Below are 72,089 nucleotides of genomic sequence, written 5' to 3'. Positions count from 1 at the left end.
ACACACATACATATGTATATGCAATTAGCGCCACCTATATCAATTTATACGACATGCACGTGACCTTCTAATACCCCAATCAGATTCCAGTAAATTTAAAAATGAGGCGCTAAGTTTGAAAAATGAAGCGCCAAGTTCAAATTTAGATGCGCACGCAAAATGCGACGCCATGACACCAATGCTTTTTTTATTTAAGGATTCACCAAAATACAAGTGACGTGAGTAAGAATAAACATTGAATTTTAACTTATATTAAAGTTGTCTTGATAAAAAAATATTAATAGTTATTTTTTTTTTAGAACATGATGTTAATTAGACTTCATGTGAATCACTAAAGCAGTTGTCAACAACAACCTTAGGTGAATCTTTTTCCAGACCATTGCTTGATGTAATCATAGATAAATATACCACTGACAACAAAAAGAGTTTATTCAAGTTACTAAAGTCTAATAATACCAAATGTTTACCAAGTGATGAGCAGCAGATTGAATTGCCATTAGTAAACTTGGATAAGGATCATTTAGTATCAATTCTTGCTGATGAATTACAAGCAGAAATAATAAAAAAATATAATGAAGGAGTTATTAAATTTGATTTCATGCTTCAAAATCAACATTGTCTTTATCACCACGAAATTTCGAGTTTAAACTAGGAAGTAGAAAGCTTAAAAAAAATAAATATTAGTTTAGACTGCAAATTACGAGTTGAATAAGAAAAAAGGATACTGTCAGAAAGACAACGAGAAAAAATTAAAAACAAGTTTAACAAGCTTCTTAATGTATTCGGAAAATTGTCCATTCTTTAAAAACCTTTTAATTGAGTTATTTTATTCACTTATTTATAGTATGCGACAGGCAAAAGCCTACTAAAGCCAGAAAAATATATTTTGTTGTCAGATAAAAAATTGTATTCGATTATTTTATTTTTATATTGAAAAAGAAAAAATTATATTATTCGAGTAACTTTTGTTTCACTTTTTTACAACTATTTATATTAAACTGTCTGATAACTTTGTCAATTTTTCAGAATATTTAATTAATTATTAATTGAAAAAATTAAGTGTTAACTTCTTGTTGTATACTGTTTCTGTAATAGACCAGATGTAGGTAAGCTATAAAGATGGTTTAAATAATGCGCGCCTAAAAGTCGGCCATGTTTGATGCTCGTGCGACGACCTTATCCCAGCCGTCTATTAAGGAATATCCAGCACAAATCAAAAATACGGATAGAGCCTTGGAATTTTTTAAGTAGCTTAATGAAATAGTAATACACACGCTCAAATTTTATGATAATTTTCTTGTAGCTAATTACTTAGTAATTAATTAATAAAGTAGGCTACTTTTTTGGAGGTTATACATAGGTTCTTATGGAGAGTCCGGTTGAGTTTTTAGAAACCTGGTTAGCCATTTCATGAAAAATACGGCTAGCTTTATCAAAAACTAAGTATAGATAGAAGAAACAATAAGGAAACTTTTGATATAAAAATTAATAGGGCTTTGAGACCTTTTTATTTTACAACAAATAAAAATAAATTTTTGTCTTCGTTTAAATACTTAAGTGGAAGTGAGAAACGAGATTTTCTCCTTTTTTTTTATCTCGTTCGCACTCATAGAAATATTATGTTTCTAAATGCCATCCGCAAGAGGTCTCTAGATATGCGCGGGTAACACCTTAATCTACAGACCACTACAGACCTTGGTGCAGGGCATATTTTATACAATTTAGGGCTTTTTTTTGCCACTGATGGCGCTTATAAATTTTTTTTTCTATAGATTTTACATATAAAAGCTCCACAAGCGCCACCGGTGGATGAAAAAGCCCTAAATTGTAATGCCTTGTGAATACGGGTGCTGTCCACTGAAATATAATAAAACTGGAAGGTGAACTCCTATGCGTAGCCAATGTACGGAGTGTCGCTAGAGATAGCAATATATTGGTTGGCATTCCCTCTCACTCACGCATGCGCACATTAAATCTTGTACAGTCAACGTCAAAACAAACTAGTACTACACAGTATAAAAGTTAAGGCATGTGGCCACTAGCATAGTTTTTCGACCAAGTTCTATGCCATAGCACTTGTGTCACTATATTTAACTAGAAATTTACTAGAAAATGGCCGCCGAGGACTATGTTGAAAAAATGCTGCATGCAGCATTTTCAGCATAGAACCGCTAACTTCACACTAGTTTTTTTTGATACAGCCAACATTAAAAAAATACAACAACAATGGTTAGCGTTATTAATAAATTTGTTTGTTTATATTTACACATGTATAGTACATATATATAATGATTGACTGTCAAAATATCAAATTGTCAACAAATAAAAAAGGTTATATTTTTATTTATCTTTTATGTGTTTGTAAGCAAGTTGGTACAGCTGAAACAATTTCAAGAAACGATTAAAACGCCGCCCTATAGCCGTCATATGTGAACTTTTCCTTCCATAGCGCTATGGCATAGAACTTGGTCGAAAAACTATGCTAGTGGCCACAAGCCTTTACATTATATTTCAGTAGTCTCAATCAATTATAGTTGACGTGACTGCCCGGGAAAAAATAAGGTAGATCTAAATAGATGTGTTGCCGTAGATCTGCTGATTGAGCGCATCTATGTAGATCTACTCAACCGACTACACTATAGTAAAATATGTTTGGACGATGTAGATCAACGCAGATCTACATGTACCGACAAGGACAACAGGCCAACCATTGAGTTTCTCTCTCGGCGACACGAAGTTCGGCTTCCAGTTTTATTATATTTCAGTGTTGAGGCCACGGGAGCCAACTTGAAACTATCTGTAGTGTAGAATTCGAAGAAATAGAAAGTCCCTAGCGTTGTTTCCATATGAACACTATATATATAGTAATTCAATATTACCTGTTTGAATTATTCATAGAATTATATAGATTACACTATAATTTTTTTGTAAAAAAGCTTAATTTCTGTAGTATGAATTATTGAAAGCATATCCCTGGTAGAAACAATCTCTCCGGATTATCTCCGGATTTCTCCAGATTGTCTACTAACTTTCTCCGGATTTCTCCGGATTTTCTACGCAATTGAGACTTCCGGAGATATTATTCCGGAGTTTTTTCGGGTTTTCTCCGGATTTTCTCCGGATTTTTTCAGAAAAAATTTCTTTTTTATTTTTCGTATGTAAACTCTTATTTCTACTTTTTCTTATTAATTTTTCCATTTTTTTGTGTTTGTTTTTTTAAGTCAAAATTCCGGTAAATATCCGGAGATATTATAGAAATAGTCTGGAGATTACTCCGTACATATCTCCGGAAGTCTCAATTACGTAGAAAATCCGGAGAAATCCGGAGTAAGTCCGGAGAAAATCCGGAGAAATCCAGAGAAATCCGGAGAAAATCCGGAGAGATTATTTCTACCAGGGATATATTTCAAAAAAACACATTTCACACATTTTTATATTTGATAATGTCACTCACTAAAAAAAGTAAAATATTCGAAATTATAAAATGCTAATACTAAACTCACACACGTGAAAATTACTTTGAAAACTATAAATAATCGAAAAAAAGTTAGCTATCCAATAAAATGAACAAAAATATTCTTACTCAACGTGGTTTTCTTTCATAGTTAAAATCGAATTTATGTGCCATTTGATGAGAATTGTAAATAGAAAAATATAATGATATTTACGATTAACATATTTTGCTACAAATATAATTACACATTTTCAATTCACGTATCAATTGAAATTTTAAATTATAATTTTTATAAAAATATATATTCCTTATAATGATAAATAAAATAAAGCTCTTAACATTTGAAAACCAACTTATGACTCTAACGTTTTTATAAGACGATTTGTATGAGTACATTTATTAGTTTCAAACTCAAATTGCATCCAGTTAATACAATAATAATTATTTATTTTTTAATTAATGACACATGTATAAAAAATTTGATGTCCTTTTGAGCAGTAAAATTTTATAATTATATTGCAAGAATTCTACTAATTAAGGACTCGCAAATTACAAACTGTTATGTTATCAATAAATTAATTATCTGTATGTGATCATATAGGCGATTAGAAAATCATTTAATTATTAATGGAAACTAATTTGTTTTTTCACGCAATATTGTAATATACTCAATCGAAATTACACGAAATACTGATTCATCCGAATTTATAAGACAGTCAGTATTGCAGGAAATATGAATGTTTTTGAGAATCGATTAATATTGCAGAAATCTTTTTTATCACAAATTTAAAATTTAAAAATAATTAAAAATATTTTATTATAGAAATATTTCATATATTTATCACATGAATTAATTTAATATTTAAACATCGAAAAAATTCTACAAAATTAAATGGATCAATAAGTTATATAAAAATATAAATGTTTGAAATTTATGATGTATGTGTTTAATGTGTATAAAATTTCTAGCTAAAAAAAATCATGATTTTATATCCTTTTTTTTTTTGCTGAAAAAAAAGTAGAAAAAAATTTCAATATTTAATTAAATGAAATAAAAATTGTTCGATTATTTTGAAATTATAATTTTTCGCGATATAAAATTAATAAGCAACAAAAAAAAAAAAAAGAGAAATTAGATTAATCACGAGGTAATGAGAGTAGTGTAAAATTAATCTGGGCTTTGTTACAAATTTAAGAATAAAATTTTTAGGTACGTAAAAATTAATATTTAACATTTAAAATTTAATATTAACTTAAAAACAAAGAAAGGTTGAATATAAATAGAATATATAAAAGAAAAAGTAGTAAAAACAAAATGAAATAAATAAATGGGTCAAGCTCAAAATTTTATTTGAATACATTTAATATTATATACATTGTTTATATATAAAAACATACATGATTACTTTCGAAATATATAATCACATATTTATATATATATATATAGAAATATATTTTTTTATCCAATTTCAATAAAAATAATAAAAATGATAGTAATTAAAATTTAAAATTATAATTTCTTTTTTTTTTCTTTTGATATTTTTAAAATCTTTCATCAGTAATGACATTTATGTTGTTCAATATCTTGAACTAATCATGTTCAGAATCATGATAGTATTAATTTTTTTTCCACACCACGTTTAAAACCACATAGTGGACGTTGTTTTAATTTCATTACCATTTTCATTTGTTAAATCTTTTTTATCATTTTCTTTTGCTTGTTTTTCTTTTTTTCTACGTCTTCTTTCAATACGTTAAAAATAATTATCATTTTCTTTTCGCCATTTTTGTTGTTTTGATATTTCAATTTGTTTTGTACATTTTGGATTGCACGAAATTAAACTATCAAATTCAGCTAGATAACCATGAAGTCCACATTTCACATGTACAAAAAGTATCAGGTACATTTTTATCATCATCCGATGAATATGGTTGTAAGGGTTTTTTTTTATTTGATTTAACATCTTTATTATTATCCTTGGCTTGATTATCACAGTATTAACACCCCGGGAAAAACGGTTTGTATACAACCATATACAACCATATACAACTATACACAATCATATACAACTATATTGTATACAACAACAACAACTAATTGTATACAACTATATACAATCATATACAACTATATACAATCATATACAACCATACAACTTGGTAGCTTAGTTTACTAATCTTGTATACAATCATATATAGTTATATACAAACATATATGGACATATACAATTGTATATATATTTATATATGTTTATATATGAATTTATAAAATCATATACAACTATACAACTTGGTACTTGGTAGCTTACTTTATTTATCTTGTATACAATTATATATGGTTATATACAAACATATATGGACATTTATAAAATTTTATACAATTTTACAACTCAGTAGCATATTGAAGACTGACCAACCTATGACTTGCCATCCATCGATTTTTATTCGGGTCACTAAGACTGATTGTTTTTCATTCTTACCATGTATACATATAAAAATATATTAAGGGATTACCTCGGCCAAATTTTGGGGTATAGGAGATAGGGGATAAAGCCTATGTTTAATACATTGGTCCGAGAGCCATTGCCAACCTCAAAAAGATGAAGTTTCCATTTTTTTTTTTTGATAAAACAATAATTTTTTGAAATAATTATTGTATCATAACCTAATATTATTAATCCCTGAAATATATTTTATCAACTTTTTATTTTTTTAAACATTTATTTAATAGTTAAAAAAAATGTGTAAATCGTGAAACACCGCAAAAAAAGAAAACAGTTGGTTGTACTGAGAGTGCGGTTGTGTTAGTGTATGATATAGCTGCTGTGGCAGTATGTGTGTATCAATGTGGGATTTATTACTGGCGGTTTTAAACCTACGCGCCACAACATGGCGGATCACAATTCGGTGTTGCCATGGTAGAAATACTACAGGTATGGCAGTGCGCAGCCTGGTTTGGCCGCTGTGAATCGACCAATCAAAAGGTCGCCTTCTTGCCACAAAAATGGAAGACTTTATGCGCGCGCGATACAAATTTGTTAAGAAAATTTTCAAGTTTTTTTTAAATTTTTCAAAAGTTATCATATTTATTCAACTAGATTTGGTATATTTTATAATGATTCACATACATCAAAAATAAAAACTAATTAATTATATTAAATAAATAAATCCAAGTATAATAAATACAACACAACCTCTATTGTTTGTGGCATAAAAAAAACAACAATAATGAAAATATTATAATTTATTTGTTAAACTGTCTTGGTTTTTTTATTTTTTTGATTTTTTATAAACATGCTCCACATATACATTTATTTGTGTACATAGTATGTGTACATAGTATTTATTAGTATTTACAACAATATAAAAAATAGTTGTCAAAACAGTATGTTAGAGAGAGAGGCTCTTATAATAGAGATTGCGTGTTAGAAAGAAAAGCAAAACAGCTCGATGGCGCGTTGTTGATTGGTTGAAAAAATAAGGCTGCGCAGAACGCGACGAAAAAAGCATGAACTACTGCCATACCTGTAGTACTTCTACCATGGGTGTTGCCAAGCCTACATTAGAATATAGTAGACGTCATATATACTGCTCGATTAGATGAATTTTTTCATACTTTAGCTATTAATTATAAAAAACTAAGCTCCAAACCTCTTTAATTTTTTTTTATACGTTTTGTTTTGTCTCATTTTATAACCCAATAGCTTTTTTTTCACGGTGTAACATTGTCGAATAAAGATATCGGTATTTTAATGGACTTTTTTTTGACAAAAATCATATTCTCCATAAGAGCCCATGTTAAAAGTTGTCAACTTTGAAAATTAATAAAAAAATAACGAGCTCACAAACAATTACCAAAAAATTACATAAAATGTATCAGTATTTCAAGAATCTACTGTAAAAATTTCAAAGCATTCTAATATTTAGTGACTGGCCGAGGTAATCCCTTAAGAATTCTTAAAATAAATTTAAATATTATTGGGAAATGTGTAAGAATATGATGATACTTAATAAATTTTATTTCAATCTTTATTAACTACTAAGCCATTTGCCACAATAACTTTTATCGATCCTATATAAAAAAAAGCATTGGTGTCATGGCGGCGCTTGATGAATTTCAAACTTGCCGCCTGAAATTTGAATTTGATTGGCTCTCATTTGAAATTTGATTGCTGCAATAATTTGTGCTCATTTTGATTGGGGTTTAGATTGATCACGTGCATGTCGTAAAAATTGATATAGGTGGCGCTCATTGCATATACATATATGCATGTGTGTGTTGACATATGTGATTATAACAACATTTTATCTGTCGAAAAATATTAACGCCCATAACCTTCAAATGATTCACTATAATTTAATTGGATTGTTATAAATAAAAGAGTTGTTAATGTGTTATAAATAAAAAATAACGAACAATTAAAAAAAAAAATTTAATCACAAAGAAAAAAAAATGGACAGATTTATTTTTAAGGGCACGTGAACCTGTAATAATAAAATCAAGATTTGCGTACATAAATAACAATAAAAGAGTATTGTTAATTAAAATTTTAGAGTAAACAATTTTTATTTTAACCATTCTTGGAGTAGAAATCCTGCATTCATTGGTTTAAATAAACTCACGACTTTCTCTTTGAGAATAAAAAAGAAAATTGTTCAACAATATTTACGAATAATATTAAAAATTGTTCGAGGTGGCATGGAATCATTAATAAGCAATTTTTTATATTTTTTTCCACTAAAATACGGATTCTGCTATCATCAGCCCACGTTTTCTTCTTCAAAGATGAGAAAAGAATTATTTAAAAGGATTATTTTTTGGAATTGTTCATAAACAATTGCAAGACACCTCGAAAAATAAATATTATTGAATGACTTTCTTTTTATTTTTAAAAGAAAAGTAATGGGTTAATTTGTATTGATAATAACAGAATTTGTCTTTCAATGGAAAAAAAAAAAAAAAATTGTTCACTTCTAATTAGCCTGGGGTTGATGGAATCAGAATAAACTATTATATGGATTCTTTTGGAGTTTTTTTTGGAGAATATTGGAGTAAAGTTAATTTTCTTTGGATGTTAATAGTTTAATTAATATTAATTAATTAAGATTTAGGAGGGCAGGCAGCCTGAATTTTTTGAATTTTCAACTTTTTTTTGTTTTTACCTGGTAGATATTTCTTTGGAGAATAATAATATACAAAAAAATCCTATTGGAAGTTCTTCAATTTATTATTCAAAAATATTATAACTTTTCAATTGTTGATATGCGCTGATTAATCATTTCGGTCTATTGCGCATCCCTACTCTTCAATCCCAAGATAAATGTGTGGTGTAGTGCACATTGGTCATTGATAAAGTGACAGCATTATTTTTATAATTACTCCAAAATGTTTATTCAAAATAAAAAAAGTTCTTGAACATAAATTTATTATTTTATAATTTAATCTTTAAAAACTAGGAATATGATAGAGAAAAAAAATTCAGGCTGCCTGAGCCTCTAAATCTTAGTTAATTAATATTAATTAGATACTGTTAATTTCTAAAGAAAATTAACTTCGCTCCAATATTCTCCAAATAAACTCCAAAATAATCCATATAATAGTTTATTCTGATTCCGTCAACCCCAGGCTAATTAGAACAAAAAAATTGTTTGATCACGAAAATTGTTCATTAACAATTGAATGGCACCTCAGATAATAAATAAAGATGGATATTTTTTTTTTTGTTCTTGAAAAGAATTGAGCTTATTTGAATCAATGAAAGCAATAGATTCGTACTTTAAGAATATTCAATAAAAAAATAGTTGACTCCAGAATTTAAATTTACAGTACTTTGTCATTGTTATTTAGGTACAAATTCTGATTTTAATAATACAAATTCCGATTTAAGTGGTACAAATTAGCCCTTGCCCTTTTTTCAAATAAATAGGAAAACAATCAAAAATATTTTCATTATCAAAGGCACCATGCATCTGTATATAATCATTTTGGAGTAAATTTTTTTATTATGCTCAAGTTACATAGTCTAATACTGGTAATACAAATTGTTTTGAATCCTTTTTTTTTTTTTTTTGTACAAAAAATTTCATTAATTTTTTTTTGATAAACGGAAGCGGCCGCTTGCGGCCGCCCACAACTCTAGTAACAATAAAATTCTTATACGTAAGCTCTTAGCATAGAGTCAATTCCAATAGTATAAAAATCTGTCGTGTGTCAACTTGCGTTCGTGGTCAAGTCGGTTAAAGCACGGTTTTAGTATTACGTAGAATTAGGTAGCGTTCAGGGCAGAGGGGTTCGATACCAGGCAGTGCCATAATTGCGAAAAAAAAAAAAAAACAACTAAATATCCTGTTGTATTAACAATTTTATTTTGAATTTTTAACATCGAAAATTGGTAAGTTTTACCTACTAAGAGAGTAACACAAACTTTACTAATTAAAAATGTAAAAACCACTTTAACGCCTTAAAAGGTAAATTTTACCTTTTTTCGGAGTAATGGAAGCGATAACAAAAATTAAGGTTGTATGTAAATCGCATGATCGGGCGACTTTTTGGGTTTACAAGGGTGCTTATAAACTCATATTAAAAAAAAAAAATTATAGCGCCCTCTCATGCCTAAGGCCTTTCACTTTACTGATGCGTCATAAGTAGTGTGAGTGTTGCCGGCTTATATTTACAGACACTAATACTACTCCAGCAATAAACATGCAGGGGGAAGTTCCAAAACCGTAGATTTCTTCTAAGAGAAGGATAGAAGAAGAGATGGAAGATTGAGCCAGAAGAGATAGAGAGAAGGATAGAGCTAGAAGAATTAAACCGAACGGTGGTATTGGAACGTACCCCAAATTTTCAATGTAATTCAGCCGGCTGAAACCCGTAAATTTCAAAAGTAATTAGCCAATATCTTTGAAACGGTGTTGAGGAAATGAATAATTTTTTTTTCATAACTTTTGGAATTCTACAAAGTACAAATCTGTAGAAAAAAATCAAAATTTAAATTAAGAGTTTTAAAAATACAAGCGCAAACGTACCTATACTCCCTATGCTTGCGTGTTAAAGTTGCCAACTTTGACACTAATTATCTGGATTTTCGCGAAGAGGAAAATTACGAAAAAATTCCACCAAATAGATAATTATTTCATTTAAACATTAAAAAAAAAAAAATCGAAAATTAAATTCAGGGAAATCCATTTACATACAACCTTAAATGTAAATTTAACACTGTCCATAGGTAAACTACAGCTTCAATCTTATAACATTTTTTTTTGGTAAATTTTACCTTTTGTCTCTTGGCGTCCCTCGTTTCATCTCAAAAAAGGTAAATTTTACTTTTTTTTTTTGTAAATTTTACCTTTTATTTTTCTCCATGAACCGCTATTATGTATTTAATATTGACAGAGTGTTTGTTTAATAATATATAACAGCTACTTATTTTTTTTTACGAAACGAAAATTTCAGGGATAAAAACTTTTTTTTCATAAATTATGACAATACATTCCGGGGTATACGAAACAAATGAAATTCATATATCGGTCGAGTGTTAGTTGATCCTTGGATTGCTATGATTATAATGAATATTTAAGTAGAACAAATTTGCCTAATTTTCAATTGTAGCTGCCGTGGTTAAGTAAGTAAGGCTCTGGAGTTTCAACTAGAAGATGTTCAAGTCCTGGTAATATCAAGTATTTATGGTGTAATTTTTCCGGTCAAATAAATCATCAAATGTGTAAAGAAAAAGATTGAATTGTTTAAATAATTATCAATTTTGTTTTTTTATAATATTAATAAATTTTTGAAAGTTACGGCATATAAACTTGTATACAATTATCTATGTTTGTATACAACCATTCTTGAATTTGATCTATAAATTCCATATATGGTTGTATACAACTGTATACAACTTTATAAATTTGTATACAGAAAATGGCGATATACAACTGTATGAGTTTGTATGCAATCACATCAAATACAGATCAAAATTTTGACCACTTGTTGTTGATGAATTCTGCAATAAAAATACATTTATTTTTGATCAATCATTTTACACAATTCATTATGAAAAAATTGACAAAAAAAAGCTTTTAATTGTTACCCTGATTGAAGTGTACCAATACCATCTTTCCAATTATTTTTGGTGAATCAAAATTTGATTCAGCTGACTGATTTCCATTCGTGATATTATCATGAATTTTATTACTAATTTTTCCATTTATATTTGTTTCAATTACTTTTGTAATTTTATCATTATTATGACTTGTTGATGTTTCAATTGGTTCTATTCCTACATCATCAAATTTGTTTGAAATTTGAATAATTTCATAGTCCTTTTGTATAACTTATATCAATGTTATCATCGTTATTTTTAATTATGTCTTTGTTATTTTTGTCATTATTATCTGAATTATTAATTGTACAATTATTTATATTGGATGTATGTATTGATTTTGATTTTTCAATTTATTTTTTTTTTTTCATCTGGTAAAATATTTCACTTTTTAATTTTTTTTCTAATATAAACACTTATTTATTCTCTTTATCGTCATGCATCGTATTAAAGACGAAGATAATTTTAATACGTAATAATTGTATATCACGTAAAAATTACCAACAACAATATTAATTATGTTTAAATATTTTTATCAATGCAGTCTATGTAACTGAGGGTGCACTCTACTGGTATATTTCCACACTCACAGACCCATAGATGATACACGACCAACCGATTATTTTTTTTTTTTTTCGGATGAATCCGCTTTTTATGTAAATTTTAATATCAGTTATATATATTAGTGTATTTTTTGAGTTCAATTGAACATCTTAGCTATAATTTATTTCTTGTTTACAATAATTTACGCACTGTCAATACATGCAAACCTTTTTTTTGTAAAAAAAAGTCATTCATCAAATACAATTAAATGTTTTTCATTTTTCAATCGTAAAAATACAGTTTTGCATAGACACTTAAAACATATAATTATTCATAGCACCTCATAAGACATTCATATAATATGAGATGAAGATTACATGTATCTATTAATAGAACTGCTAACATACATACAAGCTAATGTTTCGAAAACTATTTCCTGTGACTCCCAGTTGCTTTAAAATCATTACAGATAAAATACACGATACAAAAATATCTTCTATTATTTATTAAAGAAAAGTTCCTTTGAAATTATTTTAAAACATTTTTTCAGATCAATTAAAAAAAATTGCATACCAGAATTAGATTAATAATAGTAGTTTTTTTGTATGACAAAAAATGTTGTATATTACGGTGATATAAATAACAGTTTTATTGAAACGGTTAAATATATTGATAAACAAAATAAATAATTTAAAGTAATCAGATAACGAAATCAGAACTAACGGTTAGTTGACGGTTGATAAACTTTGTTCAAACCTCTGAAATATAATAAAAGTAGAAGCCGAACTTCAAACCTTATACTAACCTGCAGTCCAATTCACAGGGCATTACAATTTAGGGCTTTTTTCCTCCACTAGCAGCGCTTGTGGAGCTTTTGTATGTGAAATCTATATAAAAAAAAATTTACAAGCGCCATCAGTGGCAAAAAAAAGCCCTAAATTGTAACAAATTTGCCCCGTGAATTGGACTGCACACACACTTTCTCACACACACACGCGCGCGTCCATCGATAAAGCTATAAAAAAAATTTATGTTTTTTTTTTCAATTATTGGTATTGATGATTGCACACAAACTCTATTTTTTTTCTGTTTTGGTTTTGAACTACTGCAACAACCAAAATAATATAAAAAAAAAAAAGTTATTAATATAAAAAATATTAATTATTTTTGTAAAATTTAAAGGGTGTCCATTTTACCCCCATGTCCCCTAATTCTTTAAAATTTATCACTGATAATTTTTATTTTTTAGAAAAATGTTTAAAAAAATATTAATAACAATAAAAATTAAAGTTGTTATGATGGGGTGCATTCCTTTAATAAAAATTTTTTTTTCGCTCTGCAATTTCGTCCTGTAATACCGACCAAAATTTTATAGGAAAAAGCTGTTTCTTGTAGTGGCAGTACTAGCACATGACATTTTTTTTTTTGGCTTTCAATTATTGGAGAAATTACCTAAGTGACTGTTCAATATTTATGTCAAACTGAAACAAAAAGAGAATTTACTTGTTGTAATTGCTTGCTATTGTCACATAGGTCGTACTAGACATTAGTAAAGTCTAGGATATTGCATGGAGAGTTTTATCATTTTTGTCGTTGTTTCTGTTTCTAGCTACTTGTCGGTAATACAGGGCAAAATTGCAGAGCGAAAAAAAATTTTTTATTAAAGAAATGCACCCATGGTTACCTTTTTTACTGTCTTTTTTTATTCATAAATTTTTCAGTTGACACTACGATTGAATTTTTATTAACATAATCGAACTATTTATACTTTTTTGACATTGAATAAATAATATTTGATGTTAATATTGTTAATAATAAATTAATACTTTTATTGTTGAAAATAAATAAATAATATTTTCAGCCTTGAACACACATACGCAGTATGAAGTACGCGCAGCTTTTCGTGCGCAGACTCCTCCCTTTTTCGGTTTAAAACCGAAAAATTTTTAACCGCCTGCCATTAACCGGTTAATAACCGACTCACACGGCTCTACCACGAAGTAACCTTATAAAAACTTAACCCTAAAATAATCTGATTCCAACCCACGAAACGGGTTGGGTCGTACCGTTAGAGTGGCCACGAGCATAGTTTTTCAACCAAGTTCTATGCCATAGCACTATGGAAGAAAAAGTTCACGTATAACGGCTATAGGGCGGCGTTTTAATCGTTTTTTGAAATTGTTTTAGCTGTACCAACTTGCTTACAAACACATAAAAAATAAATAAAAATATACCCTCTCTTATTTGTTGACAATTTGATATTTTGACAGTCAATCATTATATATATGTACTATACATGTGTAAATATAAACAAACAAAGTTATTAAAAACGATAACCATTGTTGTTGTATTTTTTTAATGTTGGCTGTATCAAAAAAACTAGTGCGAAGTTTGCGGTTCTATGCTGAAAATGCTGCCTGCAGTATTTTTTAAGCGGTGTCTTCACTGTTCCATGTTCCATTTTTTCGTGCGAGATCTTGCTGCAAGAACTTGCATGAGATTTTAATAGCATGGAGACACCGCTTTACATAGTCCTCGGTGGCCATTTTCTAGTAAATTTCTCGTGAGATATAGTGACACAGGTGCTATGGCATAGAACTTGGTCGAAAAACTATGCTAGTGGCCACATGCCTTATATAGATTTCACATACAGAAGCTTCACAAACGCTGCCAGTGGAGAAAAAAAGCCCTAAATTGTAATGCCCTGTGAATACGGGTGCTGGCCGAGGCCAAAAATGTGGCCAATTTTTTATCATGGGTTATTTCATATGTTCGTAGTTAGTGGTCTTCGATTCTTAAAGAAAATATCGGAATCGGAGTATCGATCTTTTTTTTTTCAAGAATCGGAAATTTGATGCGTCGGCCAAATTTATTTTTATACTCAAGTATCGAGTACTTTTTTTTTTAGGGAATTTTAATTTCCCATTGTTTTCGCTTTTCTTTTGGCCCCCCCCCCCCCCCAACCATGGTAGATACCCCCCCTAAAAAATTTTCTAAGTCCTTTAATCTCAACCATGGTAGACACCCCCTTAAAAAATTTTCTAAGTCCCTTAATCTTAACCAATACGATATATATGGAAAATATAAAGAAAAATATCCCAGGTAGGAAGTGACGACGGGCACAAGCCTGGGACAAGCCTGATGACCCGGCTCTCGGGCCTGTGTCGGGCTTGAGAGACAAGCCTGTGTCAAGTCTGGAATGTTCACGATGTATTTGCTGGTGTCGGACTAGTGTATCGGGCTTGACACATGCTTGTGTTCCCAGGCTCGACACAGTCTTGTGTTCCCAGGCTTGACACCGGCTTGCAAAAAAAATTATAAAAAAATATAAATAAACAATTATTATTAATTTATTTATTTGACATTATTATTTTTTGCGCGATACAATTTGAATTAACGATGATTATATGAACGAAAATAAACGGCGTAACGGGGGATCGATCCTAGGTCTCTCACGTGTAGGGATGTGAAAAAATTTTGTGACCGTCACATGACCGTTTTGTGACGCCGTCTGTGACCGTCTGTGGCGCGGGCAAAAATCGTGACCATTTTCATGACCCAACTTTTGTGACCAAATTTATGACGACTTATCGGCTGACCGTCAGTTTTACATCTAGTATGCCATCTATTGAATTTTTTCGTATTTTTTTTTTTTATCAAAAAAAGAGACAGACGCACACACACAGACAGAGTTGAAAATCTTATAAATTATTGATAAACAATTATCTGTAATTGATAATTATCAATAAAAATTTATAAATATTTAATATTATTACCTAAATATCTAATTATTTATCACACACAGCAGTCTAACCAATAATCACCATATTGGTAACAAATATTTTTTGTTCAATTGAATAAATTTATATTTAATATAAAAAAAAAAAAAAACAATAATAAATGCTCAACATTTAACATAAAATATTAAATTTAACCATTTAATAATTGAATAGCATTCAACAATTAAATATCAATTTAATAAATTTGCAATTAATATAGAAAAATAAAAACAATATTAAATTTTGGACATTTTTATCTAGCTTTTTTAAATAACAAATTTTGTGACAAAATATTTTGTGACGGTCTTTTTTACAACTATTTTGAAGATTTAAAAAAAATACCAATTGTGACGGAGAAAATGTGACGAAAAAAAAATGACGGTCACAGACGGTCACAAACGGTATTTTTTTTTGTGCCGTGACACAAAAAAAAAAATGACCGTCATTTACATCACTACTCACGTGGAACTCCAATGCTCTATCAAGTCGACCACAGGGGATTCATGAAAGAGTCAGTCAAAATTTTTTATATGAATGAATTTATTCGAGAGTCAATACACAGTTCTTGTAAAAGCCTGGCACGATAGTCAAAACCTAATAATTTTTATTTAAAATGTCTATTTACAATTTATAGATCTAATGAATTAATTTTTTTTTTTTAATTGAATATATGCACAAGTCAAGTCCCGTGTGAGGCTTGGTAAAACGGGCTTGACACAAGGCTCGTGTGAGGCGGGGAAAACAAAAAAAAAAGGCTTGACACCGGCTTGGACGGTAGATAGAAGGAACAAGCAAAATGAATGAAAATTTAATAAATTCTAGCTGTAACAATAATCATTGTAACAATAGAGAATGAAATAAATTTGTAGTCACGAATTTTAATATTATATATAAATATATATTAAAGAAGAAATTAAAATTCCCCCCGCAGGGAAGGCACAGTTGCTTCAGCAACTGTATGATCATTTTTTATTTCTGAATAGATTATTATTCGATAATAATATTTTTCTTTTTTTTCAACTATTTATTTATTGGAAAATTAGGATTATTTGAAAAAATAAAAGAATTTTATTTATTTATATAATTTTTTATCGATTTATCCCATGGTTCACAATCAATGGTGGAAACACTATAATAGAACCATGGTTTGCAAATAAATAAAAATAGAAGAAGAAATTTAAAATAAAAAAAATTAACCAATTGGTTCCATATTTTTTTTTGGCTTGGTACACCCGATTTTTTTTCCGCACCCGTATTCACGGGGCAAAATTGTTCTCATTAGGGCTTTTTTTTCCGCTGATGGCGCTTGACAAAATTTTTTTTATATAGATTTCATATAGAAAGGCTTCACAAACGCCGCCATCGGAAAAAAAACGCCCTAATGAGAACATCCTCTGAATACGGGTGCAGATTCTTGAAAACAAGTATCGAGTATCGATACATCGGCCCAAAAAAAGTATCGAGTGGAAGTTCTCGAAAGGTTCCAATTCAAAATCGGCGATACATCAGCAAATATTAGTATTTCTAGTCTTCTTGTATTAAAGGCTCTCGATGGGACCGCGGTGACCACGCAGAAGCGCAGAAGTCAAAAAATCTAGGGTCTTTCATTTTTTCGGATCTTTAGGAGGGCGGACATCAGTGCATATCTAAATTGCTGGGCTGAATCGCTGCCATTCTGAAGATCCGAAAAAATGAGGATTTCTGAACGGATCCCTGACACATCATGATCAACTCCAATTACACCAGCACCACCATCATCTGTTTCCATAATTAATATTGTATCCCTGGTGCAAATGATTTCTCCGCAGTTTTGTAGACCAAATACCTCAGGTATATCAACTTTTTTGAAGAAAAATGTCTTCGAATTTTTATTTTTTTCAAAAAAAATAAACATCATTATGCTTTGCGTTATGTAACAATCAATAATTAGTCATTTTTTTTTGGAAAATTGAAAATTGACAAAGTTCGAAAAAAATTAAATAATTAGTGGAGAAAGAGTGGAGATATTTGTGCGCGATTTCTCCAACCATGTGAAAAAAAAATTTTACTGCTAAGAAATTTTTTCTCAAATCAACAACGAGGAGAAATTTTTGGGTCATATCGTTGCGGCAACCTCCAAGTAACCGAAATCCAACCGAAGTTATTGAACGGTTAAATAACGGTTACAGCAAACTGGCATTCGGTTCATATAACCTTAGAATAACCATTAGACCGTTTCAAAAAAAAAAAAATTCTTTTTTTTTCTCTCCCACCCCCTAAAATCTTAGTATTTAACAAGACAAACCATCTACTATTTCCAATTTTTTTTTTTTTTTTTTTTCCAATGTCGCTCATCGACTTTAAATATTTTCCATTTAAAATACATGTAAGCAGAATGTTCATTTTATACTTTTGTTTATAACTTTATCAATTTTTTAGCTAGAGACTTGGTAATACGACCATTCGAAGGCTCAAAAAAAAAGCTTTAAAATACATATTGAAAAAAAAATTTTGATCAACTGTTTCGTGGCTACAGAACTTTATAAACGTTTATTTCTAAACAAACGATAATTTATTCATTCGAAGACCTCTAGGCATTCATATAAAATAAAAAATTCGGCATATAAAATATAGTGTCTAAAGCTTTTTAAATAATCATCTTGAATTGAAATATATTGATTATTATAAAAGTTATAATTTTTTGAAACACTGAAAAAAAAAACAATGTTATTTGTGCAATTTTTTTATAAACGGATGAATGCTGTTTTCGGTTAGGTGTTTCAAAAAATCATAACTTTCGAAATAATCAGTATATATTTCAATTCAAGATGATTATTTAAAAAGCCTAATTAAAAAGCTTTAGACACAATATCTTAAATGCCGAATTTTTAATTTTATATGAATGCCCAGAGGTCTTCGAGTAAATAAATTATCGTTTGTTTAGAAATAAACGTTTACGTAGTTTTCTAGCCGCGAAACAGTTGATTAAAAATGTCCAAGAAAAAGCAGTAGCTAAGGAAAAGATGTAGCTAAGGAATTGAGGTTGCCGAAAAATTATGTTTCAAGGAAATAATTCCTTAGTCACATTAATTTTTTAGCTACATCTTTTCCTTAGCTACTGCTTTTCCTTGGACATTTTTTATTTATTTTATAAATAATATACATGTAAATTCATTTTTTAAAAATACAAATGTCCAAAAAAAAGCAGCAGCTAAGGAAAAGATGTAGCTAAGGAATTGAGGTTGCCAAAGAATTATGTTTTAAGGAAATAATTCCTTAGTCACATTAATTCCTTAGCTACATCTTTTCCTTAGCAATGTCGCTCATCGACTTTGAATATTTTCCATTTAAAATACATGTAAGCAGAATGTTCATTTTATACTTTTGTTTATAACTTTATCAATTTTTGAGCTAGAGACTTGGTAGTACGACCATTCGAAAGCTCAAAAAAAAGCTTTAAAATACATATTGAAAAAAAAATTTTGATCAACTGTTTCGTGGCTAGAGAACTTTATAAACGTTTATTTCTAAACAAACGATAATTTATTTATTCGAAGACCTCTAGGCATTCATATAAAATAAAAAATTCGGCATATAAAATTTAGTGTCTAAAGCTTTTTGATTAAGCTTTTTAAAAAATCATCTTGAATTGAAATATATTGATTATTATAAAAGTTATGATTTTTTGAAACACTGAAAAAAAAACAATGTTATTTGTGCAATTTTTTTATAAACGAATGAATGCTGTTTTCGGTTAGGTGTTTCAAAAAATACAATTATCCCTGACAGGTATTTTAAATGTTTGAGTATTTTAAAAGTCTTTGAAAATTCTTCTGATACTCCAGTTTTTGGACTTTAAAAAATTTCAATATCATAGCACCGTATTATATAATAGACTCCAATTATTTTTAGAGTTAAATAATTTATTTATGAATCAATTAATAATAATTTAATAATTTTTTCTATCCTTATAGTAACATTTCCAATTTATTCTAGTAATCATGCTGGGGACACCACATCTTTTCCTTACATACATTTGCCAATAGCTATTTAACTATAATTAATTATGGCAAATGTTGATTAGGAAAGGATGTATAGTCAAATAAATCGAGTCGTAATCTAAAATAACGATAGCGAATCTCTTTTTTAATTATTTAAATAAATTATATTTGTATAGACCTCGTAGCTTATGTGAACAAAATTTCAAATTTTATTAACTTGTAAAAATGGTCTCACGGTAGAGTGTAGATTTAGTAATTAGGAAAACGTAGGATCAAACCCGGCTAGAAACGAATTTATGTAAAAAAATATATATGTAAAACGCACTCTTGTTGGAATTATTTTTTTCAAATAATCAGCAGGTATTTTAACCGGATGCAATTGTATTTTTGAGTATCCCGAACCAGGTAGACAACTTCCGTCAGCCCGACTGTCGGCCGACTGAGTGTCCCGACTTATTAAGTCGGAGAAAAGTCGGGATTTTAGTCGGGCCGACGTCAGATATTCTGTTAAATTCCCTTAAAGTAAAAAATTTAGAATATCGATTGCATTTTCCCAAAGAAACTAAATTGTTTCATTCAAACATATAATAATTTTTATTGTTTTCACTAAACATGTATGTTCTTTATTTAATTAACTCATAACTCATAATCTAAGAGATTAATCAAAAAAAGTAATTCTTCATAAATTGTTTAGAATTGAATTTTCAATAATAAACTTCACTCAACCCCATGTCTATCTGCAATGGATAACGATGTATAGAGGCTTGAAGTAACCTAGCAATTTTTTGACATTTTACACATTTTACACAAGAAGACTAGAAATACAGGAGGACTTACCTATCTCGCTCAGTAAAATCAACCGTTATAGAAAGTCGCCGTATTGAGGGAAAAGTAGAGACATAACGTGCGACTTATCGTTTTATTAATGCGCACAATACAAACATACTCTAACAAACATCATGTGTATAATGCTCTATTAGTGTTTGTCAGAGTATGTTTGTATTGTGCGCATTGTAAAAAAAAAGCGATACAAGTCGCGCACGTTACCGTGGTACTACTAGCGCCCCTCAATTATGCGGCGACCGTATAGCGATACGGTTTTTTGAGGCAAGTTCGTCCTCCTGTATTTCTAGTCTTCTTGGTTTTGAAAAAAAAACCAAAAAATGATAATTTTCTAATAAAATAATTTAAAAAAAATCTAATATGCCTATAATTATTAAAAGATTATAATTTTATTAACAAACAAAAATTTTTGCAAATCGCAAATTCTCACAGACGATTTCAATTATTTTTTTTATCAAAATTTATTCAGAAAAAAAAAATCTAATACTTATGCCTAAAATTATTAAAATATTATAACTTTAATATTGAACAAAAATTTTTATTAATAAAATGCTCTTTTTTTATATTAAATACAAAATAAAAATATACTGTCGTACGTCTGTCGGATTTGTGTCGGAATTGTGTCGGATTTACAATTCTCACAGTCGTGTGTCGGAATTGTGTCGGAATTGTGTGAGAATTGTAAAATCTCACAGTCGTGTACAGATGATTCTGACAGCTAACCTCACTTTTAATACATAAACAGAATTGAGTTTTTTCAATAAAAAAATTATTTAAAAAAAATTCTAATGTGTCTTAAATTATAAAAATATTATTTAGAAATTTTTAGACATAATATTTTATTTTTTAAATGCTTCTTACTATTTATTTTTGTGACTTAGAAATTCTTATAGTCGTGTGTCGGTTTTGTGTCGTTTTTGTATGAGATCAGTGCAAAATCCGACTATCGGCTTTTTCGCTAGGGTGATAGATAGACTATTTATGTTTGTAATTTGTTTCTAATCATTCTAATCATGAATATTTTTCAATAGATTAAGCATAATTTTTTGTTTTACTCGAATTAACATTAAAATGACAGCTTGAGGTTATAGTCGATATTTTAGACGACATTTATGAGAAAACGGTTCTCATCCAATTACTGTATATCGAAAATACTAAGCCTGCTGTTTTACCGGCAGGCTAGCGACGAGTAATTTTAAATATGCAACTTTAACAATCATGTTCATGTTTGGATCGGTTTGGATTAAAAACAACAAGTTTAATAAATAAAAAAATCGTCTTGAATATTGTATTAGAATATAATTACCGATTGTTTTAACATCTGTATATTGTATTGTTGACTCAGGTATATTACTATTATGATTATTATCATTATCATGTAGGGAATAAGGTAGCTAACCATACTGCTTTTCCTTGAACATTTTTATTTATTTAATAAATAAAGTACATGTAAATTTATTTAACAAAAATAAAAATGTCCAAGGAAAAGCAGTAGCTAAGAAAAAGATGTAGCTAAAAAATTACAGTTGCCAAGACAATTATATTTTAAGCAACAGTATTTCCTTGAAACATAATTCTTTGGCAACCTTAATTTCTTAGCTACATCTTTTCCTTAGCTACTTCTTTTCCTTGGACATTTTTCATTTATTTTATAAATGAAATACATGTAAATTTGTTTTTTAAAAATACTTATGTCCAAGGAAAAGCAGTAGCTAAGGAATTAATCTGGCTAAGGAATTGAGGTTGCCAAAAAATTATGTTTCAAGGAAATAATTCTTTAGTCACATTAATTCCTTAGCTACATCTTTTCCTTAGCTACTGTTTTTCCTTGGACATTTTTTATTCATTTTATAAATAAAATACATGTAAATTGATTTTTTAAAAATACAAATGTCCAAGAAAAAGCAGTAGCTAAGGAATTAATGTGACTAAGGAATTATTTCTTTGAAACATAATTTTTTGGCAACCTCAATTAACATAAGGAATTATTATTTACATAAGGAATTAAGGTTGCTAAAAAATTATATTTTAAGCAACATTATTTCCATGAAACATAATTCTTCGGCAACCTTAATTTCTTAGCTACATCTTTTCCTTAGCTACTGCTTTTCCTTGGACATTTTTATTTATTTCAGAAATAAAATACATGTCAATTTAATTTTTAAGAATACTAATGTCTAACAAAAAACAGCAGCTAAGAAAAGAATGTAGCTAAGGAAATGAGGTTGCCAAAAAATTATATTTTAAGCAACATTATTTCCTTAAAAAACAATTTTTTGGCAACCTCAATTCCTTAGCTACATCTTTTCCTTAGCTACTGCTTTTCCTTGGACATTTTTATTTTTGTTAAATAAATTTACATGTACTTTATTTATTAAATGAATAAAAATGTTCAAGGAAAAGCAGTATGGTTAGCTACCTTATTTCCTACATGATAATGATAATAATCATAATAGTAATATACCTGAGTCAACAATACAATATATAGATGTTAAAACAATAGGTAATTATATTCTAATACAATATTCAAGACGATTTTTTTATTTATTAAACTTATTGTTTTTAATCCAAACCGATCCAAACATGAACATGATTGTTAAAGTTGCATATTTAAAATTACTCGACGCTAGCCTGCCGGTAAAATAGCAGGCTTAGTATTTTCGATATACAGTAATTGGATGAGAACCGTTTTCTCATGAATGTCGTCTAAAATCTCGACTATAACCTCAAGCTGTCATTTTAATGTTAATTCGAGTAAAACAAAAAATTATGCTTAATCTATTGAAAAATATTTATGATTAGAATGATTAGAAACAAATTACAAACGTAAATAGTCTATCTATCAACAATTTAGTTTCTTTTAGAAAATGCAATCGATATTCTAAATTTTTTACTTTAAGGAGGTTATGCACAAATTACTCTTTTTTTAAAAAATATAATGAGAATGTTCTGAAATTTTGTACACAAGTAGATCTTTTCATTCTGAATACAACGGTATAATTATTTTCTTATGTTGATCGGTTAAATTTTTTGTAATTAATTATTGAAAATAATATTTAACATTGGCTCTTATGGAGATTTCAACCATTTTTTTCGGATAGAAAAAATGATGAAAAAGTCTTGAAAAAAATCACACATATACTAGAAACCGAGTTTTATTAATTGCGCGAAAAATTTTCATATGTTGATCGGTCAATTAATGAGTAATTAATTATAAACTTTACAAAAATTAGATGTGGCAACGTATGGCATATTCAAACACACACACATATATGTGTGTATACCCGCAATCCCATATATTGTATATGGGGCGCAGGCGCTTTTCGCTTTATTTTTTTACAGTGTAGTCGGATTTCAGTTTTGTCTGTGACGTCAGAAGCGCCCCGCAACACCCGCAATGAATTTGTGCATAACCTCCTTAAGGGAATTTAACAAAATATCCGACGTCGGCCCGACTGAAATCCCGACTTTCCTCCGAGTTTATTAAGTCGGGCGCGACACATACTTTTCTACCTGGGGAGTAAGTATTTTAACCAGATACAATTGTATTTCAAATATTCGTCAAACATAATTATCCTGCTAAAAATACTTTTCAATCGGTATTCGAAAACTACTTTTAATGGCGCTTAGAAACACAATATCAAACACAATTGTGTTTCGTCAAAATACCTCAATTTTTTCATCTCGGGTAGCTACTGCTTCTCCTTGGTATTTTTTATTCATTCAATAAATGAAATACATATAACTTACTTTTTAAAAAGAAAAAGGTCCAAAGAAAAGCAGTAGCTAAGGAATAAATGTTGCTTAAACCATAATTTTCCTGGCCACTTTAATTTCTTACACGTATAGCAAAAAGTTTTATAAACATTTCTATAAAACGTTTTTATACAAATTCTTATATAGATTTGGCGCTTTTTTTATAGAATAAATTCTATAAAATTTGTGGTTGATTTTTATAGAATGAATTTATTAATTTTTTATAGGATTTGGTTTATAGGATTATTTTTATAAAAACAATGATTTGTATATATCATAATTATAATAATACTCTGTTCTATAAAAATATTCTTCTATAGAATTTTGAATGATTTTTATAAAATATCCGAAACGGGTCTTGGATACCGTTTAGATATAGTACCTGAAGGTAAAGTTGATATTCAGTTGATAGAATCGGGATATGTCTAGGACATATCCGGACTATGTCCAGTAGATATATAACGGATAAGATCTGGATATCCTGGATATTCAGCATATTCAGACATTCAGTACATTAGTGGACTTTGATTTTTGCCGATGTATCGACAAGCCGATTTTAAATCGTAAAGTATCGAGTATTTTGCCGATGTATCGATACTCGATACTTTTTTCCAGCATCGAAGACCACTACAGTACATGGAATCTGGATACCCAGTGGATACATCTTGGATATATCTATTGGATGTCAGCGAGATATCTAGGGAGATCTTTTGGATATCTTTAAGATAGAACCTGGATATATCCTGGATGAGAAAAAATTTATTCGTTTGAATCCGGATATCCAGTAGATACCCAGACTTATCCAAATATGACACAACTGGACATCCCGTGGATATCCAGAATTTATCCACGCGTATCCAGAAGGTCCATCAAGGATCAGGTTAAATTATATATGTATAATGTATAATCTATAAGACCTAATTAAAATAAAAAAAAACATTAAAACATAAATTTACAGTATATTATTAAAATCTAATGTAAAAAGAAAATTGTAATTTTATAAATCAAATTATAATTGATGAAAATTTTGCGACAAAATTATTCGTATGATACAATAAAGTCAGCCTTAGTGTAATTGAACGAGGAAATATTTGAAGCGTAATTTAAAAAAACAAAACACAGAAAAAATCTTCATCTTGCTTGAATGATTCCCAACAGCGGTATAAGAATCCAATAACTCCCTCCAATAAATTGAAGAGCTGATATCAATTTTATGCAGTAGGACGGATCTGAATAAAATAAAAAGATTAATTATAACAAACAAATAAAATATATAAAAAATATATTATACTTTATTATTATATAAATAGTACCAGGAATAAACAAAAAAGTTAACATGCAGAGCCCAACTATAGTTGAAATAATGTTTCTTGCAGTATTCGTATGTTGACAACCGAGTGCATCGAACAATGTAGATTCTAAATAAACTGAAGTTCCCGCAATGCTTATTCCTCCCGCGAAAGCTAAAAAAATGAATACATAAATCGATTGAGCAGCTGTCAGACTCAGAAGAACAAAACTTCCTAGCCAAGATGACCCTCCAAACAAAAAGCTACGCCATCTTGCAGTTTTTGGTTTCCAATAAGAAGTTGTATTTGGTATGAGTGTCCCAAAACCAGTAGCCATGACTAAAGCTACTCCCTCGGTGATACTTGCTGATGGAAGCTGAATGATGGCCAGCGATGGTAAAAGTATCCATATAAACAAAGCTGCTAGTCGACTTCCCAACCAAGAAATTGTAATCATCCAAAATTTGTTTGATCTAGTAACTACCAAATTCTCATTCCATTTATACAGCAAATTTCCACTGTTGAATGACGAAATACTAAAATGCTCTTCGATGTCATCAAAATCCTGATAACTATAAGTGTCAGATCCTTCTCTAAATAAATCACTATAATTTTGAGAATTTGAATTTTCATTTGTTACTGCCGATGCTTTAAAATTGTTTTCGCGCGCTTTGGCAACATTAGTTATATCTGGGTTAGCTCGACTGTGAAAGACTTTTTCCTCCTCACTAATCAACAAAGTGTACAGACTTGTACTCGATTTTATTGTTGGATATCGCAATACAAGTGTCCCCAGTGCAGTTGGAATAAAAATACAACTCATCAAAAGTAGTCCAATTTGTAGATCAAATCGAGACAACAGAGCAAATATAAATCCTGGAGCAAATATAAAACCTTGAAAATAAATAATTATATATAAATATAAGTATAAGAATTATGATATTTCTAGAATTGTTTTTTAAATATGAAACCTAGAGATGTTGATACTTCTTTAAATGTTAGGGCAAGTGGTAAGTGATTTCTAAAATTTTTTTGTAAGACACTATCAGTTTGGACGAGAAGAAAACTCCCACCTATGCCCATTATTGCACCAGCACTGACACTTGCTAAGTAGACTGCCTGGCCACCTGTCGTCAAATACCCAGATGCCAAAACACCAATTGTTAAAAGAAATACTCCGATAAGGCCAACTAAACTCGGAATCGTTGCAAGGTTCACGATTAACCTTGTCCAAAGATCTAAAAAAAAAAAACCATTACTTGAATATTTTCAAAGCATAATGAAGCTACATTTTATAATATTTTAAATATCTTTTTACGGTAAATTGTAGGATAAATAATTATTATAAATAAGTATTATTGATCCATTAGTCCTATACGGCAAAACCGTACCGTTCATCGGGTGTCTCCGAGGATCATTGCAAAATTATATTTGTGTTTTTTTTTTCAAAAAAATAAGATAAGTCATATTCTGTGGCGGGACAACCACTGCATGTAAATACATGTTTTTTTAATTTTATAAATTTTTTTGGAAAAATTTACGAAATCTCGGACCATTATGAGAGCACCGTCTTTTTTTTGCACTATATACACACAATGTTAAATTGTCCTTTTCATATATTTTTAACATTGAAATTATTAATATTTCTATACAACTTTTATAACAACAATTGCAAGTTATCATTTATTTTATTTGATAAAAATTGCTTTGGACCCGGGAAAAAAAAAGTGATCTTCGAAGATCTTCAAAGATCTTCTATGGAAGATCGTTGAAGATGTCGCTTTTGTCCGCATCAGTGGCTATCACTGACGATCTCCAACGATGTCTGTCTATCGCCAACGATCTATATGAGAATTATGATGTTGAACGATCTAATTAGATATAATTAGATCCGAAAGTAGCAAGATCTACTTATATTGGGAAACGCACAATTCACCACGACGTCTGGTGGTAAATTTCTGGAAACTACCTCTTCCAGTCATTCGTATGTGGTATACACAGTATATATGCTAAATTTTTAAACAAATAATATTTTTACAAATAGTTTGAAATGTCTGGTACAAAATTTTCACCAAAACTGATTAAAAAAAAAAAAAAACAAGACTTTACGTTTCTGGGTGCAACAGTTATTCCAGGAGAAATAGAGATCTGAGTTTCTATGCATTTTCGAGGTTAGACAAACACAGACAAACAACAACCTGTCAAAGTAAAGTCACATATTGATAATATATCAAGTGGCAAACACATGATACTCATCACTTGAATCAATTTTTACACCAATACTCGTAATATGTTCCGCATATACAATACGATTTTCTTCAAGGAAATTTCGTGAGGAATTCGTTTTTCGTGCCCATGAAAGTATATGCTCAATAGTTAATAACATTTTTTTAATAAACAATAAAATTCTATGCTAATGGGATATACTTGACTGGAAGTCATTAGTTTCTTTTTTTGCCAACTGCTTACAGCGATTGGCCACGCCCACAGTGCGTTTCCCAATATGCTTATATATAATTAGATCTCAATAGATCTATTGAGATCTAATTATATCTAACTAGATCTCATTAGATCTAAGTAGATATAATCAGATCTAATCATATCGAAAATGCTGCGGGATCGAATTATATATAAACATATATAATTAGATCTAAATAGATCTAAGTAGATATAATCAGATCTAAGTAGATATAATCAGATCTAATCGTATCGAAAATGCAGCAAGATCTAATTATATCTCGATATATATATACTTATATATGTCGGAGTTTCATAGGAAGCTGCTGTTATTCTTTTGCAATTTTTTCATGTAACGAAAAATTCAAGAAAAAAAAAATTTTTTTTTTAATCATAAAAATACATTCCGGGATCTGTAAAACTGATACTGGGCGAACTGGCAAGAGTTTATGATGGGGAAGCTACCCCTTCCACATTTCTTTTCATAAGAGCCCACCAGAGCGAGTGAGTGAGAGCTATGTTTCTCCATCATAAACTCTTGCCAGTTGGCCTGTACATATAATTTGCCGATCATCAGCCGAGTCGGTTGATTCTCGAATCGTCATGATAAATATTCAAGTGAAACAAATTTTCGTTATTTTTAATTATTGCTGCTATGGTTGAGTAGGTAAGGCTCTGGACTTTCATCAAGAAGATACCGTGTTCAAGTCCAGGTGATGGTAAAAAGTTGTGGTCAAAATCTTTCGGTCCAATAGATCATTATTTATATATATAAAAAAATAAAATTGTATAAACAACTTGAAATTTTTTTTTTTTTTAAATCAATAAATTTTTGGAATCTCAGTAGATCTACTTAGATCTCAGTATATCTAATTAGATCTAAGTATATCTAATTAGATCTAAGTAAATCTAATTTGATCTAAGTATATCTAAGTATATCTGATTAGATCTAATAAGATCTAGTTATATACGAGTAGATCGCGCCACTTTGCGGATCTAATTATATCTAAAGCAGTTAGATCTAATTTGATATACGTAGATCTACGCGATTTTTTCCTGGGTTTCCAGATCGTTCGACATCATAATTCTCATAGAGATCGTTGGCGATAGACAGACATCGTTGGAGATCGTCAGTGATAGTCACTGATGTAGAGTGGGTATAAGCAGAGTGAAGCCATAGATGATTTTTATCTCGGAAGTGACGGAACCCTCTTATACCCACTCCATACGGTGAGCTCGGAAGTGACGAAAACCTCTTATACTCGCTCCATACGGCGAGCACAAAATGTCGGACTAATGGGACCTCGGTGGCTTCACTCTGCTTATACCCACTCTACACTGATGCGGACAAAAGCGACATCTTCAACGATCTTCCATAGACGATCTTTGAAGATCTTCAAAGATCACTTTTTTTTCCCCGGGGAGGTTATTGTTGAGTTGATATAATACCGCGGTACTATACGAGGGTTTAAGACATGTCTTAAATCTTAATACAGATCACTAGCCCGTGGTTTTATACTTACAAACCGTTATTAGTAAAATCCAAAATTATATCCTTTAATTTTTATATAATCTTATAATTAACAAATCTTAATAAATAAAATAAATATATTTTGGAAGCTTGTTGATATTATATGAATTATCAAATTGAAATAGCTTTCCATAAAGAATAGATGACGAATTGACTACATTTAACATCGTCTCTCATAGATTTGCATGTGAGTTGAGTAGAACAATTTCACAATATACTGTTCAAAATTCTGGGTGGCTATAGTAATTTTAAATAGTATTAGAAATTAAATGATTCATACCAGCTAAGTTCAAAAACGCAGTAAATAAAATTGGCGTTCTCATGATATCTTCTTTCCACAAGTCCAATGGTGTTGGCGAATCAATAGATAAGAATCCAAGAATAACACCGTACATCGCACACAAACATGGCACTGTCATCTATATAATGATTAGAATTATTAATATTTTTATTATCATTATTTAATTAATTTATTGAACTGCTAAATCAAGAAATAATTAAAATTTTTACTTCTATTGCGATTGTTCCAACCAGGACAATCCATGAGTATGCATTCCCATCAGGTAAGGTTGGTCCTAATTCTGGAACAGAACTGATAACATTATCGAGATACAGACGACCATCATGTGACATTTTGAAAAAAAAAAATCAGTAAGTAATTTGAATAATATTCTTATTATCGCTGTAACTCATTTTTTTGTTAATGTAAATCAAACAAAATGTCATTGTAGACTGGAGTTAATACACGTATAACCAAAATATACCTCTCTTGCCAGATATACATAGATATATAAATCTTATCAACTGTCGAGTGCTCTGATAAAAAACCAGATAAGAAATAAGACTTATTTTTTACTTTTATATATTTCTTGAAATATTTATCTTGTTACGATTTTTTTATCTTTTTCGAACAAAAAATATTTTTTCTCGTACCTACACTGAGAAAAAAAACTTTTAAAATACAGAACTTTCGTTCTTGCAAAAAAAGTTCTTGGATTATGGAAAAATTTTCTTATATTAAATAAAAAACTTCTTAATTCGAGAACGAAAAATTTCTTGAATTATGAAAACATTGTCTGGAGTTATAACAAATACGTCTTGAATTAAAAAAAAAATTCTTAAATATAATAACAAAAAAGATCTGGTAACGTTTGTTGGGGCATGTGGCCCGCGTTACCCGTTGAAAATTAAAAACTTTCAATACTCCGGCTAGGGCCATGGGTGTCTTAATTCCTCAGATATAATGAAATTATGGTTTTTTACAAAATTTTACGGTTTATTAATAATAACATTATTCAAAAGAAAATTTTCATGTTTATTTTTTTTTTTTCTCAAAAAATATTGGAGATAGCAAAAAAAAAACCGATTATGCGGGCGATAGAGTTTTTTGCGACGCAAAATAAGATCCCGTTACGAATTCTTGGTTACATGTCAAAAAAAATTTTCCAAAAAAAACAAAAAAAACCACGACAAGAAAAATCATGACAGAAAAAATTTTTAAAAAAAATTACGTCATAATAAATTTTTTTTTTTTTAAATAATAAATTTAATATTTCATATAAATTATTTTTCTGGTATGTGTAGCCGTTAGATTTTTTACTCAGCTAGTAGATTTTTACTTAACCTTAATAATAGCCAAGCAATCAATATCTACAACATTTTACTTAGCTAGATTTTGCACTTAGCTATATTTTTATAAAGCTAGATTTTCAACTTAGCTGTGATTGTAGCCAAACAATCAATATCTCCATTATTTTTCTTAGCTAGATTTTTTACTCAGCTGTAATTGTAGTCAAACAATTACTATCAATTTTATTCAACCATTCAAATCTTTGACTCAGTCACTAGATATTTTTTGTGTAAATTTTTTTTTTTTTACTTTTTGTTGTGATTTTTTTTATCGTGATTTTTTTTGTCGAAATTTGTTTTGTCGTGATTTTTTCTGCACGGAGAAAAATTTTCAGCAAATTTTGCTATGGCGCCATATCATTGAGGGTCTATCTTTTGACTATTAAAATATTTACTATCATGTTAACAAAAAAAAACAATTTTTGCTTTGAAAAATTAAAATGTACCATAGCAATTTATATAATGTTTTTTTTTTTGCTATGTTCAGATAAAAAATTACAACGCATTAAGAAATTTTTACCGAGGCCAAATTTATAAGTTAAAATAATCTAGCCTAAAAATTACATTGCACCATAGCAAAATATATTTATTTTTTTTTTTGCTTTGTTATTCATAAAATTTTACGTTGTTGCTGTGGACAAAATTAAAATGATCCTCTGAAAATTTACAATGTGCCATAGTAAAAATTTAATTCTCTTAGAAATCCTATAGGTGTCACTAATAAATACAAAGCAACATGGTTAAAATTACAATGGGCCATAGCAAAAGCAATGTCAACCACCCTCACTTTTTAGCCGACTGCGCAGGCGTGTCTTTGCTTATGTTTCAGTTGTTAATAAAAAACAAACAAATGTTAGCTTTTGTAAATGTTGTTGTGGCGCAGCGGATAACGCGTAGAATTCTGTTCGGAAGGTTTGGGGTTCAAACCCTGGTTTAGGTTAATAAATGAAATAAAATAAAATAAAATAAAATGAAATAAAAAAAAAACAAATAAATAAATTATAGATATTGACAATAAAAAAAAAAATTTTTATAATATTTTCAATAAATGGAATAAATTTTGCGTTTGACCATAACAAAAATTACTATGGTACACAAAAAAAAAATTAGCCACGCCCACACGATATTTTGCTATGACCCATATGAAAATATCATGAAACCGATAGATGGCGCAGCTCAGCTATGGGCCATTGTAAAATTTGCTATGTTTTTTTCGTAAAAAAAAATAAAAAATTCTCTCCGTGTGTCAATTTTTTTTTTTTAAATTTTTTTTGTCGGGAAATCTAATTCTCTATTTCAATTTTACGTTGAGTTATTCATTGCCTAATTTTTCTGAATTGTTGAAAAATTGATTAAAAATAATATAACTCTCAGGATACTGAAGATAGAAACATTGTATTAGGCTCAATTGAAAGTTCTTAAAAAGCTCTGTTGTAGGAAATGTGGGTTATTTTTTGGCCTGAAATGGTTTTTGAGAAAAGAAATCAAATATTTGATTTTTTTCATTTATTTTAAAGTTTTTTTTTTTTTCTTCAAAAACTATTGGAGATGTAAGGAAAAACCCACAATACAGGCGATAGAGTTTTTTGAGACGAAAATATGAGCCTAATATGAAGTCTTTACTCTAATTTTAGGTCAAGTTATTTAATATCTAATTTTTTTTAATTTGTTGAAATCCGTTATAACTTTCGGGATAATGAAGATGGATACATTATACTAGGCTTAAATGAAAGGCCTCACGAAGCTTCATTATGGGATAGTTGGCTTTTTTTTCGGCCTTGAATAGTTTCTGAGAAAAAAAATTAAATACGTGATTATTTTTTTTTTTTCTTTCATAGTTTTTTTTTTTTTGTTCAAAAACTATCGAAGATAGAGGAAAAAACCGACAATGCGGGCGATAGAGTTTTTTGAGACGCAAAAAATAAGCCTAATACGAAGTCTTTATTTTCTTTTTTGGTCAAGTTATTCGATTTCTAATTTTTTTAAATTTGTTTAAAACCGTTATAACTTTCGGGATAATGAAGATAGAGACATCAAACTAGGCTTAAATGAAAGGCCTCATAAAGCTCCATTATGAGATATTTGGTTTTTTTTTCGGCCTTGAATAGTTTCTGAGAAAAAAAATTAAATATGTGATTATTTTTTTTTTTATTTCATAGTTTTTTTTTTTTCTTTCAAAAACTATTGAAGATAGAGGAAAAAACCGATAATGCGGGCGATAGAGTTTTTGAGACGCAAAAAATAAGCCTAATACGAAGTTTTTATTTTTATTTTTGGTTAAGTTATTCGATTTCTAATTTTTTCAAATTTGTTTAAAACCGTTATAACTTTCAGGATAATGAAGATAGAGACATCAAACTAGGCTTAAATGAAAGGCCTCATAAAACTCTGAATCTGCTTTTTCGTTACCTGTAATACCTCTATGTGCTGGTACCCAGTATAAATTGACTATTTTGCCTACATTTTCTAACTGATAGAGTTTATTTTTTAGATACCACACTATGTATTTTGTTGAGTTAGTTTTTAATTTACTGGAAACGGCTAATAAAACACTAAGAGAGTCGGAAAAGATACTGAAATTACCTGGATCTTTTCTCTCGATTAAATTGAGACATTCCTCTATTGCCAAGGCTTCAGCTGTAAAAATACAAGCTATATCGGATGATCTAAATTTATAGAGTGTATCATTGTTACCCATTGCTATCGAAAAGCCTACAAAATTCGCGCCTTCTGTTTTCGATCCGTCTGTAAATTAAAAGGTTTTTGAATCAGTCAGGGTATTTTCAAATATTCGAGTAAATTCTGCATTCGGACAAGGCGACTTATCAATTGTTTTGCCTTGATCTGTAAAGACTCGGGCTTTGTGAAATAATCCGTAAAAATCTAAATCAAAGCACAAAGGCACTTCTGTCGCGTGTATTAGATGACCATATCTACCATGGTCTTTGAAACATTGGTAAATTACTGGCATACCGATTTGGTTAATATGTTTTGGGTTTCTGAGAGGGTTTTCAATGTTTTCTGAAAGTTCTGTGAGTAATGGAATAAGTTTGTGTAATCATTGAAAAAACCCAGAAACTTAGAAAAAATAACGAAGTTCGCCCGCCGGGAATCGAACCCGGGTTTTTTGCTTTCCGGGCAAACGCCTTGACCACTAGACCACAGGGCTTCTTATTTTTTCTAAGTTTCATCAAGTTAACTCCGACGTCCTTCTATGCGTCAATTCATTTTTTATACTAATGTATACGATAGGGTTCTAGAGATGTAGCTTCTTCCCAAAAATCGGAATCTTAAACTTAAAGGTGGTTCTTTAGCTTCAGCTAGAATGATATTGGTGGGAGTACTCCTTCTGTATCCTAATGCTATTCTTAGGGCTTTGAATTGAATTCTATCTAGCCTGATTGCCAGTGCCGTAACAAGGAATTTTTGCGCCCTGGGCAAAATTATATTTTGCGCCCTATTTTAATCGATATAATATATGAAAAAGGAATCATTTGTTAGGTGTATTTAACAATAATATATATAACAAGCAAAACCGCCAGAATATACTGAAATTATTTTATTTTTTAAATATAAATTGTTGTGGATATTAATATAGAAGACAAAATATTTTAAAAGTGATACCTATAGATGAAGAATAGATCATTAGAAAATCAAAACAGTTTTTGTCTTCTGGCGTTGTCGCTGGAAAATTCATCTATGATGTCATCGAAGTCTATTGAAGATACAATCAATTTGGCACAATGATTCTATTGTATTATAGAAACCATTGCAGAGAAATTGATCTAGATAATGAAATAATTTATTTGGTTACATCCAATCTTTAGCAACAGTCACCAATAGCTTTTTGATTAATTAATTATGGCAAATGTATCTAGGGAAAGAATGTAACCAAATATATTAATTCCTAGTCTAAATTAATTCCTTAGCAATATCTCCTATCATAAATTGAAATTATTGTCTAAAATAGCTAAAGAATTCATTTAGACTAGGAAATAATATATTTGGTGATACATTCTTTCCTCAGCAATATTTGGCAATAGCTTTTTCATTAATTAATTATGGAAAATGTTGCTAAGAAAAGGATGTGACCAAAATATCTGAATGATCATAAATGAGAGTAGTCAATTTCTTTCCTGAAAATATAATTTTTTTTTTAATTGTTTAAAAAAGAATATTTTTTTTCTTGTGACGCGCTTCTAAGTGCGCCCCCCTTTACACTGCGCCCTGGGCAGTTGCCCCTCTTGCCCACCCCTTGTTACGGCACTGCTGATTGCTTGTTGTTTAGTGAGTTTATGGAATAAAAAACCACAATACTCGATTCTAGATCTAATTAAGGCTTTATATAGTCTGATCAAAACTATAGGGTCTGCCCCTTGCCAAGTGCTACGAATACAACTTAATATTTTTAAAGGGGTCTGGCATTTTGCTTCAATACTAGATATTTGTTTTTCCCACTCAAAGTTGGAAGATAACCATCGACCAAAAAGTTTTACTATTCTAGAAGAAGTTATTACATTACTGTCAAGATTAATGTCCCACAGACCTCCTTGACCACTACATTTATTAAATACCATGAAGATGCACTTGTTTGCAGCTAAGCTTAGTCCCTTCATTTCCAAATAGCTATTTACGTTATTTGTATCTCTTTCTAAATTATTTATCCCGATTTGTGTGTTCTCATTCGAAGTATAAATTACCACATCATCTGCGAACTCAAGAATTTTACATCCATGATTCGCAATTTCTTTTATATTCAGATATAACGCATAAAGTAATGGACTAAGTACACTTCCTTGAAGAAGACCTTTACTCGTCCACCCTACTTCTTCGAAATCTCCATACTTAGCATGAAGTTTTCTGCTTGAGATTAAATTGTATATAAATGATAGAAGGTTGCCTGGAAGACCTAGATTTTTTAAGTTATCAATAAGTAAATCCGGAAGAACGTTATCATAAGCCCCTTTTATATCTAGAAACATTGCTGACACTTCATTCCCTTTTTCAAAGTCATTAAGGTCATCTGTTGTTAATATTGATAGATTATCAGTGCAAGATCTATTTCTTCTAAATCCAAATTGAGAGTTATTAAATTTCTTATGATGTTCAAGCCACCATGATAGTCTGAAATTAATAAGTTTTTCTAAAAGTTTGCAAAGACAAGGAGCCAAGGAAATGGGTCTTACATTTTGACCATCACTCTTTGGAATAAAGAAGAGCCCATAGTTTCTCCATTCTAGTGGAAATTCCCTAGATGATAAAATATCATTGAATAGTTCTAAGAGAGCTTTAATTGCGTTATCTGGAAGGTAGCTAATAGTTAAGTAATCTATCCCATCGAGACCTGGGCTTGATTTTAGTTTGAGATTATCGAGGGCATAATCGAATTCTACCACAGAATATGGCATATCAAGAAAACCGTCTTGATTTTGGTGGTCAAAAAGCACATTATTTGATACCCACGGAGGACATAAATTTTCCATAATTAATTTTGCAGATTCAACTGCTGTTTGTTTGTATTCATTACCAGAACTACTTTGTGCGAATCTATTTTTAAAATTTTTTATTTTTTTCCAAATATAAGAGGGATCAGTAAATTTATTGAGGCTTTCTATGAACTTTTTGTAGCTGTCTTTTTTAGCATTCCGAGTCACTGTACGAGCTGTTGCTTGAGCTTTTTTGTATTCAATGAAATTATCCCTAGTAGGATCGTATTTTAGATTAAGTAAGGCTATTTTTCTTTTTTTGACAGCACTCTTACAATCATTGTTCCACCAAGAATTCCCTCCTTTGAATATTTTTGATTTTGTCCGCTGATCATTATTAGGATACACTGTTAAAAATAAGTTGAAATTTCAAGCATGTTTCAAGTACATTTGCATTAAATTTCAAGTTTTTTTGATGTAAAATTCAATTTTTTGTGCTGTAAACTGAAATTCATGCACCGTCCTTTAAATTTACAGTAAAAAAACTTGAATTTTCATGTAAAAATCCGTATATATAAAATCTTTTTTTACAGTGCAGTCCCGTGCATCAAATTTCTACTGGAAATATTTTTTAGGTACTGTATACATTAAAATCCAAGCATTTTACTTTAAATTTACAGTACCGGAGTTGAAATTTTTTTCAAGTACCGTACATTAAAATCCAAGCATTCTACCTTAAATTTAAAGTACTGTAGTTGAAATTTTTTTCATGTGCAATGTACTTTAAAAGAAATTCAAGTACATGTGATTGTACAACTGCTTCAACTACATGTACATTGAATTTCAAGCAAACATTTTTAACAGTGTAGTTATTTTTCCAACCTGGAGTACTTTCTTTGATACTTTTTTCTATTGTCTACAAACTTGTTATATCTTAGATAAATTGAATGGGTTTCTTTATTTATGTTTTGGATATATTCGTTAAATTTTAGTTCGCTTACCCTTTGAAAAGTTTCCTAGTCTGTAGTTTTTCGATGGATTTGTTTAACACCCGTACCAAATTTTAATTTATCCGGTATCATATTTATCTTAATTCTTACTGGGTAATGATCACTTCACCATGGATCAACACTTTTATCCCATTCGTCCCCAACGCTTAAGGCCGTGTTAGGATCGGAAAAGGATAAGTTAATAGCAAATTCAGTGCCGTGGGCTTCATTAAAGTGTGTTTTTTCTCCGCTATTTAAAAGGATAATATCTAGATCTTCTACGACTTGTTTTATGTCTTTACCTTCACAGCCTCTTGTATAATCCGAACCCCACCAAACATGGTGAGCGTTGAAATCTCCACCTATTAAGAATTTCCCATCAAATTGAGAGAAAAAATTTTCCCAATCAACAAACTCCATCCTAGTATTCGGCGGTCTGTAACAAGAAATGATAAAAGTTTTTTCACCTCTTATAAAAATTTAAATCCCACATACTTCGATTTTTCCACCACAATTATAAATGTTATTTTTGATTCTATACTTTATACTATTTTCAACAAATATTGCTACCCCACCTTTACCATCATTAAGTCTATCAGTTCTAACAATATCAAATCCCTTTAATGAAATATTATCACCTGGTTTGAGCCATGTTTCTTGAATCAGTAGTAAATCGACTTCCTCCACACGATGTTGAAGCTCAGCTAACTTTCTCTTCATGCTACGGCAGTTCCATTGAATTATTGTACATGAAGATTGGCTAGCCATTGTTGTTATGACTTGAAGGATACATTCGTTTTTTAATTATTGGCATTAGCTCCATCAGTAGTTCTTTGGGTTTATCAATATGGCATACGGCATTGACAATATACCTTAAGATTTGATCAACTTCAAGGTCAGTCTCTTGTGTGGTTTCTTCGATTCCACTATGTTGTTGACTTTGAGCAATAGTTTTTTGGCTAAATGATCTATTATAAGTTTGTTGGGAGTAATTTGCACTGTTATTTGTTTTATCTTCTATTACATTTGGTTTTTTATTTTGAACGGCAACTTCCCAACTTTTTTGGACTTCAGCTTGCGAGTTTTGGGTTGGTTTATCCATATATGTAATACTACTATATTGCTAACATCCTATCTTCCCAATAAGTGAAGCTTTTCTGGAGGCAAGAGCGTCGACGATATGTCCTTCTCTTTTCAGAGCAGTAAAAAATGAGAAAGAGTAGGGAGCGTAGGGAGGGTTCGGATTAACTCGACAACTCATCAATACTATTTTTACTTTCTCACGTATATTAAATAAATAAAATAAAATATTTTAAAATAATTGAAATAACTAAATGAAAAAAAAAAAAAATGAATGAAAAAATTATTTTACTTTATTCAATATTTATTATTCAAATAATATAATTATTCGTACATTTAAATATATTTGTATACATATGTATACAATATACATATACATATGTATACATTGTGTTGGTGAGTTGTCGAGTTAATCCGAACCCTCCCTACGCTCCCCACTCTTTCTCATTTTTTACTGTTCTGAAAAAAGAAGGAAATATCGTCGACGCTCTTGCCTTCAGAGACACAAAGCGGCCATATTAGCAATATAGTAGTATTACATATATGGGTTTATCCCAGTCTTTGGTTATTTCCATGGAGGTGTATAAGGAGGGTAATCTCTCGAATTTCACTGAAGCTCACAGAATGGAGCAAGTCAGTACACATTATCGCCAGTGACGGCGCTAGTCTCATCAAGATCCGAAGTCACATGGTATTTTTGTTTACATTTTTTTTTATTTGTGTGGCTCAGTTAGAGTATTCCTTTATGTTGTAAAAAAATAATCCAACTCAATAATATACATTATTTATTTAACAAATGAAATTGAAGCAATACATTTTAATAAAAAACAATACCAAGGGTATTGTAACAAGCAATGGCTAAGGAAAATTTAATGTTAAATAGATAATTTTTTATTAAAAAGATTATTCCAAATAAATTTTATTTCGATTACATGTGATGCCAAAGTTGACATAAGAAATAATAATAGTCTAATTGAAGTTTTTAAAAAAAATATAAAAAATAAACAACTTATTGAGGATGAATATCAAATGCGTGTTGTACAAAATGTTTATGATGGCATTAATGCATAAAAAGCAGAAAAACCAAGTTTTTTAAATAAATTAGTTGGAAAAGAAAAAAAGACAAAAAAATCACCAGAGGGTTTGTATTTGTATGGTGCTGATGGTGATATTGGAAAAACCATGTTGATGGATCTCTTTTATGATTGTTGTATAAGGTAATTTATTACAATTTTTTAAATAATAATATAAATAAATAATTAATAAATATCATTGTTTACAGATTAGACTAGATGTACATGGAAGAACATCAACAAAACGTAAAAAACAATAAATAGTAGCACAGAACTTTTTATTACTTGCATAACTTTTTATTAAAATATACTGCTATAATTTTATTTGTTTACTAAATAAAAAAAATACTAAAGACAAGCAGTGGACAAGGAAAAAATGGAGCTAAGAAATTAATGCAATGATATTTATTAATTATTTATTTATATTATTATTAAAATAATTGTAATAAATTACCTTATACAACAATCATAAAAGAGATCCATCAACATGGTTTTTCCAATATCATCATCAGCACCATACAATACAAACCCTCTGGTGGTTTTTTTGTCTTTCCTTCTTTTCCAACTAATTTATCTAAAAAACTTGGTTTTTCTGGTTTTTATGCATTAATGCTATCATAAACATTTTGTAAATTTTGTACAACACGCATTTGATATTCATCCTCAATAAGTTGTCTATTTTTTATATTTTTTTTTTAAACTTCAATTGGACTATTATTATTTTTTAAGTCAACATTTGCATCACATGTAATTGAAATGAAATTTATTTGGAATGATCTTTTTAATAAAAAATTATTTATTAAACATTAAATTTTCCTTAGCCATTACTTACCCTTGGTACTTTTTTTTATTAAAATGTATTGCTTTAATTTTATTTGTTAAATAAATAATGTATTATTGAGTTGAATTATTTTTTTACAACATAAAGGAATACTCTAACTGAGCCACACAAGAAAAAAAAAATGTAAACAAAAAAACACCATGTGACTTCGGATCTTCTCGCTACTAGCGTCATCACTGGCAGAAAAATGTACTGACTTGCTCCATTCCGTGAGCTTCAACAGCTCCCTATGCTAATACACAGTGTGACGTCACAGATTACCCTCCTTATAAAACTCCATGGTTATTTCATTATTGCTTTTGGTTGGTAAGTAAGGGAATTCTTTTTTATTATTACTATAACTATTATTCTTGATAACGTTATTCCATGCTTCCACCATTTATTTGGTGTTTTCCAGCCATTAATAATTCTCTTTGCTTGGATATATCCAACATTTTCCATTGCCATGATTCTGTTTAGATTTCTTGCTAATTTGAATACTTTTTACTTGGTGTACCAAGCCTTATGATTGTCTCCACAGTTTAAGGAGGTTATGCACAAATTCATTGCGGGTGTTGCGGGGCGCTTCTGACGTCACAGACAAAACTGAAATCTGGCTACACTGTAAAAAAATAAAGTGAAAAGCGCCTGCGCCCCGTATACAATATATGGGATTGCGGGTATGTGTGTGTGTTTGAACATGCCATACGTTGCCACATCTAATTTTTGTAAAGTTTATAATTAATTTCTCATTAATTGACCGATCAACATATGAAAATTTTTCGCGCAATTAATAAAACTCGGTTTCTAGTATATGTGTGATTTTTTTCAAGACTTCCCTGGTAGAAATAATCTCTCCGGATTTTCTCCGGATTATCTCCGGATTTCTCCGGATTGTCTCCTGACTTTCTCCGGATCGTCTCCGGATTTCTCCGGATTTTCTACGCAATTGAGACTTCCGGAGATATTATTCCGGAGTTTTTTCGGGTTTTCTCCGGATTTTCTCCGGATTTTTTCAGAAAAAATTTCTTTATTATTTTTCGTATGTAAACTCTTATTTCTACTTTTTCTTATTAATTTTTCCATTTTTTTGTGTTTGTTTTTTTAAGTCAAAATTCCGGAAAAAATCCGGAGACATTATAGAAATAGTCTGGAGATTACTCCGTACATATCTCCGGAAGTCTCAATTACGTAGAAAATCCGGAGAAATCCGGGGAAATCCGGAGAAATCCAGAGAAATCCAGAGAAATCCGGAGAAATCCAGAGAAAATCCGGAGAGATTATTTCTACCAGGGTTTTTCATCATTTTTTCTATCCGAAAAAAATGGTTGAAATCTCCATAAGAGCCAATGTTACATATTATTTTCAATAATTAATTACAAAAAATTTAACCGATCAACATAAGAAAATAATTATACCGTTGTATTCAGAATGGAAAGATCTACTTGTGTACAAAATTTCAGAACATTCTCATTATATGTATTTAAAAAAAAAAGAGTAATTTCTGCATAACCTCCTTAAACATTTTGGATTGCACTCTTGAACATCTGGATGCTTAGGTTGTCCACATATCAGACAGGTATCATCACCTTGACAACCTTGTGCGAAATGACCAAAGCGTCCACATTTATAGCATTGTTTCACATTTGCGGTATAAAAGTATTGACTGGAATCACTGGAATCCTCATTCTTCTATAGGGATCTGACCTATTCACCATGACATCTGGTGGCGCACAGTGAACTATTTCCAGACCATTGAAACTACATGCAAGAAGACTAGAAATACAGGAGGACGAACTTGCCTCAAAAAACCGTATCGCTATACGGTCGCCGCATAATTGAGGGGCGCTAGTAGTAACACGGTAACGTGCGCGACTTGTATCGCTTTTTTTTACAATGCGCACAATACAAACATACTCTGACAAACACTAATAGAGCATTATACACATGATGTTTGTTAGAGTCAAGAAGACTAGATAAATGAAGTAATTACCAAATTTTTTCCAACTAAGTATATTGAGCCATTTTATTTGTTAAATAAATATATAAGATATCAAGGAGAAGCAGTGGCTAAGAAAAGATGTAGCTCGGAAATTAATGTTGCCAAACAATTATGTTTTAGGAAAGTAATGTTGCTTGAAACAGAATTTTTTTGGCAACTGTAGTTCCTTAGCTACATCTTTTCCTCAACTACTGCTTTTCCTTGGACAGTTTATTATTTATCAAATAAATAATATACATGTAATTTTCTTTGAAATAAATAAAAATGTTCAAGGAAACGCGTAGCTAAAGAAAAGATGTAGCTAAGGAATTAGGGTTGCCAAAGAATTATGTTTAAAAAAATTAATGTGGTTTAAAATATAATTCTTTGGCAACCTCAATTCCTTAGCTACATCTTTTTCTTAGCTACTGCTTTTCCTGGGACATTTGTATTTTTAAAAAATAAATTTACATGTATTTTATTCATAAAATGGAATTAAGGTTGCCAAAGAATTATATTTTAAGCAACATTATTTCCTTGAAACATAATTCTTTGGCAACCTCAATCCCTTAGCTACATCTTTTCCTTAGCTACTGCTTTTCCTTGGACATTTGAATTTTAAAAAAATAAATTTACATGTATTTTATTCATAAAATAAATAAAAATGTCCAAGGAAAAGCAGTAGCTAAGGAAAAGATGCGTGGCTAAGGAATTACAGTTGCTTAAAAAATAATTCCTTATACCCACTCCAGCAACTGTAATTCCTTAGCTCCATCTTTCCCTTAGCTACTGCTTGTTCTTGGGATTTTTATTTATTTAATAAATAAATGACATGTATTTATCGAATAAAAAAAAATTGTGGCATGAAGGTTCCACTAAAAAATCATAGAAGGCGCTGGGAACGCAGTGTAAGATACCTCAATGTATGAAACCACCGATGTAAGATACAGTATCTTACATGGTATCTTACCTACCCAACACTGGTTCTCTAGTCTTCATGGGTTTAATCATGGTAGAAATATACAGGTAGGTCCATGCGCATACGTTTTTTTAAGCCAATAAGAAGTGCTGACCACCGGTTGCCATATTGGTTAAAGTGGCGCGACTTTATTTAAATCATAAATTAAAATACATATTAAAGATGATCTTAATAAAAGATTAAAATAATAAAAATACATAAACACATGATTAATTATATAAAAAATAAAAAATAAAATACATATTAAGTTTTGTTACATATTTTTTTCAACTTATTTTTCTTTTTTTTTTTTTTTATCTTCTATAATTTGCTCATTAAAAACTCTGAGTCAAATGTACGTACAAGTATGTACCAAACATTGTATTGCATCCAGTGCAATATTTATATCGTTCTTGTTATCCAAACTTCTAGTTTGTTAACTAAATTTGTAAAAATTTCTTTTATTTTTTCAAATTGTTTTTTTGTGAAAAAGTAAAAGTTCAATTTCTAATTGTTTTGCAACATCTATAAATACGTAGAATTATCAAATAATATTTTTAAAGTTTTTATTTATGATTAATGTAACTTTTAAGCATGCCATACATAAATAATTAATAGTACAATAATAATAATATGACGGACACACAGATTTACACACATGCAAACAAGATGGCCGCCAATGAACTGCGCAGTAGATTTTTATTTTCGTCCGAGGCATGGACATACCTGTATATTTCTACCATGGGTTTAATCATATATGTTTTTTTAACATTACATATATGGGTTTAATACTTTCATACCGATATGAAAGTATTAAACCGGTATAATACCGGTATGAAAGTATGAAACTTAGGAACGCCCCTATCGCATCAAAATTGTCTACCACACCAGCACCCGCAGTCCAATTCACAGGGCATTACAATTTATGGCTTTTTTCCTCCACTGACGGCGTTTGTGGAGCTTTTGTATGTGAAATCTATATAAAAAAAATTTTACAAGCGCCATCACCGGCAAAAAAAAGCCCTAAATTGTAAAAAATTTGACCTGTGAATTGGACTGCCGTATTCACAGGGCATTACAATTTCGGGCTTTTTTCATCCACCGGTGGCGCTTGTAGCGCTTTTATATGTAAAATCTATATAAAAAAAAATTTTAGAAGCGCCATCAGTGGCAAAAAAAAGTCCTAAATTGTATAAAATTTGCCCTGTGAATATGGGTGCTGCATAAAACTCTCGACTGTCAAATTTTTTGTTGATATATTAATAGATGTATTACAGAATAAAAAAATAATATGAACAATATTTGATTATAAAAACAACAACAGCACCCGTATTCAGAGGATGTTCTCATTAGGGCGTTTTTTTTCCGATGGTGGCGTTTGTGGAGCTTTTCTATGTGAAATCTATATAAAAAGTTCACAAGCGCCGCCATCGGAAAAAAAAAGCCCTAATGAGAACATCCTCTGAATACGGGTGCAGAATTCATTTAGCCAAAAAAATTAACATGCAGGCAACATCCTTTCTTTAGCTAATATTTTTCCTATAGCTTTTCATTAATTTAAATAAACAAAAAGCTATGGAAAAAATATTAGCTAAAGAAAGGATGTTGCCTGCATGTTAATTTTTTTGGCTAAATGAATTCTGTAAAAATTAACATGTAAACAACTTCCTTTCCTTAGCTACCATCACCGGCAAAAAAAAGCTCTAAATTGTATAAAATTTGCCCTGCAGTCCAATTCACAGGGCATTACAATTTAAGGCTTTTTTCACCACTCACGGCGCTTGTGAAGCTTTTGTATGGAAAATCTATATAAAAAAAATTTTTACAAGCGCTATCAGCGGCAAAAAAAGCCCTAAATTGTAAAAAATTTGCCCTGTGAATTGGACTGGTTGTATTTGCTTTGGTTATTGCGAACTCTTGTTTCATTAAGTTCCGACTCTACAATGATGAACCATAAATCAAGTTTGTCTCTGTAAAAATTTGGAATGCTTGATTTACCAACTGAACACACGAACTTTTCATCGAGAATGTCTGCAAGTACGGATTTTTGTCCTACATTGAAAGCTGGTATTTTTTCATTGTCGCTTTCTTTGTCATCATTATCACCTTGGTTTTCAAGCTAATTCAAGTACTCCAAGAATGGATTGAGTTGATCATGGTTTATTTCATATGTTCATAGTGCCAGCACTGCTCCATTATAATTTCAAATATTTGAATGGGTTTTTCTCATAGCTAGTTTTCGATTCATCAAGTTGTCTTTTTGTTGGCCCAGACCGAGGCCCTCGGCCAGCAGTCCAATTCACAGGGCATTACAATTTAGGGCTTTTTTCCTCTACTGGCGGCGCTTGTAGAGCTTTTGTATGTGAAATCTATATAAAAAAAATTTGACAAGCGCCACCACCGGCAAAAAAAAGCCCTAAATTGTAAAAAATTTGCCTTGTGAATTGTACTGCAGCTATTGAATGCTCCCTTGATAACCACACCACAATTTATTACTAATTAATTACCAGTAACTAGAGAATTATAAATTGGTTATAATAAATATTATGCAATATTAGTTTGCATAATAACAATTGTTTAAATCATTTATTTATAATAATAATGAAACGTAAAGCTTGAAATTATAAACAACATGAAAAAACTTATATTTGTTAAATTTTATATATCAAAATTTCCCTGACTATTATATATGAAACAAAATCCCTCAGAACTGTATTATTACTACAATGTAATGTACTTCATGTAAGAAACCAAGCCATGTAAACTACTGTAATTTACACGGTATCTTACTGGCGTCAACTGTCAAGTATCTGGCAACCCTGGTTCCATTCTCAATTCGAGATTTCGAGTTGTGGCAACGCTGGTACAAATGTGCAATGTGTAGTCTTTAATCTTTATACTTTACAGTTTACATATATATATACTGCTTATAGTTTATAATCTCAATTCCCAATATTGAAAAAAACATTTAATTGCGTTGTTGATTGAATCACTTGAAAGTATGTTTATAATTACTTTTAAAAAACTAAATTAACTATAATTATTGTTAAAAAATAGTAAGTTTGTGCTTACAGTGACAATCCTATTTCCATCATGGGGAAAAACAAATCCCAAAGGACTAAAAATAATACCAAGGTAATAAATTTTCTACCTAAACTTATCGAATTTTTATCGTATTATCAATCATATTAATCAACTCAAAATTCTGATTTTCAGCCATCAAATAGCAGCCGAAGTGCAGAACTTCTTAGCAAAGCAATGTCAAACGTTGTTGGTTTTTCAGTTCCTAAAGATTGTGATTACGTTCAAAGACTTTCTATAGGCAATCTAAATGACATTGACATTGACCAAAGTTTTCAGCTTGTATTAAAAAAAATGACTAAAAAAGATGCAACAACTAAGTTTAAAGTAAGCTAAAATAAAACACAAATGACCATCGAAAACAAATAATGAAAATATTTATCCATTCATTTAGGCTCTTCAGGAGTTTTCCCAAATGTGTAATGAGTCAAGTATTGAAATAGTTGAGTCAATCTTACCATTTTGGCCAAGGCACTATTTAGCATTATCCGTTGATCTTGAGCATCGTGTACGTGAAGCAGCTCAACTAGCTCATGCATCGCTTGTCAAACGGGCTGGTAGAAATATTGCAATATATTTAAAACGAATTGCTGGCGTATGGTTTACATCTCAATTTGATACATATCCATTAACAGCTTCAGCTGCAATGAACTCCTTTAACGATACATTTCCAGATAAAAAATTAAACGATGCAATAATTTATTGTCAAAATGAAATATTGTCATATATACGTGACAACATAATTGTACAAACACCTCAAACAATGAACACAAACAAATTACTAACGCCTGAAGAACTTGAAACAAAGTATCAACGTATTTTAATATGTAGTCTTCAGAGTTATTCTTACTATCATAAGAGAATACCACCTCAACAAATTGAAAAAACAATGCACATTCATCAACAAATAATAAGTAATACAAAATTTTGGAAACTATCGAAACATGAAAATACACTTATTAAAACTGCATTCTTTAACGTCTTATCATCAATAATTAATACTGCAACGAGTTTAATAAACGATGAAAAAAAAAGAGCAATGACTTCAATAATGAATTGTCTTGATGATTCAGATCCTGGTATATTGTCAGCTGTCTGGGAATGTATTGTTATTGCAATTGATAAAATAAATGATTGGCATAATTCAGTCAGTACGGAGAAATTGGTACTACCAAAATTATGGAGAGTACTCAAAAATGGTGGACAAGGTTGTGCAAGTGTTGTTTATCCGAGTTTATTGCCGTTACTAAGTCAATTTCACAAATTCAATAGTGATGATAAAAAAAATTGTTATTATAATTTTTTTGATAATATGAAAATTGGATTTTCACAAAAGACAGTACAAATGAGTCGTTCAGAAATATTTTCGATAACAAAATCATTCGTTGAATGTTTTAGGTATACAGTGTTATTAAATAACGACGATCTCGATTTTTGTAGTGGGTTATTGCAAAATCAACTAATGCCTTTGATTGAATCTTGTATGTTGGAATACTCGAAAAACAAAAAAATCATGTTCCACGAGGTGACACAACTTGTTAGATATTGGAGTAAAAATCGTGAAAATAAAAAATACCAATCTTACCAAAAATTGGTTGAGTTATTTTGGATTCAACTTGAGAAAATTTTCTTCAAATTAAGTGATAGTACGATGAATAATAACGATGAAATTCAGATTTCGAACATTTTTCATGCTAAAATTGAATTACTTACGAGCTTGCAATATACTCCGGTTCAATCGCGCCATGGTCGTCATGTTCAATTTGCTGATTGTGATGATTTTATTAATAGAAAAGAAATAGTTGAAATAATATCGAACAATAATGATGAAGCATTCGATAATGAACTTGTTCAATTAGTGTCAAAAGTGTGCATTAACTTTTTGAATAATATTGAAAATGAAAACTCGAGGAAACGTATTGATTATCTAAACCAACTTACATTAACGTTTGAAAGTGAAAAACTATTTATTGAGATGACAAAAGGAAATGAAAGTTTATTTGAATTTTATAACAAAAACTTGAAAAATTGGTTGGCTGAAAAAAAATTTGATTCAAATTCTGTTGTACAGTTGACATTTATGTTGTATAGTTACATGACTGATTATGAAAAAAAAATGATTCTTGATTCCTTAAATGATTTCGATGATGACAATATTTTAAGTGAAGCTCTCACAGTGTGTCTTGTTAATAAAAATCGTAAAGATTATCAGATAAATAATTGGTTGAAGCAACAACAAGTAACTGATTATCTTATTAAAGTATCGAAAAAAATCTGTGATAAAAATGAGACTGAAAAATCACTCGATGTTGGTTTGATTATTTTGGCATTCAGATCTATAAACAGTAAGGTAAGTGTGAATCAGGAAGCAATTGATGGAATAGCATCAGTGTTTTGTGAAAAATTAAATAATCACGATGAATTAGTAGACAATCCAATGGTCGATTTAGTTTTGCAATTGCTCGAGCTCACTTGGACGCATCAAGACTGTACAAGTGGTTCACTGAAGCTGTTAAGAAGTCTATTTGGTTTGACTTTACATGACAATATATCGTTATCTGTAAAGAAAAAAACACGTGAAAATTGGAAGTCTGGTTTGAAAAAAATAAATAAAAAATTATTATCAGATAAATTACTCGATTTTCAAAGTGAATGCATTAGTATATTATTCAAGAAATTATACTCATCAAGCAATGCAAATGTCGATGACATGGTCGATATTGTTTTCGACTTTATCGAATCATCATGCTATTATGATTATTATTCAGCTCTGAGCATGATGATTCAATTTAATTTATCGCAAAAACATATATTTACAGAATGGATACCACAAGTTGCTGATTTAATACTTTACGGTGAAATATTATCGGGTTATTTTCATCTTTCAAATCCAATTCGTAGTTTACCGGTGGACAAACCAATGACATACATTATCTCTGAAAAAGAAGTGATTCCTGATAAAACTGAATCTTGTCTTCAGTGGGCCTTGCTTAATGTAAAACTCTTAATTAAATTGCTGGTTAAGCTGGCCGACCATCATGTTGCCGAGGACTCTAGTGACAAGGGTTATCTTGCCGATTTACACCACATCATCAACAGCATCTTATTAATCGTGAGTCTCAGTGATTTATATGGCAACCACTATAAATCAGCAAAGAATTATGATTCTATTAAGAAATTGAATGAATTATTAAATGTCGATTGCATTGAACTTCGTAAAAAAGTACCAAAATTTATATGGGGTAACGTGTTGAACGAATCAAAAAAAGTGGATGATTTTTGGATTGAATTTGGTAGTATATTCAATCAATTTTTAAGGCATTATTATCTCGATGACAAACATTTGTTAGAGATAAAACTAAATAGTGATGGTAAATTGAGGAAATTCTTGGAACTCGATAATAATTTATTAACACTAGCACATCATATCAATGCTGTTGTATTGGCGAGAAATCTTGTTGGCGGTAGACAACATGATATTCTGTGCCGAGATGTACTCATCAAAATAATAAAACGATGTCAGAATAATAATTTTCTGTTAGTTAATGCAAACAGTGGAATTGACGTTGACAATGTATCTTGGGAAGACTTTTATTTGCCTTTAGAAGTCATCAGGTTGTTTACACAATTTGTCAAGACAGCACCAACTGTTATGAATTCAACTCTTTGGGATGCTGTGTGTGTTTATCTTGCATCTTGGCAGTTTTCAGTTAATAAATCGAAACATAATCATCATGATTTGAAGGTACAATGCTTCATCGTTGCTGTGAGTAATATGTTTTGTGAGGTACAAAGTTTAATGAATCGCCACGAGAAAAATACAATCTGCGAGTTACCACCAACTCTTCTATCTGAATGGAATGATGTATTCGCTGAGGATATTCACCGTGGTATTGTAACTACATGGATGTATTATGCTGATTTATACAATAAAAAAAATGACTATCTTATGCCAATTGTCATGCTAAACTATCTTGGAAATGCTGTTAAATTACTTAATGGTAATTTATTCTTTAAGACAGACAGTGGAAATACTTCACCCGAAGTAACCAGCAATGAGTTAATTAAATTTTCGTTTAAACTGTCTTCATCATCTGTACCAAGTCTTCAATTGTCATCGTATTTTATGCTTAATAGAATGATCCCGAAGCTCGTTGAGCTGGATAAAAATTCAATGGACAAGGATAATTTTGATTCAAAAACATTGATTATATCAAATTTCAAAGATTCATTGAAAAGTACACAGAATATTGTTGATGCAATGTTGAGTGGTCTTAAGCTTTGCGATAATATCAGTTGTACAATTCAATCATATACTGATTCGTATACTTATACACTAGCTTATCTCCTCGTCTGGGCAAATGTACTAGAAATTTGTAGTCACGCACATGCTGATTTACGTTATCAATATGCTGAAAAACTCAAAGATGATTTTTTTCCATCGCTGTTGAACAATATATTCCGTTTAATGCCAGCTGAAATATTACAGGAGACAAAGAGTCGTCTTCCAATTCCGCATCTAAGTGATATATTTAAAAATCCTCCAGTACTCAATTTCAATCAGAGTTTGAGTGATTTGAAAATCGATCATATTGCATGTTGGATTTATGTCAATTGTTTGAGGTTCTTACCAGTTGCCGTTAGACAGTGGTGGAGCACTCTCGACCCAAAAGCTAGCAGTGTTGTTGAAAAGATAACAATGCTTTATGTTACTCCAATTTTATGCCAAGAAGAATTGTTGAAGAAACGTATCGAAGTTCCCAATATGGTGATAAAGGTTCATCCAAGTGCCCGTGAAGTTATCGCACTTTATCAAATGGATGATACTAGGCTGGAATTGAACATGGTATTGCCAGTTAATTATCCACTCGGACCTGTTTCTGTTGAACCTGGACAGTATGCCTGTGGTGCTGCTAATTGGAAGAATTGTCATATGCAACTTTCAATATTTCTTACTCATCAGGTAAATGCTTTTTAAGATTGTGGCCGGGAAATTTATTGGTTATTTTTTTTTTCGTTGGGTAGTGGAAAAAAATATTTTCCCTGTATTCAATCCTACTTAAAGTTATAAGTCTGGTTTTTTACCGTTATTTTACTTTGATTTTTTACCGAAAAGAGGTGGTGCCACCGACTTGCGAATTTTCTGTAAAAACTATTAAAAGAAGTCAACAAATGGTGAAATAGATTTCTAAAATTCATGCAATTGAAAGGTTTGTACAAATTCTGGTCTCAATTTTCAAAAACACTAGTGAGCTTACCGGGTAATAAGCGTAATAAGTCTCATAAGTCGGTGATCCGTAACCTCATCATTTTTAATTTATTTAATATCTTTCTAATTATTAAAATTCTTAAAAAAGTTATTAATAAAAATATGAGGTAACGCCTATAGCTTGGGTGTTGAAGTTGTCAATTTTGACAGTAAATATCTCAAAAAAACCACACAATAAAAATTAGAAAAAATTTGACCATGTAGATAATTATTTTATTTAAAGAGGTTATGCAGCTAACCTTGTTATTTTAAAATATAATAAGAATGTTTTGAAATGCTGTAAACAGTTAGATTTTTTTATTCTGAATACGATGGTATAATTATTCTCTTATGTTGATCGGTTGAATTTTTTGTAATCAATTATTAAAGACGTTATTTAAGGTTGTTTTTAAATGAAATTCCCGTAATTTAATTTTCGATTTTTTTTTTTTTAATGTTTAAGGGAGTTCGAACGAAAAAAGTACAAACAAGAAATGTGACCTAGTGGGCCCCTCAATGCTATAGTAAAAATTTATAAAATTTTATGCGGCACCTTTCACTTTTTTCTGCGTAGACGGTCCTGTTTTCCACCAATACATGTGCGGTTGTGTGTATCTACATGCACACAAACGTATTTTGTTACCTCCACTCCTTCACTCTTTGACTTTTTTTTTTTTTTTAAACAATGATTGTTTAACTTTCTAGCAGATAACTTGAATTTTTTTTTTTTCTATAATTATTCTAAGATTTTAAAGTTTCATACAGATAGTTTTTTATTTAGGTCTGAATTTAAGAACACGGTAAAAATTTGATATATGTTGTTTTTTTTTTAACATTTTTCGACTTTCCCGTAAACGTACACGTTAAAAGTTGTTGACTTTAAACATTAATAACTATTTTACTGGCAGGTATAGACTTCTGAAATTTTGGCATAAGATGGATAACTTTCATTTTTATTAAGGTTTACATTTAAGATGGATTTCATAAACCTACTCTAAAAATTTAATAAAAAGTTAAATAGAATCGAGTGTTGTTCGAACTCCCTTAATATAAACAATAAAAATGATGAATTAAATAAATTACAATTTGTTACAAACAAGAAAGCGTTTTCAATGAATTAATTTTTTTGAAGATTTTTCAATGAAAGAGTTTTCAATGAAGAATTTTTTTAATGATTCAATCGACGACGCTTCATCTGTAGACTCTCCTATATTTTTTTGAAGTTTTTTGGTCGTTTACTTTTTTTTTTATTAAACAAAATGTAGTGTCAGAATTTGTTTTTGCAAGATATTTTTTGAACCGCCGAACCGAATTAGTTGATGTTAAATGAAATTTATTTTTTTTTTTTCCCAAATGCAATTACCATAATTATTTTCAATTTTTGGGCCTTATTAGATTTAATATTCCCATTTTTCGATAGGGCCCAATTTCAAATATTGACAGATCGATTCCGGCAATGTTTCAATCGATTACGCGTCATCTGTAGACTTTCCGTTATTTTTTTGAAATTTTTCGGTCATTTATTTTTTTTTTTATTAAACAACAGAAATAAACAACATTAGAAAATAAAACAAAACAAAAAAAATAGTCATTTATTTTACAATAAAATGAAAAAACAAATCAAACAACAAGAAAAAAAATAAAAAATCCTACGGAACACTAAGGGTGCACCTTGGGGGACTTGACTATATTTTTTTTTTAATTGTATCTCTATTAATTATTGATTCTAAATATTTTTTTTTCTAGTTATTTAATAATCGTTGATTTAACAATGCGATATAATCAAAACTCTATACATTTATAATTTTCTCTTATTAAACATTTCTATGGCTTTACATAACCGATATATTGTAATTCATTATATATATATTTATACCATTCTAAAATTCGATGTTTTATAATTCTGTGTTATAATTCTGCAAATCTATACATTTCAGATTCGAACTTTTTGCACTTCGATCATTTTTCTATACTCCAGTATGTCGGTAATGTAACTATCGTAGGGCTTAAATGATAACTAAAATGATAATATTTTTGAACTTAGTGGGACATGTTGAAATCTGTACTGATTTTAGGCGCGAAGTATACTCTATATGATTGAGATACAATTGAATTTATTTTTTTACAACAATTTAAAGACAATGTAATTCACTATGATTCAAATTCAACATAAAACCGGATGAATTGATGTTCATGATAATTATAAAAAATGAATATATGACTCAATGATTTTATTTTTGTATTGAAGTTAATTGCTTTATAATTTGATTTGTTGTATAAATTTAAAAAAAAACAAGGACGCACATTGGCTTAGAATAAGATGAGGCTAAAAAATTATGTGGTGAAATTTCCTTAGCCACTGATTGTCTTTGGTATTTTTTTATGTTATTTAACAAAGAAAATACATGTAATTTATTTTTTTTAAAACAAACATGTCCAAGGAAAAGTAGTAGCTCAGGAATTAATGTAGCCAGAAAAATTATGTGGTAAGCAACATTCCTTAGCTCCATTTTTGCTTTAGCTACAGACATTTTCTTGGACATTTTTATTGAAAAAAAAAAAAAAAAAATAACATGTATTTTATTTATTAAATAAATAAATAAATATTATACCAAGGACAAGCAGTAGCTAGAAAAAAATGTAGCTAAGGAAAAGCAGTAGGCAACATTTTTGATTAAAAAAAAAATAAATTACATATATTTTATTTAATCAAAAATTAAAAATACCAAAGACAAGCAGTAGCTAAGAAAAATATTGGCAATTTAAAAATCAACAGAAAAGAGGATTAATTTTGCTGATATTTATTCATCAGAATATAGAATTGATGATAAAACTGCTGATGATTGAGACAATGATGATGATTATAAGCTAAAACATAAATTATCCTCATTTTTTAGTAGCAAAAAATTAGAAAGTGACTCAAATGACTATTCATTCAATTTGGATTATAAAAAAAATTAATTTGATATTTCACTTTTGGATTTTGATGGAATGATAAGGTTTAGGTATTCATCAGTTGCAGAAAATCGTCTTAATAAAAAGCAGAACTAAAAGAAATATGGGAAGAATATAAAAATATAAAAATGAAAAATACATATCTTTATAAAAGATGCAAAGATATTTTGGCTAAATTAAAAATCATATAAAATAATATTCAATAAAATATTCAACATATTGTCGAATGAAAAGTAAAAAATGATTTTGAGGAAAAAAAAATTTTTTACATCAAAAAAATTGATAATTTAGAAAAAGAATATGCAAAATTTCATGATATTCATGAAGCTAATAATCAAGAAAATATATAACCTTGGTAATAATTGTTTTCTAAAGTTAAATGATGAAAAAATTTAATATTTATTGAATAAACAAGAAAAGAAAAAAAGCTACAACTTGCTGAAATAAAAATTAAATTTTTTGAAAAAAAAAAAAAAATTAATTATATTATAAGTGAAAAAATTAAATATTATGAAAATATATTTGGTGAAAATTTAACGATGACTAAATATGAAAATTTATTGGAATCTAAAAATCTAAGAATTGATAGGCTTGATGAACGAGATAATGATTTTTTTAAATGTCAAAATAATTTCCATTGGACTGTTCCTGTAAGTTGTTAAATATACTAATTAGAAAATAATTTTATAAATATTTATTTGAGCTTCATTCTAAGTATTAACACAAGTTGATGAGTACTTGAATGTTAGCAATTTGATACGTTAAAATTATCATCAAAAATAAAAAATATTGATGATGAAAATTTAAAAAAAAGAAAATTAATTTTTGATCAACGAAAAAAAAGAGTAATTATTTAAGAGTAATAATTTAAGAAAAATAAATAATAAAATTCAACAAGAATTATTTCTTCTGGTAAATCCAAAATCATGAGAAAATCAATATACATCAATGTATATTCATCAAATTAAATTAATGATTTAAAGCTGAAAATTAAAGAAATTGTAAATACATTAAGGGAGTACTTCTGCGATAATCGAAATAGAAAGTTTAGGAAAAAGCATAGTGTTAATTGCAACAAAAAGTCTATATCGGAGCCCGTAATTTTTGCCTGATACTGTACAAATTTCAGCCAATCACGGCCAAGTTGTGTTCGGGAAAACGCTCGGATAGATGTGTACTTGTGTTTGTGTGAATCTATGATGCTTGTTGTGACAGCTGTTTATTTAGTTGTAAATTAAGGTTATCAATATTGGAATATGCATTTATTTATTCATTTAATTTTTTAAAATAATTAATTTGTTTAAAAATAATTGGAAATTTTAATTCCATAAAATTATAGTTTGTTATTCTTTTAGATGTTTGTATGTATATGTGTGATATATAAAATAAGTGGAGAGTTGCGCGCGACGCATCATTGCTACTCGGATACACTCGGCCTCACGTTCATGTCAAATATTAATAAATTTTGCAAACTTTAATTAACAATATCTCTGATTCTAGAAAGTTCAAGCGTTTAATTTTTTTTCAAAATTTCCTAAATTATATCAATTTTGACATATTAATTTTTTATGAAATTTGTAAGAACCGTTTTTTGATTGTCATTAAACTTACCCATAATATATAAAATAATATCGAAGCAATATAACTACTTAATGCACAAAACAAATATAATATGTCATTGGTATTATAATTTTCATAATTCATTTGCATCACGTTCAATCATTTTTTGACATATTCCAATCATATTCCAAGACTTTCAATTTCGTCATTTGATAAATTATTGTAATCAACAACTTTGACAGAAATTGATATATTTTAAAAATTAATTTAAACATCCAGTTGTCAGTCAATTTATTTTATTTCAAATGAAAAAGAAAAAAAAAATTTAAAACAAAATCCAATCAATTAACAAAGACACAAACACTTATTTTGTAAATAAAAAAATAATTTGATAAATATTAAATGATAAATTAAACTTGATTAAATATTAAAATCATTTAAATATAATTTTTTTTAGTAAAAAAAACAGCGTAGACACAAGCTACACAAAACATTGTTCCTTGAAAAATAAAAAAAATAAATATCAATAAATTATAATTAGATTTGTGATTGTTAATTAATAATATATAGTAAATTAATATATTTATTTTTAACATACGTTTAAATAATTTCCATGAGGATAACTGTCTGCTTCAGCATCCCAAAGACAACGATTGCCCATTTTAACACCACACTCTTTGCTCACCAATAACAACATTAACTATAAATTTATATTGTTTATAATTAAGCTCTAAAATAATAATAATAAATATCTAATTAATTATTAATATATATATATATATATATACCACATATTAATTATTTATTGGACAATATTATAATCAATATAAATTACTAAGAAAAAGAAGTAACTAAAGAAAAGATAGAGCTAAGCAAATAATGTTGCTTATTACATAATTTTTTTGGCAACATTAATTCCTGAGCTTCATCTTTTCCTTAGCTACTGCTTGTCCTTGGTATTTTGTTATTTATTAACTAAATAAAAATGTCTAAGGACAAGCAGTACTAAGAAATTATGTGGTGAGCAACATTAATTCCTTAGCTCCATCTTTTCCTTAGCTACTGGTTTTCCTTGGTATTTCATTTATTTATTTGCCAAATAAAATTATTAAAATTTATTTTGATAAATTAAAATACCAAGGAAAAGCAGTAGCTAAGGAAATAATGTTGCTTATCATCTAATTTTTCTGGCTACATTAATTCCTTAGCCACATCTTTTCCTTAGATAGTGCTTGTCCTTGATATTTTTTTTTATTAAAATCAGTTGAAGTAATTTTATTTAAAATAAATAAAATAATTACCAAGGAAAAGATAATAGTTATACTTACATTGATTATTCAATAAATTTTACTTGCCACAACTATTCAAAATATAACAGTTAAATATAAACAAAACTTATCAAAAGTTGGAAATAATATTTAAATGTTTTTTTGTATTTTAGTCTTAGTTTTGTATTCTATATTTACCATAAGATTATTTTTGTAGTAGGTAAAAAAGATTTCTAAGTCGACTGTATTTTCGCTTTTACCATCACATTATCGACTGAAAACACTGAACTTGCACTGTCGAACTTTTTGCACTTCGGCACACTTGTATTTCTATATTTTTCTAATTCTATGTATTTTATTTTCTAAGTTTTTCCATTTCGATAAATAAATAATTACTAAATTTAGAAAACCTAGCCATTGACAATTCTGAACTATGCATAATCTATTACTTTACATTTTATGTTTTTTCATATTCGGTTTTTATCAAATACATATCATTTGCAATATATTAAAAATAAAATTTTACAAATAGTCCGTAAGACATAGGCAAAAACAGTATGTGACACTGGCAATATCCAAATTCAGCCCCGTGGCACTCCCACGGTGAGGGACGTGACTTATCGTCCATTCTGGCTTCTATGACCATCCGGAGTCATTTTTATTTTTTGACTTGTTTCGTCTAGTTCGGCCAAGTTCAAAATAATGAACTTAGAAAAAAAAATAAATTTTACAAAAAAAAACCAAGTGTTTTTTTTTATATTTACATTTTTTTACTTAGCTGTAATTGTAGCGAAACAATCAATATCTACATTATTTCACTAGCAAAATTTTTTACTTAGCTAGATGTTTTACTAAGCTGTAATTGTAACAAAACAATCAATATCTACATTATTTCACTAGCAAAATTTTTTACTTAGCTACATTGTTTACTTAGCTACATTTTTTACTTAGCTAGATTTTTTACTTAGCTAGATTTTGAACTTAGCTGTAATTGTAACAAAACAATCCATATCTACATTATTTTACCAGCAATATTTTTTTCTTAGCTAGATATTTTACTTAGCTAGATTTTTTACGTAGCTAGATTTTATACTTAGCTGTAATTGTAACAAAACAATCAATATCTACATTATTTTACCAGCAATATTTTTTTCTTAGCTAGATATTTTACTTAGCCAGATTTTGTACTTAGCTGTAATTTTAGCTCAACAATCAAAATCTACATTATTTTACTTAGCTTCATCTTTTCTTTAGCTAGATTTTTTACTTAGCTACATTTTTTCTTTAGCAACATCTTTTCCTTAGCTAGATTTTTTACTTAGGGGTGCCACGGGGCTGAATTTGGGTACAGCCGTCTCTAGGACCCAGAACACGTTGCACCTATTTCCAATCATTTTTATTGTCTGCCGTCCACAGGTAAGCCAGGTAAAAAATCGATAATTTAATACTTTTAATTTTATTATATTAAGTTAATTTTAAAATTCCAATCAAATAAGTTATCATCCGGTCGAGATATTAATTTTTGAAAATTGAAAAAAACATGAATTATAGCGTAAGTCTAAACTGATTGGCGAGCTAGGTTAATTTTCTTTAATGTATTTTAAATATAAAAAAAAAAAATCCAATCAAAAAAAAAATCATTAAAAGGGTTAAAAAAATTATTAAAAATTAAATTGAATTGTAGAGTAATGCGGGGGCTGAGCGGTATGGGGAATACAGAGGGGCGTGAAAATAATAGAGTGATGGGAGTTTTTTATCTTTTTTTTCTCTATAGTTGTCCTCTTCTAATATAAACTCCAAGCTGACTGCCAAACTCCCCACCACTCTATTATTTTCACGCTCAGCCCCCGCATTACTACCTTATTTTTGCATTTGCATACGACTATGGCAGCTTCACATGAAAGCAACAACAAGCGCCTTCATATTTTTCTATCGCGACAAACATTTCTTGTCGGCGAATCGTTATTGTGGGACCCGCAATAACTCCCGCAATACGGGACCAAGAATAGCACTCCTGGTTTGTGTGTATGCGTGTGCGACTTAAAACTTTTTTTTTTTATTTAAATATTATTAAACAGTATCCTATCGATACCAAAATATTAATATCAAGAGACTCGGTAGAGTCTCGCCTCAATTTTTAAAAAGCGAGACTCTTTACCGGGTATAAGTATTTCAAGTCAGTGGTCCGTGACTTCGTCGTTTTTAATTTATCAAATGGCGTTCTAATTATTTGTTAAAAAAAAAAATAAAAATAGTTTCACTATGTATATCGATGCCTCTCTTTCCAATAAGCCTACTCTCGATTTTTTCCAACAAATAATAAAAAAGATATAAGAGTCAGTAAAAACCAGGTATTAAATCTTACTAAAAAATAAATTTTCAAGCTGAAATGTCTAATTTCTTCGGATACGTTGCGCATACCCCGCATACCCGCTATCCCTCTGATTTTCTATATATGTGTGTATGCAGCCGCATTCGTTAGTTATTTATCATTGATGGTATAGCAAAATTTGTTTCTTTTTCCTTTTATTCAAAGCGTACATATATAGTATATATATATACACGTTTAAATTTTTATATTTCAGAAAATTAGTATTCGATTATTATTTATTATTTATTATGGTATTCACGGTCAATTTAAAGTAGACGAATTACAAATATAATTTATTATTAATTTAAACAAAATAAGTGAAATAAAAACAAAACATAAATTTACAATTAATGTCGCCAAAAAGCTTCAATTTTTAAATACCTGTTTATTCATCATACCTTTAATAATCAAAAGACGTAAAATATCCAAAAGAATGTCAAAATTTTGAAGTATAAAGTTGAATAGTTTGCTGGATAAAAAAAAATTTTTTTAAAAATTAGGCGCTATTTCGATACATGGTATAATAATAATATAATAAATAATAAAAACTGCAGCGCCTAATTTTTTTTAAAATTTTTTTTTATCCAGCAAATTATTCAACTTTATTCACGACATTCTTTTGGATATTTTACGTCTTTTGATTATTAAAGGTATGATGAATAGACTGGTATTTAAAAATTGAGGCTTTTTGGCGACATTAATTGTAAATTTATGTTTTGTTTTTATTGATAATATTATGATAATATTATCAATATTATATCGTAATTAACATTATTATTATTATAAATATTATTATTCATAAAATTATTGTTATTATTATTTTATTAAATTAATTATGAATAGACTGGTATTTAAAAATTGAGGCTTTTTGGCGACATTAATTGTAAATTTATGTTTTGTTTTTATTGATAATATTATGATAATATTATCAATATTATATCGTAATTAACATTATTATTATTATAAATATTATTATTCATAAAATTATTGTTATTATTATTTTATTAAATTAATTATATATTATCAATATTTATATATGAATGGTATTGTCAATATCAATATGATTCTTATTATTATTATGAGTATTATATCGATATTATTATTATTATTATTATTATTATTATCGATGATATTTTTGAAATCATTGTTATTTTATTCATACTATGGTTATATATATATATATGGTTAAATATACATATACTCAAGAAAAAAAAAAAAAAGGGGGTAACAACCTTTGATAAAGGAAAAAGGGCGTATGTCCAAGGATTTACGCTTTTTTTCCGTTATCAAAATAATTTTTAATAAAAGATGACGGCCGTATTTCCAATTTTATTTGAAATTTATTTAATGGCAGGATTTTCTAAATTATTAATTGTTTACTGATAATTATAAATAATTTATTATTTATAAAAAAAACATGAAAATAATTACAAATCTTCATCTTTTATTAAAAATGATTTCGATAATGTAAAAAAAGGCATAAGTCCCTGAACATACGCCCTTTATCCTTTATAGAAAGTTGTTACGCCTTTCTTCCTTTTTTTTCAACCTTAAAATTAGATGAAAAACCCGAAAATTTATAAATTTGCGTTTACGCCCTTTTTCTTTCAATAGAAAAAAAAATTCCCAAAAATGGCACTTACGCCCTTTTTCCATTAATGTGACGATATTAATAATAAAATTTATAATAATAATATTCGAAATATAAACACTAATAATTATTAATATTTATATTTGAATATTATTGTCAGTATTATTATTATTATTATTATTATTATTATTATTATTATTATTATGATTATTATTATTCCGCGAGATATCCAGCGTGACATGCAACTACTCCGAAAGCAGTTTCACTACCCTCGCGCGTGCTCGCAACACGCTAATTTTTTTTTTAAACAGAAATAATAACGAAAAAGTCAAAAATTAGATGTGGCAACGTATGGCATGTTCAAACACACACACACGCGCAGTCCCATATATTGTATACGGATCGCAAGCTTTTTACAGTGCAGCCCAATCTCTGTTTTGTCTGTGACGCCAGAAGCGTCCCGCAACTTCCGCAATGAATTTGTGCATTTGTGCATTACTTCTTTAAGGGGTGTCCAACGACAGTTTTAGAATATCGTGGTGGGGATAAGTCCTATCTCTTATACATTAAAAAAAGTACGGTGCCGAACCCAAGAAAATGAAATCTTTTTTTTTCAATCGGTCATAAAACATGATTTTTACGATATAAGACTTTATTTCATAATTACAAAATGTTTATTGACATATTTTATCAGGTTTTTGGTAGTATGTGTGTCTTTAATCCATCTGGATAGACACATACATAATACCATAGCCAAAAAACATGGGACAGCACGACAAATAAAAGAAAGGAAACGACCGCTGATGATAGAAAATTTAATAAATAAAAATTGAATTCGTCGTAAGATCCTAAGACAAAAATGATCTATGAGGGCTTTCAAAATCCGAATTATAAAGAACTACAAAGTGATAAAAAAAACATCCCTATCCCTATGTGTTGAAGTTGTCAACTTTGACATCAATTATCTTAAAAAAAACACTCACGAAAATTTTTAAAAAACTTATCAAAATAGATAATTATTCTGACTTTCATTTGAGACCAAAAAATCACGAATACACACGGAAAAAAATTTACATTTTTTTTTAATAGAATAGCATAGCAATTTTTGCGTTGTGTTACAGTAAGCTGGTACCATAAGAGCATCATATTAAAAATCGAGATGGAACATAGTAATTTTCATTGAAGAACGCCACCTATACTGGCCATGCGACCTTCCTCGGTGTAACATAGTAATTTTTGAAATGGTCAAACGCAAAATTTGCTTTGTTTATAAACGCTCAAAAAAAATATTATAAATAAATATTTTTCTTTGTTTTTTTTTTTTTACAATAAATACGTAGACTTAAAAAATCGGCCAGGCTCAGGATTTGAACTCTGTACCTTTCGAGTACAAACCCTACTCGGCATCCGTTGCGCCACGATAACGCACGTGAAAAAAAAAATTTATTTGTTTTACATCAACAATCGGAAAATAAGCAAAGTCACGCCTGCGCAGTCGACTAAAAAGTGGGGGCAGTTGACATTTCTGAGTCCGTCATCAATTTTGCTATGCCCCATCGTAATTTTAAATATGTTGCTTTGTATTTGTTAGTGACACCTACAGGAATTCCAAGAAAGTTATTAAAATTACTATGCTACATTGTAAATTTTCAGAGGATCATTTTAATTTTTTCCACAATAACAGAGTAAGTTTTATAAATATACAAAAAAAAAAAAAATATTTTTTGCTATGCTACATTGTAATTTTGAGGCTGGATTATTTTAAATTTTAAATTTGGTTTCTGTAAAAATTTCTTTTTGCGTTGTAATTTTTTCATCGGGAAATAGCAAAAAAAAAAACATGAGAAATTGCTATGCTACATTTTAATTTTTCAAGACTACTATTGTTTTTTTTCGTTAAAATGATATTAAATATTTCAATAGTCAAAAGATAGTTCTTTGGTAATGTGGCAGCATAGTAAAATTTGGTGAAAATTTTTCTCCGTGCAATAACGGGAAATATCTTTTACCTTCGACCTTAAAAAGTAAGACCAAAAAAAGACCTGGTAACGTTTGTTGGGGCGTGTGGCCCGCGTTACCCGTTGAAAATTAAAAATTTTCAATACTCCGGCTAGGGCCATGATTATTTCAAATTATTGCTGAAATATAATTTAATGGTTTATCAACAATAACATTACTCGAATCAAGGCTTTTTTTGGAGCCTCATAAACATTTTATTTCAACTCTATGATGACATTTTTTGGTCCGTTTTTTTGATTTTTTTTTCGGCGAGTCATAACTTTTGTTATAATCAAGATAGGAAGTTCGTATTAGGCTCAAATTATGCGCCTTAAAAAAATCTAGTGACGGCATTCGGGTTTTTTTTTTCTCTCAATAACAGTTTTCGAGCAAAAAAATTAAATATCCGAATTTTTTGTCAAATTTTGAAGTTTTTTTTTTTTTTCTCAAAAACTATTATAGATAGGGGAAAAAACCCATTATGCGGGCGATAGAGTTTTTTGAGACGCATAATATAAGCCTTATACGAAGTCTCTCTATTGATTTCGCGTTGAGTTATTCATTGCGCCGTTTTTCAGTTTTTTTTCGGCGAGCCATAACTTTTGTTATAATCAAGATAGAGAGTTCGTATTAGGCTCAAATTATGCGCCTCAAAAAAATCTAGTAACGGCATTAGGGGTTTTTTTCTCTCTCATCAACGGTTTTCGAGAAAACCAATTAAATATCGGAATTTTTTTTTTCGATTTTATAGTTTTTTTTTTTTTTTTCAAAAAACTATTATAAATGGAAAGGGATTTTGCAAAGCGGGCGATAGAGTTTTCTGAGACACATAAATTGAGCCTAATACGAAGTCTCTATTATGATTTTGCGTCGAGTTATTTATTGCGCCGTTTTTATAACTTGTAAAATTTTCACATAAAAACGTATGTACTATTTTAAGTTACATAAATAATAATTTAAGAATAATGAAATATAAAACAGAAAAAATTTACGAACAAAAAACCTTTGGTGATAAATACTCTCTGATGGATAGTTTAGACACCACAAATTTTTAAGTAAGAAAAAAAATTTTTTCAAAATTTACATTTTAATTTTTTGATTAAAAACTATTATCAATAGAGCAAAAAACCTATTACGCGGGCGATAGAGTTTTTTAATGCGCTTCTTTTGAGCCTAGTACGAAGTCTCTCGGTTACTTAGTTCGTAAGTTATGAGCGTTTTTTTTTTTTCGCCGATGAATTCAAGACTGCGGCTGAGCCTATGGCTCCTAGCCTCCGTAAAAAAAATCTGCGAATTCACATTTCTAGAATCAACCTTAATATAACAATCAATAAAATTCATAAAAAATAATAAATGTCGACATTTATGTGGATCTCTTATTTTTGATATTTATTTTATGAGATAATTAAATGCTATTCAAAGTAAGGATAACTTTCTTTTTATTTTATTATTTTTTAAATCTGTTCAGAATGTAATCAAGTTTACTTTTCAAATTGATACTATACTATGTATTTTAATTATATATTAAACATTACTGTGAATTTTTGTGATTACCAAAAAAGAGAAATCTTGTGTAATCATAGGTATAATCTTGTATGTAATACTAATATGTAATTCCCCCTCGGATTATTTGTTAATTAATGGATTTTACAATTTTACATTGCACATTGGGCACGATTTTGCCCTGGTAGAAATTTACCGGTAAAATCGACTTAATATCGAGATAACGTATTTAACCTGAAAATGTTTCCCTATATGCTTACACATGTTATCTCGATATTAAGTCGGGCCCGACGTCGATTCGACGGAGCATTTCTACCAGGGTGACCTAGAGAATTTCTCAAATAGGAGACTCGGAAACGTTCACAATAACTTACATGCATGCACACAAATTTATCATATATACGTGTAAACCATGGAGTAAACTGAATGTTTCTGAGTCTCCCACTTTGAGAGACTGTGAATGAGGGGCTGTTTTTACAGGAATGCTTTACGACAGTCCATTTAAATATATGTATTATATAGTCCAATGAAAAGCTACACTTTCCACCGGAGTTTATTCTCCGGGTCTTTAGTCTCTTTGGTTATGTATCATACAAGAAGACTAGTATTTCAATATATAATACCATTGACCATCAACAAAACTAATGATATGTTGAAAATGTAAAAAAAAAAAAAAAAAAAATTTTTTTTTTTTCGTATAGTTAATTATTTATATTGTTGTGGACTCAATCAATTTTATGTGATTGAATTTTTTTTTTTTTTCCTACACTAAATATCTAAACGGGACCGAACCGAGAACTTTTGGGGCCGGAGGCGAGCGCGTTATCCGATTGACCGCGAGATCGAATATAGAAATCGAAAATTAATTCTGATACATAAAGAACTTTGGAATTGACAGAAATATTAATTTTTTTCTTCGAATAATAACTTGGCTGATATCGCACGTCCGAGATGTGACATCCCAATATCAGTTGACTTTCCAGAAAATTTAAGCAATATATAAATTAATCTTAGTGATTTTTTCGTTACAGAATGGATCGATTTGGGATGGTCTCATGATGTGGAAGAAAAATCTCGATAAAAAATTCGCCGGTGTTGAAGAATGTTACATTTGTTTCAGTATATTTCACATTAATACTTATCAAATACCAAAACTTTCTTGTCACACGTGTCGTAAAAAGTTCCATGCTCCATGTTTGGTAAGTTACTTGATTAAAAAATAACGGCATCAATAAATTGAATAATCAATATGTTTTTTTTTCAGTACAAATGGTTCAGCACAAGTCAAAAGTCAACATGTCCTATTTGCAGAAATATTTTTTGATCGTTTTTCATTAAGATTTAAGTTATTTTGTAATAATAAAACTTGTAATTTTTGAGGAACATTCAAAGCAAACATGCGATAATAAAATATCTATAAAATTTATCCAATAAATAGTTAAAATATTCACAATTAAACTGTGTAAATAAAAAATCCCAGGTAATCCTTTCATTCTTCTGGAAGTTTTTGCGAAAGGAAAGTTCATTAAATAACTTTAAAAGAATCGTAGAGACTTCATATGAAAATTCTGAAATAATTTTATAATCAATACCATCAAGTCCAGGGCTAGATTTTAAATTGAGTTTATACTATGTTGATATCTTTGTTCAACCCGTAAAATATAATCAAGGTGAAGAAGTTTATTACTGAAAATACAATGGCCCCGAGACTAAAGTCTCGGGTCTTTGTATATTACTAATTGTCTCACATATTATTGTCAACTCAGCGCATTTTTTCAATCATGGCCACATTATTACAAAATATCATACACTCAGTGTTATACTTTTAATAACTGATTTACAAATTCTATCATTGATGTGTATTATTGAATACTGCAATATTTAACCCACTTCCCAGATATTATTTACAAGCTACTATACAGAATGTATATTATAACATTCTTTCTCTCTTTAAAAAAAATTTTTACATGCAAAAAATAAAAATTATGATGGTTCAACAATACATATAACATTACAGAATATGTCATATTACGACATAATCCGCCAAATTTTTATGTCAGTTTATGGCATAATATGACGGTATATGGAAAATTCTATTATTACAATAAATAATAATAAAAAATTAATTATTCAAATTTTAATTATTGGAAGGTTTTATCAATTTATTTATTTATCAATTTTTTTTTTCATTTATCTACAATTTTTTTTTTTATTTAATATAACTATTAAATTATAATTTTACAACAAATTTTGTAATAATATCAGAATTACCAATATGTAACAAAAACAAACTGAATGATAACAATTTTTCTTTAAAACTTACAAAATTGTGTGATAATCGACATTAGTCCCTTAGCCATTCGCTAAATGTATTTTAATCTATTTTTACAAATCGAGCTAAGAAAAAAATGTAGCTAAGAAATTAATGCAGACAACCAGACAATATTTTTAGTTTAGACAATATTTTTAACTTTTTTCCGCCATTTCTCCAACCTAAAATTTAATCCAACTTTTTTCCACTCCACCTAAAAATTTATCGGAATTTCTCGCCAGCGCGGATTTCGAAATATTTTTTTGGCACTCTCTTTCTATGTCATTCCAGCTATGCCCAGAATAGAGCTCTCTCTATCAGATTCAGGGTAACAAACTCATAAAGTTGTGCAGCAGTCCAATTCACAGGGCATTACAATTTAGGGCTTTTTTCCTCCACTGGCGGCGCTTGTGAAGATTTTGTATGTGAAATCTATATAAAAAAAATTTTAAAAGCGCTATCAACGGCAAAAAAAAGCCCTAAATTGTAAAAAATTTGCCCTGTGAATTGGACTGCTGCTGCTGAAATTTTCAGTGATAGAAAAAAGTTAACAAAAAATATAAAAAATACTAATAGCTTCTTAATGCAGCTAAAATGAATTATGTCAAAATTTATTCAAAAAATATGTATTAATTACTCAAAAACTGTAATTGAAATTCGAAATTTTTTTTTTTCGAATTTGGTGTACCTGGTCATCTCTAAAGATAGGACTAAGATTTTAAACCACGCCCCTGATGACACTCTGATGACATCTTAACTTTTCCCGTAAAAATCATTGTAATAACTTCAAGACTCAATCACCATTTTAATTTCATAGAGTTGTCACCTGAAATTAAAATGCGATTTTTAGTTTCACGTTGTAGCTAGCCCAGTGATTTTTGAATTGTCCATCCCGAGTGGAAAATGAGATCCAGGCAGTCCGATTCTGATCCGAATCGGATTCAGTATGGCTAAGGTAATCCGGATCCGGGTTTCCTGACCCTTTTCGGATCGGCTATGGCTGAGGCTAACCGGATCTGGCTATTCTTACTATTTCCTGATCCGAATTGGATCCCGATTGCCAGACTTGAATCGAAGTGTGATTTTTTTTTCAAAGTCAACATCCGTGTTCAGTCAGGTTTGACTAAGGTAAGCCGGATCCGGGCTTCTTGACTCTTTTCGGATCTGAATCGGATCTGGGTAACCGGACTTTAATCGGAGTTTATTTTTTTTCAAAGTTATCTCCAGGTTCGCTCAGGTTCGGCTAAGGTAAGCCGGATCCGGGTTCCCTGGCTCTTTTCGGATCCGGGATGCCGGACTATAATCAGAGTTTATTTTTTAGGGAATTTTAATTTCCTATTGTTTTCGCTTTTCTTCTGGACCCCCCCCCCCCCAACTATGGTAGACACCCCCCCAAAAAATTTTCTAAGTCCCTTAATCTTAACCAATACAATATATATGGAAAATATAAAGAAAAATATAGGAAAGTCACTGAATATAAAGAAAAAAAAGCTAAATATGGGAAAATATCAGTGAATATAAAGAAAAATATAGAAAAGTGACTGAATATAAAGAAAAAAACGATAAATATGGGAAAATATCAGTAAATATAAAGGAGAATATAGGAAAATATCAAAGAAAAATCGGTAAATATAAAGGAAAATATAGAAAAGTGACTGAATATAAAGAAAAAAACGATAAATAAGGGAACATATCAATTATGCCCAAAAAAAATTTCTAAGTCCCTTAATTAATCTAAACAAGATGAATATGGAAAATAAAGAAAAATATAGAAAAATAAAGAATATATAAACGAATAAACGAAAATATAGAAAAATCACTGAATATAAAGAAAAATACGATAATTATAGGAAAATATTAGAAAAATATGAGTAAACAAAAAAGAAAAGTATAGCAAAATATCATGGAAAAATCATATTTAACAACAAGATTTTTCAACAAAAAGATTTAAAAAAAATTATTAACATGATAAATTATTAAATAAAAACAAAACATAAATTTACAATTAATGTCGCCAAAAAGCCTCAATTTTTAAATACCTGTCTATTCATCATACCTTTAATAATCAAAAGACGTAAAATATCCAAAAGAATGTCAAAATTTTGAAGTATAAAGTTGAATAATTTGCTGGATAAAAAAAAATTTAAAAAAAAATTAGGCGCTGCAGTTTTTATTATTCATTATATTATTATTATATCATGTATCGAAATAGCGCCTAATTTTTTAAAAAATTTTTTTTTATCCAGCAAATTATTCAACTTTATACTTCAAAATTTTGACATTCTTTTGGATATTTTACGTCTTTTGATTATTAAAGGTATGATGAATAGACAGGTATTTAAAAATTGAGGCTTTTTGGCGACATTAATTGTAAATTTATGTTTTGTTTTTATTTCACTTATTTTGTTTAAATTAATAATAAATTATATTTGTAATTCGTCTACTTTAAATTGACCGTGAATACCATAATAAATAATAAATAATAATCGAATACTAATTTTCTGGAATATAAAAATTTAAACGTGTATATATACTATATATGTACGCTTTGAATAAAAGGAAAAAGAAACAAATTCTGCTATACCATCAATGATAAATAACTAACACATGCGGCTGCATACACACATATATAAAAAAATTCAGGAGTAGGGATAGGCGCGGGGTATGCGCAACGTATCCGAAGAAATTAGACATTTCAGCTTGAAAATTTATTTTTTAGTAAGATTTAATACCTGGCTTTTACAGACTCTTATATCTTTTTTATTATTTGTTGGAAAAAATCGAGAGTAGGCTTATTGGAAAGAGAGGCATCGATATACATAGTGAAACTATTTTTATTTTTTTTTTTTAACAAATAATTAGAACGCCATTTGATAAATTAAAAACGACGACGTCACGGACCACTGACTTAAAATACTTATACCCGGTAAAGAGTCTCGCTTTTTAAAAATTGAGGCGAGACTCTACCGAGTCTCTTGATATTCAAGTTAAACAAAATGTATACGATCACTGGAGGATTAGTGAGAAAAATTAATGAACAATACCCATCAATAAATAATAAAGAAATAATCATACCAGTAGAAGCTAATATAAAATTCGATGACGATAAGGAAAATGAAAATTACCAAAAATTAATTTCGAGATTAAAAAAATACAGTAAATTGTACATCTACCAATTAATTCATTTGCAGGCAAAATAATTTTAGCGAAAAAAAAGAAAACTATTCAATAATAATAATGACATTATTTAGATATCATCGCAATCATAATAGCAATAAATAAAGTGGAATTTATATATGCAATGTCAGGACGGTTATTAAAATAAAGAACAATAACATTAGCAGACGACAGTGATTATGAAGTAAAATAAAATTTAAATGAAAAAAAGTTTGATTAAACTAAACAAAGATAATAAATTTACCAAAGGAAATATATTTTAGATTGAACTAACTTTATGGAATGAAGAGGCAGAAAATTTCTAGGGAAAAAAGGGTGATGTGATAGCATTAAAGGAATTGAAAATAAATGAATATAAAAAAATTAAAAATATAACGACGACTTCAGCAACAACTAAAACGTTAAATCCTGATTCAACCGAGAGAAAAAAGTAAATAAAATAAATACAATTGAACTCGACAATTTTGTAATAAATATTTAACATTGACAGGCTAAAATCATAATACAACAAAATGAATAAAAACGGAGAGTTTATAAGGTTAGAAGGAAGCGTTTCTGGATATGAAGATGACGCATTAGAAGGAACAAGCAAAATGAATGAAAATTAAATAAATTTTAGTTGTAACAATAATCATTGTAACGATAGAGAATGAAATAAATTTGTAGTCACGAATTTCGATATATATTAAAGAAGAAATTAAAGTTCCCCCCGCAGGGAAGGCACAGTTGCTTCAGCAACTGTATGATCATTTTTTTTTTTTCAAAGTTATCTCCTCTTTCAGTCAGGTTTGGGTAAGATAAGCCGGATCCGGTTTCTTTTACTCTTTCCTGATCCAAATTGGATCCGGTATTGCTAAGGTAAACTGGATTGAGTTTTCCTTACCCTATCCCGCTCTAAATCGGATCCGGAATGCCGGACTTTAATTGAAGTTTGATTTTTTTTTAAAGTTATCTCCGGGTTCAGTCAGGTGTGGCTAAGGTAAGTCTGATCCGGTTTCCCTGATCTGAAACGGATCCAACGTAGAAGTATTTGAAAAAAAAAAAAAAAATTTGTGAGTCATCTAGACTCGCGGGTTTATTATGTGTAAACATCTTTGGCGTGTTGTTGTAATTGAATACAATAATAATAAGTACACATTTAAACAAATTTTTTTCATTCATTTATAAAAATATTGTTTGTTTTTATTTAATTTTTTTCCATTTTCATACAATTATTGTTGTTCAGTAATTTTCAATAATCAATGATTTTAGGATTTCGATATATCGATTTTTTGTTCCTAATTTTATAATAACGATTGATAAATTGATAAAACACATGAAGTAGAAAAAAAAGTTC

The 72,089-nt window shown here is 29.3% G+C and overlaps 4 protein-coding genes across 18 annotated transcripts; 1 reads left to right on the top strand and 3 right to left on the bottom strand.

Moving 5' to 3' along the window:
- Positions 1–25,404: 25,404 nt before the first annotated feature.
- On the bottom strand, positions 25,405–38,532 carry LOC122854970. Of its 13 annotated transcripts, XM_044156020.1 has the most exons (9): positions 38,417–38,532; positions 38,081–38,214; positions 34,058–34,108; positions 33,947–34,000; positions 30,245–30,315; positions 30,015–30,153; positions 26,718–26,984; positions 25,771–26,640; positions 25,405–25,686 (listed from the first exon to the last, which is right to left on the bottom strand). In XM_044156020.1, exons 1-9 carry the CDS (start codon positions 38,428–38,430, stop codon positions 25,589–25,591), a joined length of 1,698 nt encoding a protein of 565 aa, XP_044011955.1. In that variant the 5' UTR covers positions 38,431–38,532; the 3' UTR covers positions 25,405–25,588. The 13 variants fall into 13 exon arrangements, with proteins under 13 accessions (XP_044011955.1, XP_044011953.1, XP_044011956.1 ...); XM_044156018.1 differs by having other exon boundaries at positions 33,947–34,108; XM_044156021.1 differs by having other exon boundaries at positions 26,820–26,984; positions 33,947–34,108.
- Positions 35,436–37,779, bottom strand: LOC122854972. The gene is made up of 2 exons (XM_044156033.1): positions 36,550–37,779; positions 35,436–36,487 (listed from the first exon to the last, which is right to left on the bottom strand). Exons 1-2 carry the CDS (start codon positions 36,585–36,587, stop codon positions 35,563–35,565), a joined length of 963 nt encoding a protein of 320 aa, XP_044011968.1. The 5' UTR covers positions 36,588–37,779; the 3' UTR covers positions 35,436–35,562.
- Positions 38,533–38,538: 6 nt separating the features above from the next.
- On the bottom strand, positions 38,539–41,307 carry LOC122854973. The gene is made up of 3 exons (XM_044156034.1): positions 41,054–41,307; positions 39,406–39,422; positions 38,539–38,870 (listed from the first exon to the last, which is right to left on the bottom strand). The coding sequence occupies exons 1-3, from the start codon at positions 41,149–41,151 to the stop codon at positions 38,539–38,541; spliced, it is 447 nt and encodes a 148-aa protein (XP_044011969.1). The 5' UTR covers positions 41,152–41,307.
- A 1,409-nt stretch (positions 41,308–42,716) lies between these two features.
- LOC122854969 (E3 ubiquitin-protein ligase listerin) lies at positions 42,717–66,691 on the top strand. 3 transcript variants are annotated; one of them, XM_044156014.1, is made up of 6 exons: positions 42,717–42,736; positions 46,765–46,825; positions 46,907–47,098; positions 47,166–51,734; positions 66,297–66,464; positions 66,530–66,691. In XM_044156014.1, exons 1-6 carry the CDS (start codon positions 42,732–42,734, stop codon positions 66,587–66,589), a joined length of 5,055 nt encoding a protein of 1,684 aa, XP_044011949.1. In that variant the 5' UTR covers positions 42,717–42,731; the 3' UTR covers positions 66,590–66,691. The 3 variants fall into 3 exon arrangements, with proteins under 3 accessions (XP_044011949.1, XP_044011952.1, XP_044011950.1); XM_044156017.1 differs by lacking the exon at positions 42,717–42,736 and adding an exon at positions 46,558–46,689; XM_044156015.1 differs by lacking the exon at positions 42,717–42,736 and adding an exon at positions 46,562–46,689 and having other exon boundaries at positions 46,748–46,825.
- The last annotated feature ends 5,398 nt before the right edge of the window (positions 66,692–72,089 follow it).

The sequence above is a fragment of the Aphidius gifuensis genome, linkage group LG4 (assembly GCF_014905175.1).
Source record: "Aphidius gifuensis isolate YNYX2018 linkage group LG4, ASM1490517v1, whole genome shotgun sequence".
In the NCBI taxonomy this organism is placed as follows: domain Eukaryota; kingdom Metazoa; phylum Arthropoda; class Insecta; order Hymenoptera; family Braconidae; genus Aphidius; species Aphidius gifuensis.
The sequence above is the reverse complement of the archived record's forward strand: the minus strand, read 5'-3'. Positions and strand labels throughout refer to the sequence as shown.

What these genes read in the sequence shown, in the direction of transcription:
- LOC122854972 (XM_044156033.1), bottom strand. Translation starts at nt 36,587, where the DNA reads ATGGGCTCTTCTTTATTCCAAAGAGTGATGGTCAAAAT. An exon ending in CAAAGAGTGATGGTCAAAAT is followed by an intron (nt 36,488 to 36,549) that starts GTAAGACCCATT and finishes TATTAATTTCAG; the next exon opens with ACTATCATGGTGGCTTGAAC.
- LOC122854970 (XM_044156018.1), bottom strand. An exon ending in TTATACAAGAGGCTGTGAAG is followed by an intron (nt 34,109 to 38,080) that starts GTAAAGACATAA and finishes TTTAATTTACAG; the next exon opens with ACGGATCGAAAACAGAAGGC. An exon ending in AGAAGTATCAACATCTCTAG is followed by an intron (nt 26,641 to 26,717) that starts GTTTCATATTTA and finishes TTTATTTTCAAG; the next exon opens with GTTTTATATTTGCTCCAGGA.
- LOC122854973 (XM_044156034.1), bottom strand. Translation starts at nt 41,151, where the DNA reads ATGGTGGAAGCATGGAATAACGTTATCAAGAATAATAGTTATAGTAAT.
- LOC122854969 (XM_044156014.1), top strand. An exon ending in ATGCAACAACTAAGTTTAAA is followed by an intron (nt 47,099 to 47,165) that starts GTAAGCTAAAAT and finishes CCATTCATTTAG; the next exon opens with GCTCTTCAGGAGTTTTCCCA. An exon ending in CAATATTTCTTACTCATCAG is followed by an intron (nt 51,735 to 66,296) that starts GTAAATGCTTTT and finishes TTTTCGTTACAG; the next exon opens with AATGGATCGATTTGGGATGG.